This window comes from Anopheles coluzzii, chromosome 2 (assembly GCF_943734685.1).
Source record: "Anopheles coluzzii chromosome 2, AcolN3, whole genome shotgun sequence".
Taxonomy (NCBI): domain Eukaryota; kingdom Metazoa; phylum Arthropoda; class Insecta; order Diptera; family Culicidae; genus Anopheles; species Anopheles coluzzii.
In genome coordinates this window covers 91,118,664-91,190,321 of record NC_064670.1, presented here as the reverse complement: position 1 = coordinate 91,190,321, position 71,658 = coordinate 91,118,664, and the positions used below count along the sequence as shown (strand labels likewise).

The 71,658-nt window shown below is 43.7% G+C and overlaps 4 protein-coding genes across 5 annotated transcripts; 3 read left to right on the top strand and 1 right to left on the bottom strand.

Annotated features, from left to right (window-relative positions):
• Window positions 1-43,919: 43,919 nt before the first annotated feature.
• On the bottom strand, window positions 43,920-45,052 carry LOC120948980 (vacuolar protein sorting-associated protein 28 homolog). The gene has a single exon (XM_040365889.2). The coding sequence runs from the start codon at window positions 44,801-44,803 to the stop codon at window positions 44,171-44,173; it is 633 nt and encodes a 210-aa protein (XP_040221823.1). The 5' UTR covers window positions 44,804-45,052; the 3' UTR covers window positions 43,920-44,170.
• Window positions 45,053-45,124: 72 nt separating this feature from the next.
• On the top strand, window positions 45,125-49,118 carry LOC120948978 (focadhesin). The gene is made up of 4 exons (XM_040365887.2): window positions 45,125-46,897; window positions 46,965-48,171; window positions 48,247-48,804; window positions 48,870-49,118. Exons 1-4 carry the CDS (start codon window positions 45,204-45,206, stop codon window positions 49,023-49,025), a joined length of 3,615 nt encoding a protein of 1,204 aa, XP_040221821.2. The 5' UTR covers window positions 45,125-45,203; the 3' UTR covers window positions 49,026-49,118.
• A 301-nt stretch (window positions 49,119-49,419) lies between these two features.
• LOC120948979 (malate synthase-like) lies at window positions 49,420-52,265 on the top strand. Its single transcript, XM_040365888.2, has 6 exons — window positions 49,420-49,638; window positions 49,735-49,941; window positions 50,009-50,290; window positions 50,362-50,750; window positions 51,560-51,790; window positions 51,852-52,265. The coding sequence occupies exons 1-6, from the start codon at window positions 49,507-49,509 to the stop codon at window positions 52,246-52,248; spliced, it is 1,638 nt and encodes a 545-aa protein (XP_040221822.2). The 5' UTR covers window positions 49,420-49,506; the 3' UTR covers window positions 52,249-52,265.
• A 154-nt stretch (window positions 52,266-52,419) lies between these two features.
• On the top strand, window positions 52,420-70,919 carry LOC120948754 (myotubularin-related protein 8). Of its 2 annotated transcripts, none has more exons than XM_040365453.2 (9): window positions 52,420-52,884; window positions 65,862-65,978; window positions 66,754-67,335; window positions 67,417-67,549; window positions 67,880-67,976; window positions 68,359-68,494; window positions 68,567-69,283; window positions 69,354-69,485; window positions 69,560-70,919. In XM_040365453.2, the coding sequence occupies exons 1-9, from the start codon at window positions 52,861-52,863 to the stop codon at window positions 69,695-69,697; spliced, it is 2,076 nt and encodes a 691-aa protein (XP_040221387.1). In that variant the 5' UTR covers window positions 52,420-52,860; the 3' UTR covers window positions 69,698-70,919. The 2 variants fall into 2 exon arrangements, with proteins under 2 accessions (XP_040221387.1, XP_040221386.1); XM_040365452.2 differs by lacking the exon at window positions 52,420-52,884 and adding an exon at window positions 56,509-57,587.
• The last annotated feature ends 739 nt before the right edge of the window (window positions 70,920-71,658 follow it).

The window sequence follows — 71,658 nt, the reverse complement described above, 5'->3', positions numbered from 1 at the left end:
ATCACACACCAGCACGGGCACGATGTAGCAAGTGCAGCTCACCTTCAAAATAAGTGAGTGAGTGTGTGTGTGTATTATGTATTGAATTTATTGATGTATTAAGTTTTTGTGGGTTGTTTATCTTTTGAATGTTTACTATTACGATTTACTAGGAAAATTTAAATTTGTTTTGAGTGTGTTTTGTTTTTGGATTTTGTGTTAGTCATCAATTCATGTTATTTTACCATTTCATACTTGAGCCATGTGTTTTGTTATTTCTTTACATTGATTTTGGTGAACATTTAAAACAATGTTTTTGTTATTCTTTTAATTGTTATCTGTTTTAATTGTTTTATTAGTTTCTTAACTAATTTTATTATTTATCATTTCATTCATTCATTATTATTAATTATTCGCAATTAAGTCTTGGACTATATGCTGTCTTTTTTTTCATATAAATTCGGAGTGGAAAAACATAAATTTTAGTGTAAATTACATGTCCTGAACAATCTAAACCTTTTTACCTATTTTAGCTAATTGATTGCAATAGCAAACTATCTTTGGAGGGGTTGTAATTTGCAACAATTGAGCCGCTTGTTTGGCGTAAGCATTGCCTGCGCCTGCTTACGACATAATCACATTCCGGCGATTATTTGGGAGCAACATTTGCCCGGCTACCTGTTGTCAAACAATGGCCGATTCGCGTTCACGCAACCGAAATTGTTACATCCAGACGGTTCCATGCTCCCGTTAACGAACCCTCAATTGAGTTGCCCTCTCCGCTTCCCGAAAGGTGTTCAGCCCTGGCCGTCCCTTACCCATGGTGAAGGCTTAATCCAATAAGGGTTCGCATCCATAAGGCTCTGTTCGGCTGTGTGTTAGGTCAAACTGGTGGAGCCTTAGTTACACGACGACGACGAACTCGGCGTGTCTCGTCGCAACACAGGAACTAGAGCTAACGGGGATATATAATTGTGATGTCGCATCGGTGCCGTATGGTTATGCCGATCGTTAGACAACCAGCGGGAGCTTTGTAACCAAGATGACACACACCACAAGCCAATGCTTTGATGCAAATGTTTGCAATCTGGATATAGTTGAGCAATGTTCTATAAAAAGCAGCCCAAAAATCAATCCAAAATCGCCATCTTTGTTGGGCCATATTTGTAGTCATACGTTATTAACACCTCGTTGCCAATTGCCCTGTTTTGCTTTCGAGCGCTCTTGTGTGTGTTTAAGTGTGTTTGTGTTTTAGGGCGTCCAAAACTTGCCCTTTATAGCTTTCAATTCTATTTCGGAGTTTCATGATTTTATTATTAATCTTCCACCGATTGGCTGGATCATACTTTTACCCTGTCTAACCCTGTCTTACCCTGGTGTCTAATTTAGTTGTCTTTAGTGGAAGCTTACATTCAACCCACATGCGTTAGTTAATCATCAGCCCCCTCATGTTTCGCTTTTTTTCCTCTTTGAGAAAGGAAGCAAAGAGGTTCGAACGACTTTGAATGCGACCGGGGGAGAATCGGGTAGCGCCTCAGCGGAGTTCAAGTGTACGACGAGAAGGCTCAGTCAAGGTGATCAGCTAGGCGTGGAAGAGATTATGTACACATGATTCCAGTTTTCATTCCCCCGGCCTGCATTCGGCACCAATCTACATGTGGAGCGATATGATCGTTTGTGTTTCGTTCACCCAAGAGCACTTGATAGGAGCAACGGGGGAAGATGCCTAGACTTGGACGTGGCCAAAACATAAGCGAGAGTGCATAGCTCCGCAGAGAGAGAAAGAGGGACGATTTTTTCCTCGCACGGTTGCTTCCCTGCTCCCCAGTGAGGAAGCGTTCAGAATAAACCGCACCAAGGGAACGTGAAAGCAATGAAAGACATAAACACACTCACACAAAGTAGGTGCGCGCGATAGGGTTGTATGGGAGGTGGAAATGCTAGCATATATACATAAGCTGCCCGCCCGGGCCTGGGAGGTAGTAATCAGTTTCGCCTTCGAAATCGAAGCATGATGCAATGCTATTTCCGCACCAGTTCCCTTTTAAGGCAACCGGTGCAACCATTCCCGGTCGTTACACAGAAGAGGATCGGGGTGCAGACACCGAATGAGTGGTTGGCAGTGTTGGAGGAGGAGCTCAGTGGTTGAACTGGTTGAGGTGTCGCAGCATAGTGCGGAGCGGAAACCTGCCTTATGTTCTACGGAGCCTTTGCGGTGTGAAGCCGCCTCCCGGAGGGTTCTTCATTGTCGTCTGTTGAAAGTCTTCCGCAAAGCTTCGTTTTTTCCCCATTTCCAGTCCAGTGTTGGGTTGCATGCTCGGTTTCAGGGTCAGGGGGATTCAGAAACATTTGCCAACAGTTGCCACCGCCGTCCGAGGAATAGCATTGTGCCGGCCCAGTTTTCCTTGCGCGGCTTCACACACTCACTCGCTCGGAAGCTGGAAAGAAGAGTGGTGACCGTTGTCGTTGGCAACATAATTGTCTCTTCCGAGAGCGATCGGTTGAAAGTTTCAAGGTTAGCTTCCCAGGTGACCTTGACGCATCGCGAAGTATGGGTGCGCCGATCGTCGAAGGAAGCGACGGCCTCAGGGAACAATACGGACCTGACATTAATGGAAAGCATTAAGTGCGGCCTTTGTTGTTGCGATTGCTTATCATGGGTTGGGAGGAATTACAAAAAAAGAAAGTAACACGCTTTTGCTATCCAAATAAGGTATACATTATGTGTTAACTCTTGAAGCTTCAAGATACCAGTGGCATCATGCAATTATCATGAGCTTGAATACTTTAATTTAAAGGGCTGATGATGGTGAAATACGTAATTTAAATGAAATGAAAAAATGGCAAAATACGCGTTTCCAACAATACCATCAGTTTAATTAAAGATAGCAACAGTAAATGTTGAACTAATTACTGAAATTTCCAATAAAAGAGTAAATTGCGTGTAAAATCATAACTTTATAAGATATTATTACCGTCGAAGACAGTATGTTTAATAACGCGTTTTGTCAAACACGTATCTCATAATGTTTGCACACACCTCACGTGTCGGGTCGCCCCCATCGTCGCACCCCATCCCAAATCTCATCTTCCGCTTCGCCTCTATGCAAATGATGCTGCTGATAGGACAGGAAGAAGAGGGACAAAATATAAATAAAACATCGTTCAAAAAATGTAAACATTCGTCCAACGCGTAGCAGCGGCTCTTAAACCCGATGTCATTGATCCTCATGGTCAGTTGGTTGGCCAAATACAAGGGAGAGAGAGAGAGAGAGAGAAGCAGGCAAAAAAGCAACATCAAGCTTGCGCACGATCACCCAAGTGCGAGCTGATGCCGCCCCACGCCGTTTAGTTGCGTGGAGCATATAGAAAGAGAGAGAGAGAGAGAGAGAGAGAGAGAGAGAGAGAGAGAGAGAGAGAGAGAGAGAGAGGGTGGACTTCCCATCGAGTGAAAGAAAGAGCGACAGCATTGCCCATGCAGCATGGAACCACGTTAGACGGGGATTTTCGTTGATAAATGTTATTTCCGAAAGATGAGTGTCTTCATCAGCAACAGCTTCATCGTTTATGTGGAGGGCTGACGTTGTTAGTGATGTTGGATGGATGGCGAGATCGAGATGGGTGGAAGGGTGTTTTTGCAACGTTGAAATGGGGGTCAGTAGTGGCAAATCGGGCAAATTTCGGTACCCATTTCAGATGTGTTTCCACAGCAGCGGTCAAGGTGATTGGGGCCTGGGGGCCAACAGTGTTAGAAGATTAAACGGGCTGTTGTTCAGTAGGTGGCTTTGTGTGGTAGGGGAGCTCAGCTCGGCTGGTGACATCTGGTCGAGCTAATCTTTACAACAACAAAAAAACGTCTTCAATCGCGTGTTTTGCACGTCATCACCAGAAAGTAAGTGGAACTCGGGCGAAAGGAATTCCGCGCGTGTTACATCGTGTGCGATCTTCTCCCGCTAACGCCTTGAGCTTAGACGCGGTGATCAGCTAAGGGAGATTAAGAATAGCGCAAGATCACTCGGCAGGGCAAAGCATCGGCATGGAGCAATCGTATGAACGTGCAGAAGACACATACTCCGATTGTCAACGCAAGATTTATGACGCATAGTTGCATGCTGCCGGTACACGCGAGGTTGGCTTAGTGGAATTGTTTAATAGATTTGCGATTAGAAAGGTGTTTGGCAGACGGCTTAAAACGTGTTGCTGCCCTGCGAAGGTTTGCCAGGTCAGGCGGGCATATTATTTGCCCAACACTTCTTTTTCTGTTTTTTGCTGTATTGTCGTTGCCATGATATTGTCGGAATGGTAGAAGGTCAATGATTTCGGCGTGTCATTGAATAACCGTGCGATCTGTGTTGTGCGATTGCGGATTTAACGATTTGGGTTGTTTTGGGCTGAATGTGTTTTTTTTTTTTATTTTTTGTTAATGTTGGGATTTTGAAGTGTTCCGTCCCATTGGTAAGGGGGATTGTTGAATGGTTTTGTTGTTGGGGTTTTCCAAAACGCCAGTGGGGGGAACATGTTTCGTCACGAAAAGGAATAGTATATTTGGCTACGTTTCAAGGATGATGTGTATGATAAATTACATCATGAATTAAAAAACACAGTTCTTATTTGCACAATTTTACATGATTATTCTTGCTGCTGCCTTGGCGCAATGATTTGATTTTGAAAACTCTACCGGACACAATCAACAAACTAATTAGTTTCATACGCTGGCTGTTTGACAAATGCTGACAGGCAGATAATATTCGCCCTCAGCACCATTTTACGATCGATGTTATGTTAACTCGACTGACGAAAGAATTCATATTAAAGTTAATTGGTTAAAGTAATGGTTATTGTTCAATGTTTCGGGTGATAATAGGTAACTCTCCACGGAACGATTGTTTGATGGAGAATCTTTCCCCTTCCACTGTAAAAAAAAAGATTCGCAATAATTTTGCGTTTCCATGACACGGTTCTTCTGTGGATTCGTAAGTGGCGATATTATGAACGTATACACATTAGCACTTGCTTTTACCGTATGGCAATCACTAAAAACCTTTAAACTAAGGTTCTTGCATGCACAGGGATCCTAAAAATAAGTTAAATTACCAAAATACACAGTTTTCTTTGCACCTGCCAAAAGATTACAAGCCAAGATTCCTGCCAAGCGGATGGCAAAAATTGCAAAGATTACAAGCCGACAGCGGATGGCAAAAATTGCACGAAAAAGATTCGTCAAACTCTGCTCGATTTTCTGTTGCCATGGGATTGTGCGTTTGTGCTTGTGAAAATGTCATATAAACAACATGAGGATCTGTTACTGGATTGGTACGCTTTCGAAATCATTTACTAAACCGATATGCAAACGGAATCAGTTCCAGAACCAGAATAGTTTCGGGATCAGTTCCAGGACTGGTATGTGTTCAGTTACATCGGTTCAGTATTGGTATGGTGGCAGGATTGAGAATGGAGTAAGGATTTGTTTCAGAAGCGGTATGGTGTCAGGATCATTTGGAGGACCTGCGTAGGTTTATAACTCTAAGACCTGGAATCAGTTATAAGACCAGTACGGATTATGTTGAAGTTTCTGAAACGTGTCTGTCTATCTTTATGCATCTTTTGTATTTCTCAAGCACCCTAGGAGTTGCGTTGTCTTAAAAAAAACGTGCGTTGTGTTGTTATTAAATATCTTCATAATTGTATTGCATAGCCCTGTAACCGGACCTAATAAACTAATATAATTTTTAACAATTACATGTTTTAAGTCAAAATGCGTGTGAGCAAAATTTAAAAAGAAGTAAATTTCTTTTCATTCCATCGATTATTTATCTTTATTCTAATTGTAGGACTAAGTGATATTATAAGAATCAAGCAAACACTATTTTTTCCTGGTAAATACAAAACAAAAACACAAACGTGAGTCAATGTTCACAAATTAAACAAAGGAATAGTAAAAAGTGATAACAAAGAGCTAACCAAACCATCTAATTAAACCCTAAAATAAATTATAGATGAAAATCACCTACAGTAGAAGCAGTTTCCCCTCGTCTTTCCTGCACTACCAGCTGCGCACGGACAGTTCAATAATCCTTCCCAAATTAAACCACTTCTCGAAAGCAAACCTTTGGAGCAAAAGGTTTGGAAAAGAAAACCCGGGCTTCCAACCCAAACCCCCGGTGCAGTTGATCGCCCACTTGGTCGGTGATGCATGACCATGAAGTATATGGGGGACGCACCGAAAAAACCTCGACCACTACACACGCCACCATAGCGGGAGATAGCGAACCCGTGTGGTTCGCGTGAATTTGCCGGTTTTCTCGCTGAAACCGCGGCTTAATTGCTTTCCTCCGATGATCGGCCGCAGAACTGCACCTTCGCGCCGTTCGCCGGTGGAAACAGAGATGGAAGAAGAAATTGGAATGCTCCCCCCGTGCGATGAAATGCCGTCCATCCAAGAGTTTGCACAGTGAACAGCCCAGCGTTGTGTTTCGTCCACGGACGAGCGGGTTCGGGTTCATTCTCCGACACAGCATCGGTGGAGCCGAAAACCTTGAACCACAAAGGCATCATGCTTCCCGAACTGCCACTGCAAAACCCATCGTCTCGTTGGGCAATCGCGTTCTCGCATTACCGCCGCCGAGCGCTGTCAGCTACTGCTGCTGCCAACTCGGAGAAGTGACTACTTTAGCGCACATGATGTCAACCTCTGTCGCTGCTGGCCATAAGTTGATACTCGATCTCCCTTTGCCTTGGGGAGTGGTGCTGGTATGCTGGCGTGGATCACTGGAAGCACTTTTAACTTTATCCCAGTAATCTGCCTGAAGTGTAGGTAAAACCTTCAAAATTGGAAACATTTCAACAGGGGATGGGAGGGAGGTTTGATCTCCGACGTCGTCAACGTCTGACTGCGGGTTTGTTGTCTACAAGCACACTTCTAGACAAGAGCGTCAACAAAGACGCATGCCTCCGCTGAGTAGGTTACACGGTAAGGAAGGTTTGTCTCAGCTCCCATGCAAATATGGAAAGCGATACGTGATCGCGCACAAAGCCGGGAGGGACACCCACTCGACGGAAGAGGGCACACGTGTGAAATGCGGCTCACGAGACCTCGCGCGCCTGCTGCGACTGGCACGGTAATTGAGTTGTGCGGAGTTTGATTTCTTGCGCACGATAAGGGCAACCGTTGAAACAGCGCTGCGTTGGCCATTTTTGGGATGGTTCAATGCAGATAATTAAATCGCATGGCTGTTGAAGATTGATGGGGAGGCGAGGATCAGTTGTTTAAGATTTTTTGTGAAGAGAACAAATCAAGAAAAATAATTTCTAGTTAAATTTAACGCCAAAAAAAAGATTAGTGTTTTAAAAATGAATAGGCTGAGAAGCATCTACCATTTGCCCGGAAACATGCGACGCCAACCTTGGAGCGGATGTGTATAGTGATGTGCTCTCTGGAGCGCACCCGCGACTCCGATCCGACTCCGGTTATTGTTGGTCCGATTCCAACTTCGGCAAAATCGACACCACTAGATCCGCCCGGAGATGAAGTCAGTCAGCGTCGGAGTCACAATGAGTCGTCTTTTTGCTTTGCGCGTGCAATTCACTAAAAGGCCTTTGTTTGGACGACTTCGACTCCAGACGGCTCTGGACGATTCCGGAAGGCTCCGGATAATGCTGGACCTTCCCAAGCCGGTTGCAAAATGTTCGGAGTTGGATCGGAGTCTATTCCAGAAATGTGCCAATTTTTGTCCATCACTAAATGTTTATTATTGTAATAATGTCAACCCGTCCGTGACGCATTTCCCACCCATTAAACCTGTGGCCATGACCAAGACATTTTGCACACCCGATGTACGCCGGGTGGCAATGAGATTTGCATACGAACACAGATTCCGTTTTTATTGCACCAGCACCACCGTCACCCCATTTGGATGATCAGCCAGACCGAAGGAAAGGACAGACCGCCCCCCGACTGCACATAGGACGACGTCGATGTTCAACGTGATGTATTCTTTTGTAGAAGAAATGCCCAACGGGAAGCAAAACCGTGCGCTATATCGTACAGAGGAACGCATGATCACTTCCGATCAGCTTCCTTCCTTCTTCGCACGTTTCGATTGGGCCGCTTTTTCGAGGGCCACCAGGTTTTTGGATAGCGAAAGGTATTGGGTTCGCTTCGCTTCCGAAAATGGGCTTCCCGTGGGGCTCGGACAGGCCGTCCCCGCCGTTCGATCCGCGGCTGGTCGTTAACCTTGCCCGCGGGCACGGACGAAAGGCAACATTCGAATATCCGTTCCCTTCGGCTCGAATTTACGCTGTGGGTTGTGGGCTCGATTTACTCGATTTTTGTGCCATTTAGCACCACAGCATCCGAGATACCACCCGATTCCGATAGCGATCAATTGAGCACAATCGGATCGGACCTGGCAGTATTGGCAGCCATGAAATTATGCTTGCCCGGTGTCCGTTTCCTTTTTGGAGGAAATGAAAAACAATCTTTAGAACAGAGTTTGACAAAAAAATAACAACAACGGCCAATAATTGGTAACATATGCTTGCCGCAGTTAATTAGCGGCAGGTGTCGGCAACGAGATAAATGAGTCATGTGACCTACAAACATACACAACATTGTAGCGCACCCTCCCAAAAAAAAAAAATAAATAAAAAATAACAAAAACCGAGCCTCTCGCCGCAAGTTAATTTAAATATTTCCCCAATCGCTAACGCGCGCGAAGGGAGTCCAGCGTTGGTTAAGCAAACGGACCAGCAGCTTCCAACGCCGTACCAAGCGTTACCGGAAGCTAAACCGCTCGCACGCTTGCGGCACCTTTTGCGGAACCTTAGGAAGTGAAGGAAAAGGTCGCACCGTCGATTACATAAATTAACCAGCGCTGGCGTGCGCCATCACGCCCCATCGTCCTGCAGACGACGAGGATGACGGTGGCGGCAAAGCAGCTTCTCGATTAGTACCGGCGATCGATCACAACATGTACGCGAAGCGCCCTTACTTTGCGCATCATTTAAATGCTTACAAGCATTTTGTCTTGCCTCCTTTTTTGTTCCATTTGAAGATCTCTTCAGAGTGGGGAGAGGGATCTCTAACGCATGCTGCTAACGACGCAACCCGTTGTACTTCCTTAAACGGTACGGAACAGGGTTTAGTGTCGTGTCGGTGACATTGACTAGCCAGCAGGGTTGTCTGAGCCAACGGTAGTAGGTCTGTAGGTATGTGGGCTTTGCCGCGAGGATGACGAATTGTGCCGGAGGGGGTGTGTGTGGCGGCTCGTCGTATGGATTGAAATTTGCAATCAGGAAGGAATGATTTAGTAGCTAAAGACACGGGGTCACTACGTATCTCTGCCTTTGGTTGTTATTTTATTCTGATTTCAGGGTTTTATTGCTGTAATCTGTAGGAAAATATTAAACCAACTATTTCTGCTTTTTGTTACAAAAGAAGAAAGTAAAATAGAATAATTTTAACATTTTTTTCTATTTCTTTAACAGTGACCTGTGTTGTTCTGTAACACATATTCATCCTTCAATTTTACAGACTTCCAATTCCAGGTCATTCAACGATTGCAAAAAAAAGGTTATCGGAAAGCCGGTATCGCTTCCACTGCACCGACATTCTTTGCGCGGTAACTAAATTAGCTAACGAAGGTAACACACTCTTGACGTATGATGCAACCTCGCCAATACACCATTGGTAAAGTGTGACGCACACCGTATACGCAGCCACGTACATTATTTTTCGACCAGCTAATGTGCGTTGGTAAATGTTTTTGTTTTGTTGTGTCGCCTGCTTGCACTCTGAGTCCTTCCAGCGGTATGTAATACCTTTTGAAGGTGCTTTCATAGTGTAATATCGGCAAAGCTGGAAAAGGAATGTAAGCGATAGCTGTGTTCCTGCTAAACGGGAATGAAACGGTATCGAATTCGTTTCCTTAAACCAGGCAGACTATTGTAGGTATTGTTTTTCATCCAATTTACCCTCATTAACTAAAAACATTAGCAAAACGATCCAAGAACAGATGACGCAATTTTCAACCGTTGTTCTGTAATGGGGCTTGTGTGTGATAATATTCATGTAAAATCAATAAAGGCAAGGAGCACTTCATGAGAGTTTAGAATTGGAAAAACTTAATGATATTTAAGGCTTTAAAATTTAAAGCAAGCTCTCAGACCAAAATATATACATTTTATAAAATTCTAAAATACAGATCAAAATTTGTTTTTGCAATAATTTATTTAATACCAATCATCTTCATGGTTTCTTATGTGGCACTTAGTAACTATGATGGTTTATAACAATTATTATTTCGATTTAATCCATTGGAAGTAAGCAAACAGAACCGCCTGTGACCTAGAAATTGATTTGACACGTTTCGTATACAACCGGGCAGAGTAATTACGTGTCCCATTTCACGGCATAATGTACCGCAAAAACGCCCCTACCACAAATCAGCGACACCAACAATTCCCCAATCAGAAACCATTCACTTTCTGCCAAACATAAGGTCAAAGTCAACCGGACCACGTTAACTGGAGCAGGAGGGTGCTGGGTGTCGGCGTAAACTACCTAGCAACGATATTGTTTCATTTTGTTAAAATTTTATCCGATTTTTTTATCGGCTACGGGTTACCCCAAAATGACAGATCACTTTGCATATTGTTGTGTTTGAGTATGGGCTGTATAGACGATGCTCTGAGGGACCGATGCGTATACCGGGGGCACTGTTTGTGAGATTTTTCACATGTTCATCGTGTTTGATGGTGAATGTGTCAAATTTGTGTTAAATATTATTTTGAATAAGTTGATACAAAAAGTTGTTATTTTTATATCAAGTTAAACATTTTACGTTTTTAAAGAGTTCAGCGTTCTATTCGAAATTAACATAAATTAAACGCCGGTTAATTCACACCATAGCTAAACGATTACATAAAGCTAGAGTCTGCAGAAAGGTGTAATTTTATGTTTAATACTAACGCAACTAATTATTTTGTGCATTTATGCATATATTTCCCCAAATAATTTAAAATTCAATCAACTCATATTTTAAGGTTTTGTTTTATTTCTAATATTTTTAAAACCATTTCTCATTCTTATTAGACATTAACCATTCCTGGACTTAGTTTCTAATGGGTTAGTGGATTTATTCCTATGTGACCATGCGAAGATTGTTTTTCGTTTTTGTTCAAAATATAGTTGAGTAGTTTGAAGACCTTTTCAATAATAACGAATAATCGCAGATTTTAGTGTCCTTCATTGCGTGAGTGTAGTTTTTTGTGTTGTTACACAACAGTCATGGTGTTTCAAGCATCAACAGTTCAAGGAGTTCAATATTTTACAGGAAAATCTGACTTATCAACCATGAGAACAGGCAGAGGAATTTGGTCGTACGACTTGTCTACTGTACTACGGGGTAGTCATTAATTTATTTCGTTACTATAAATAAAGACTCTTTTAGCTTATTTTGTAAGATATAGATCTTGGTGACTTCAAAAATACTTAAAACCTCCCAGTAACGATTTTTGTTTTCAGACTACTAAATTGGAAATTTCTCATTAATTTTCCACCATCATTGTATTTCGTTTGAAACATATTGAAATTTTGATATTTACTTCACTCGACCAATTATCCAATGTCAAACCCCGCCCAAAGTCAACGCTCGTATGACTCGCTGCTTGACTCCCGACGAGCGGAAATTTACACCTCTAAAGAGTAAATTGCTACGTACCGTTTGGCGGCTGAACGGAAGTAATTGCGATTTGGTGGTAGAATTGTTGGTTAGCGGTCAATCTAATTAATGGTTTCATGATCTCTATTTGGTGCTTTTGCAAACTCACACACACACGGTCAGGTGTTTCAACGGCATAGCATATACATGCATTACCACCGTTTATGGTTGTAGTTTGATCATCTTCATAGCTAGAAAAAACTCTTCCTCATTTACCGATCCCCACCAAAAGCCCCTCAGCAGCAGCTACAGAAGGTCAAAGTTTGCCGAAGCAAATCCTCTTGTTCACGCCAAAACATGCTGCCCAACAGCAAGCCGCATCTACTAAGCAGTTCCTTCCAAAAAAGCTCACTGAACTTTCCAGGGTCAGCTGGGTGATGTGATTGCTTTCAGTGTCACAACACACGGCGTAGTCAGAAACTGGAAGGAGACTTTTTTTGTAGGGTTCTACGCTTGTCTTCGAGTGCGAACCCAAAGGAAGGGAAAAGACAGGTGAAAGAGAGAGAGAGAGAACCAAAGGAGAGTGAGCGAAGCAGGTAATTCGTGGTGGCGTTGTGAAGCGAACCATTGTAGTTGTTTTACATAAGCGTCTCCACCATACGATCACATATCTCTGGGGGAAGTTTGGTGGCTCTTCAATCGAATCCTTCAGGTCACTGGAGGAGAAACCATACGACCATAAACGATCGCAAACGAATCCAGTCAAACTGGTACTGCAGTGAGGCATGTCCTCGAACCGACCGCTTCCAATTTGTACTGTGTCGTACATTTCCCGGAGGAGTTTAAGGATCTGACAATCCGCACACGTAACACAGCGCACGTTTCAAGCGCACTGTGGCGCAGACGTGGAGCTGTGTCGGCAACTTGAACTAACCGAACAACAAACCGCAACGGATACGGATACCAAGTCAAGTGAATTGACACACTGACCTTCGATAACTCCTTATAGAGCACCCTCCCTCTATGAAGTATCCGTCTGGCTTGGGCAGCAGCAGGACGCATGGAGGAGAGTGATCACGTTCAGAGAAGAAAAAGAGAACTAGAGACTAGAGTTGAAATCCTCGTAGCTCCTCTATCCCCCCTCCTCGTCTCACAACGGGCTTGCCTCTCGTTACGGGTCGACCCTTCCCCGGTGCAGTGTAGATGGATGGATGCGGTAAAGGTTTTCTGGTCACGAAGCTAAAGGGATGGTGAAGTTAGCGAACGAAATTAATAGTACGCACACGTTCGCACGCAAGAAGCCGCCGATGATCATGAACCCGACCGGTCTTTCGATGACCGACAGCAGCAAAGTGTGGTGGGTTAAGAAACAATCCAGTGCATGACAAGAGAAAAGTAGAAGTAAAACAGATTTCTTTCAAGAATGTACGTTCAGGTGGAAAAAAATCGAAAGGAATCTACCAGAACCTTCAAGTAGCAGCCAGCAAACTACTTTTCACTTGTTGCTGATTCTTTGCGAACGGCAAGCCGTATTCAATTTCGGCTCGACCAAGCCGGACAACTCTTTGCCCGGGAGTGTTTTTTCGACTGTACTTTACGCCGATACTATCCTTGGCATTTGATCTTGTGTTAAGTGCTTGATACCGGCGAACATTGCATCAAACGAATGCGCTACGCAGGTATGCATGCAAGAGCACATTTAGTTTGAAACATATCCTAAAATTTAGTTGTTGCACAGTCTCTTCCGAGAATTCCAAAACGAAAAATACCTTCGAAGTTAATCGCAACTTTCATTCCTAATATTCCTCTTGCAAGCTTTTATGTCTATTTTTTTTGCGTTAGAAGATCTAGGTTTTGTTGCCAATTTTCAATAAATTACAACACAACAACAATTCTACGAAAAATAAGATTGATTGAGAGAAAAATAGGATTTTTATAAAATTTTAATTACTACCAAACAGGAACAAAATGGTTTGACTCTAATCCAAAAGTATATGTTTGTAGCCTAGAAACAATAGATTATTTAATTGTTTCACTTATTTCCACAATGTGTCATACGTTTAAAGAAACGAAGATTTTAAATTATTTCAGATTAAGAAGACTACTCATTTTTACCATAAAAACACGCTTTTCATATAAAGTTACAGCTTGTTAACACACAAAACTAATCTCAAGATTGAATTCATAAAAATTCTAGAGGATTTTCAAAACGCTACATCTGTCCTACAATCCATCGGATGTAATTCTGTCAAGAGAGAAGGTCATGTTGTATCAATCTTGATTATTCGACAACTCGTTACGTGAAAGAACTGCGTTCAATGGCGTAATGTATCGTTGGAAGTATGGAATATCCAAGCCACTGCCTCCAGACTCAGTCTACGTTCGTTCCAGTATTGCATAGGAACATGCTTATGTATTCTCGAATATGTTGATCACCTGAATGAAAAACACACTGGGCAATTGCCAACCTTCGCGAGAATAGCACAGCAAACATCACCCCATAAGACGCTTAAACCTTCGATCTTTGTTGATTTGACACAGTTTTTAACAGGCAGGATTATCTCCCCCATACCAGGCTAATTCGCATTCACTCACCAAACATTCTAAAACGGGCATTAGCATTTAAATTCAGAGCTCGTGCATCGCACCCTCTCCTAGTGTTGTCATTCCGTGCTGGATGAACTGCCGCTGTGTGTGTTTTTTTGTTTTGCTCGCTTCCAATCAGCGCAACACAGTAAAGGTTAATGCTTGAACGTTTGCACGTCTAACCACCATTAAGCTCGTACGCCAGTCACGCACGCATGTGCCAAGTTCAAGCTCAAACGAAAATAAAGGGATGAAAAATAAAGAAAAAAAAATGAATGGTGATCACGTGCGACACGGTGGCCCACCACCACCAGCTGTCAAATGCATCACTTCCGATAGCGAAACGCACCGTGCCCGTTGGCTGCCACCTAATCGACTGACCCCGTTTTGACGGTGGCCCCGGGAAGGACTCGGCGTTTACTTCCGGGCTAACCGTTTGCGAGAGACAACGGTGAGGTAATGGTAATCGCTGTGGGAAGAATAATTCGCCACGGTATTCTAAGAACGTTCGCAACTTTGCTGACTCCATCGGTTCCGTTTTCTGTGCATGTGTGTATGTGCGTGCTGTGCGTGGGGACAACTCCAGGAAAAGCCTTTAGGCCAATGTCACATACCCCATTCGGTTGTATAACTTGTCTGATGAGTGTCTGTGAAGGGGAGAAAAGGGTCAGAGAGCGGGAGATGGCGGTTCACATTCTCGCGATGATTACCGCAGCAGTGACTCGATTCGAATCGTGAATAAATCTATCCATTGCCACCGAGCTGCGAGGACAGCCGGAATTTGCGGCGTGCACATTGCGTGCGCCCAGCTTTATCTGCGGGCCGTTGAGTTGGGAGGTGGTGATGCACACGGTGTGCGTAAGGGCGCCCATTTGACATATTCATTATGTCGTTCAGTGGGAGAGAGGTTGCAACTGCCATGCCGCCGTTACACTTGACCGCATTCGAGTCCTTCGAGGAAGTCGAGAAGGGAGAGGTGTGCGAATTAACCGACACGAGACAAACACTGCGAAGAAAAGTGAGGTGAAAGTGTTTATTTATAGTAGACAATCAGACAGAGCGCAGCAAGCGTCTATCACTCATACGAGCAACGTGGTACCATCTAGATCTTAAACGCAAGCAGCAACAAATGACCATGGTAAATCGCATCAGATCGGAAGAACATGCACACATAGACGCCGGTTGCAAGCAGATGTTGTTTCGTCGAGGCTATCCGCTCACAAAGTTACGTTCTTTGTGGCGGGATGTGTGACTGTCTCGTGTGTGTACTACTTCACTACACGCCATTCCCAAACGCTCAAGTGACAGCTGTCAGGGGGAGCCGGAGAGTTCCTCGGCCGGGGGATTGTCCCATATTAAGTTCTGCTCCGGGGGTGGTCTCTCCTCTTCACGATCGCTTCATCATCATCATCATCGATCGCCGCAAACCTTCGCCCGGTGCAACATCATTTATCGTTTACGCTCGAATTAGTTCGCAAATCGATTGTGGCCGCGATGAGCACCCGCTGTCGTCGCCGTCGGCCCACCGATCTCGTACGCGCCGATCGTAGGCTGGTGGGAATGATGATTTATTTACATATCGTGCCAAGATGCAGCGCGGTGGGAAGTGAGTGCCGCCCGACGTTGTCACCGTACAATGCGTTCGCGTGATGTGTGAGGTTAGAACGTGCCGTAGTACAAACGCATAAGTGTAAATATTTGCCAGCCTTAGCATTTCGTTCGGGTACGTTACGCGCAGTTCTTCGTTGAATTCCGATTTGCAGAGCTGGCCCACTTCGGTGCGCAAGCAAATGAGATGCAACGCCAACGATCATCGTCGTCGGAGAGGAATCGGAGCGCACCACCGGCGAAACACGACAGGCGGCTGGTGGGTGGGTGACGATAATTGCCATTTGATGACAGCATTAGTGACATAAATAAATAATTTTGAAGCACCTTGCACTTGCACTTGCACCCATCTTGAGCCTCTCTTCCCTATCGCTCATTCAGCAACACTGTATGGTTAAGTGAGTGGTATACAAGCTGGGAGGTCTTGCACACAGTTGAGTTCTGTAGTTCTCTCGCTGTTAGGATTGGGCCAAGAAGGAAGCTCGATCAGGGGTGGCCTAACCTTGTGCCATATTTATATTTGAGATCCTTGACAATATAAGACAGGGAAGCAATGCAGGCTACTTCCTAGTGCACGTAAAATCAGACACAGATTAGAAAGTGACATTAAACATTAAAAAGGCCTTTACTGCCCTTTGGCAATGGCAGTCGAAATTATTCTATATAGTTATACGAGGACCGATGAACCCAGATTTATTTGTTGATTCATAATTGAATATTTATTTTCAATTTGCAATCTACAGTTCATTGAAAGTTACTGACTAAAGCAAGGTCCGTAAATTACTACAGTCGGTCCGTCCTGTGTACTTTGACAAATCTTCATTTGACAGCTAGGGAGTCCAAAGTTACTTATCAACTCATACAAAGTCCTTACCAATCATAACTCCCTATGTACCAATCTCCATAGAAATCTCCATCCATCATGGTTACCAAAATCAGAGCTAAGAACCCACCTGTAGTCTATCTAGCCACTTTGGATTAAAGACAAAAACGTAGGATAAAGAAAAGAGTAGTAAATAATAAAAATAAATACAGGAAAAAGGCACATAATCGTCAAATGAAGAATAGAACAATTCATCGGAAGGGGAAATAGAAATCCGATGAGCTACAATTGACAAAAGTTGAAGAGGGCGAATGGCGTACTGAAGGAGTATAGCCTCATATCAGATGCAAGAGATCAGCTCTTGCTCTAGCATACATCCATGTTATTCGTTACAGATGCGCAATGAATGTTATGTTTGCCTTGTTATGACAATTATCGAGTGTATCCATAGTTAATGGAAAGCAGTTATTATCATGAGGCAAGAATTTGACATAAGAACACCAAACAGATAATACATTGTTTATGAAGATGTTGAAAAAAATATCATCTACGATGTTTGATCGCGTTCGAGATGTAATAGCCGAATTAATGTAAGGATAACAAATATACATTTTTTTAAGCATGGGGCTATAACCATACCATAAGGTTAGCCATAACGGATCCAGAAATCAGACTAAAAGAAACGAAACAGGCCCAATCATACATTGGCTTTTTTACGATATGAATATTAGAAATTGAAGAAGAGATTGGCATCGAGCTATATACCAAAGATCATATTGAATTTCAGACGAGACAGAGACCCGGCTTTACGTTACATTTATCTGGGCATAAGGTGGGACAGTTAAAATTTCATTAATTAAAAAAAAAATCGAATTGTTTTATAAAAGTATGAAAGTATTTTTGACAGAAGGCATAATCATAACTATTTGGAAATCATTCGTATAACAGATAAACAGTAAGACAGAATTATTTTAGTTATGTCATCACACGATCAGTGCTTGGTGACATGAATCAATCTTTGCCTGAGACTTACCAGTTAAGGCATCGTATTCTAAAACTTGTTTTAACAAATAATACAAAAAAGTATATTCACCTTGAACATTCAAGTCACTAGAATTTCACTGCTCTACGGATAAGAACTCCATTTATACTCTATTACTTTGATCAAAAACGCTAAAACACGGGTTAAACTTCGGTTCGTTCTCGATCCCACAATCAATCAGCCGGCACCTAAGCCCCGAAATCAATGATCACCGAAACTAAGTAACACATGTTTCCCACACTTATCTCCAATCAGTCCAACTGCTTAGAACAGATGTCACAACAGTACATGGAAGTTGCCAGAAATTCTAAAAGCGTAACACCGCTCAACCCAAAATCCCATCCGCCGCCAGCTTAGCAGCGCCGTCTAAGAAGTTCAAGGTAAGCTAGAAGTGCCAGCGATCAGTAAACTGGTCAGTTCCGACGATCGTGCACCTCGTGCAGCTTCTACCGCAGACGCCAAAGCGACCGCGATAGACGAACGGCGATAGAGATAGCGATAGAGTGCCGGCGCGGAGTAGTCGGCATGATGCGATGCTGTCATGCAATCCATGCTGTGTGCGGAAGCGATTAGTAGAGAGCCCACAACCATCTCTCTGGCTGGACAATACTTGGCTGGAACGTTGCTCATTGCCACTGGAGAGAATTCCATCGGCCGCAAACACGGCCCCGCGAGAGCCCAGGCAAAGCTAAACCACCAATAAGTTGTCGGCAAGTGACGAGTTTAACGTCCGGCAAACGGTAACTGTACAGCCAGCCGAGGTGTGGGAAGAGGTTTGTTCTGGGGAAGAACCGTCCTCCAGCTGACTGCGGAGTGGCGGAGAGCGATGGTACTTTTTAGCATAAATCGTTCATTCGCATCGTTTGCCCTTGAACTTCCGTCCGACTAAGCGTGTTGATGGAAGCAGGAAGTTAGCTTCGAAGTTGGTGTCTGAAGATGAGATGAAGGATTTGCAAGCCATGATGAGTTCAGGTGGCTGGTGGATTGGAAGATCGGAGAAACCAGTTGCTGTGAACTAGAATCTCAATAGCCCAGGATCTGAGGTAGAAATTGACTTCAAAGCGAAAACTAACTCCAATATTGAACGGACAGGCTGGGCTATGTGCGGCTGTGTGAGAACAGACACTTTAGTAGAATAAGAAAGGTTGTTCTCCGGTTTCTCATTGTCAACAATTTCTCAGGCCATTTGGCGTCCCCCCACGCGGCTTCTCATGCGATTCTGACATCGAACAAAGCCGACACTAATTACTTCTGACAGGTGTTGGCCGCGGTCGTCGAGTCTGGGCCGCGTGTGGGTTTTCCATCCATTTTTCCATTTAATCTGATCTCACTCGGCCAATGTCACGGTCAGTGTGCCCGGTCGGCAAATGCACGTGCTACACGTAGATGTTAGAGACCCGAATCCTTCACATGCAGTGCAGTATGGCCCACGTCGCTTCTCCTCTTTCTGTGATGTGGAGTGACAACACTCGTTTCACGCTTTTTCACACCCCGCGCGAAAAAAGAAAGGGATGTGTCCTGCACGATGCACCCTGACATAGATCTCCAATGGCAAATCGGCCCGACTCGACTCGCTCATCCCATCCCAACACCCCTTTCGCTCCTGTCTACTATCATTCTTCTACTCTTGCAACGCGAGAAGGAGAAGACCTGAGACCGCGATCGGGAGCGGTGACTCATTTTATTGCCCATCGTAAATCAAAAGGTGCAAACACGGTGCACATTTGCACCGACAGCTCTCCTCCATAGACTCTAAGGTCTTTCTCTAAGGTGTCGCCAGACATCAGGCGCCGGCAGTGCAACGCCATTCGAGCCATTGTTGGGGAGGGTTGTAAATTTCCCATTCTCCAGACCCGCTGCCTGTGTGTCTATATTTACTGGCCAAGAGAAAGGACAATCTCGTCTTTGTGTTATTTCAGGTCATGGCGAGTCCTGTGTTTAGGGCAAGGAAGAAGAAGCGTTTGTTAGTAGACGCGCTTTGCGTCTTACGAGTGGATTCAATGCAAACTAAACCTGAAGTACAAAACAGCGTCGGGCTCTTTTCATGCGTTGATACGCCCGATCTCCACCACTTCCGAGTGTACAAGGTTGCACTAGCTTTTTTATTATCAGCGTGTTGATAAATTGGTAGGTCACAACTAACGCTAGATTGTCAGAGCCCTAAAGCTATAATTTTGTTGTGCTGATAAAAGTTGAAGAATTAAGCAGTTTCGATAAGGCTCAAAATGGAAAGGCAAGGATAGAGGGTACGGGTGGAGCGAAGGTGGCCACTCTGTTGTCACTGCTGCTGCTACGATGCTGACTGCTGCGATCGATTAGATGGCTCGGAGAACCTTGGTCAGGGTTACTCACGTGGTGCAGGTGGTGACATAAGCACCGTTCGTGTGTGCATCGTGCCACCACCAACTAAACCGATAGTCGACGGAATTGTTGGGTGTTGGTGTGTACTGGCTGTGCAATGCTTTGCCTGCACACGCTTTTAAATAACAAACGTTACAGAACTTTGCTGTTTGAAATGGTGTTGCTCGAAGGTGTTGCTTTCCTTTTATGGTCATTTACACCTAATCGTATAATTGAATGTTCCTAGGGTAATGCTTGCAAAGCTACAGGTAAAGAACACACACACGTGAGAAATTATTTTTAGAAAACACCTTATCACTGATAATATATTTGTTGAGAGATTTGCACTCTTTAACGTTAAGACGAAGTATTTTTTTGTTATTACTTTGTTAGAACCTCACTACCACGCTGTTATTCTATCCAATGCAGTAAACCGTAAAAAGCGTACCTGTGTGACCACATAAAGTGTCAAAATTTAACACACGCACACAAAGCGTTACTACACACATGATGCTGGGCAAGGTCAGAAAGGCATGGCACATGGATCATAATTTTAATGATTAGAACGTACACCGCGCATGTAAATCAATCAACATAGTGGTGAACTATAAGTGACTGGACATCGTCCTCGACATTCACGAGCATTCGATCGTGATGGATCGTGCACGAAACGTCAACATCGGTTTCGAGTTCAAATGATCCTCGAACAGTCTCTCCCCTTTCGGCTTCTTGAGGAGGAAATCCCAGGCGACAATCTTTTACCAAAGGTGGGACATGCAGGGACACTTAACACCTCATAAACCCTGAGCTGAACGAGCGAACGGTACAAACAAAATGAAACCAATTTGGGGTGTGTAAAGAGTTACACAAGCATGTAACATAGAATGCAGAGTTGGATATGCAAGGAGGTGGGAAACAGAAGATCTTTTGAGCAGGCTCTCATTTCATTATGTTTTGCACTGTACACTTTTAGTTTCTCTGGCATTTGTATTCGCCTATTCACGATTGAGCACATCGTTGTGACATGGATCGGTAAATAATAAATATTTAGTATTAATATTTAGTCTCTTACTGCAGTTTTCCTTCAATGTAGGCACTCGATGTTCTAAAAACTTTGCTTTGTTTTGCTTCGAAAGACTCTCAGCGTCTCGTGCCAAACTGGGCACCAGTCCGGCATGCTTATAATATGCCCCAGCCAGTGTATTCTTCCGTCAAGATGTCCAGTTCAAAATTATGAGTGAAATCTACTAAAACTATTTATGAATACAAATGCTGAATTGAGTGTCTTTCAGTTCACTTTGGTCATATACGTTAGCCAGCAATTAGTAAAAAATACGAAATTTCTGAAGCAAAGAATGGAAACTACATCAACAATTTTGCGCCAGTGCTCCATACAACCCATCAGTCTCAATCACATAAATAGCACCAAACTACTCCCCCTTCTTATCTTGCTCGAAGCAACCGCTCAGGTGTATCAAATTTAAAAATAGACTGACACACATTAGAACCCAACGCGCATTACAACACTCGCACAGAAACGGAACGTGAAACCGGTTCCATCTAGTACCGTAGTCCAAAGGGATGAAACCGCACACCGGGCGGGATGAAAAGGGAGACCTGAGAAAGGGGGTTGGTAGGTTGTTGTTGTTTACAATGTTGTCACCCCCTCGGAGTCTCCACGTGGTCGTACCGTGGTACACGCGTAATCAGCTGTTTACGGAACACAAACCCGTCAGCCAAAAACGGATGCGAAAGGATGGTGGGGGAGCGATTTTCGGTGAGCTTTTGAAGTGCGTGATGGTTCATTCCGGTTTTTTTAATAGTTTAGTTTGCTTCTACAAAGTATTTCTGTAGCATTCTTCAGACCAGACGCTTGTACTCCGGTTGGGGAATCTTCCCGAGAACTTACAACGCAGCAGGAAGTATTGTCAATGTTTTGCGGGGCACAACTCAGACAAAACGTTTGACCATGGGGGCCCGCATTTTACTTCTTCTTTTTTGCCACCTTTCCACTGATTGATTGGGGTTTGTTTTTGTTACACCTCCCGGGTTTGATCTTCGGCAAAAACGTGACTCACCTCGTCGTAAAGAGTAAAGGCTGCTTCCCTTTGTCGACAGTGAGAGAGAATTCACGATGGTTCGTTAGGGTTTCGCTCGTGGATGGGGGTTCCGGTACGCATCATTCTCTAAGTGGAGTTAGCAGCCCGGTCGCCGGCACGTAAACAAGTAAGTGTAGCAAAATCGTGCAGCTGTTTTCGTTGGATTTCTACGTGGCAGAGAGCATGTGAAGCGTGTGAATGATTCTTCATGTTGCCTGTTGTTTACCGGTTTGCCAGTGGAAAGTTCCAATTCGGTAAGAGTTGTTTACATGGCATGGCATTTTGCTTGAACATGAGTTGGAAGGGAATTGAATTCTATTGTTTTTGGGATTGACGGCTTGTTTTGAAGGGACTCTGAGTGTGCGTTCAAACACTAGGTTCTTAGGGTCTCGGAGTACAAATGTTCCATATGTTTCTATGAAATTATTCTACAAAGAATCGTAGCTGAAACCCACTTAGATTGCGGGAAGATTCAGGGCAAGGAATCTGGAACCATGAAAGGGTTCTCTAACTCAGAAATGAAGACTTTGTTGAAGCAACTTCGGATCAAACCAATATTTCCGCCATAAGTATCAGCTTTCTAGAATGAAGGAGTTGTTGTCTTGTATTTTAAAGTAAGACGTTACAACCTTAAAACATTTGAAACTCAAAATCAAATTCATACTTAGATAGGATTTATTCTTTATACGATTTTACGTCGATTTCCTTTCATGCTTTTTTTACTTGACCTACAGGAAGTTGAACCTTTAAAAAAATTGTTTGGGATGTAAATTGAAGCCAGGCGTAAAATGTTATCACATTCACGTAGTAGATTCATTGGATGGAGTATGACCCGTTTTTTTCTTAATAAAACTATGTTGGTTGTCTTGGGTGTTTAGTGAACTATGTTTTAGTGTATGACACGATGGATTCCGCTGAGTATTTTCTGATGGCACCATTTGCTTGTACATTTTATTTCTTTATTTCTATCAGAGTAATATTATCTTAAAGATACTTCCGTCCTGCTCAAACCTAAGTTAGGGTAAGAGGTGGGACTTATCATCATCATTCATCATCATTGATCATGATTCATGACAAATAACAAAAATACGGATAACATTTCAATAGTTTTAAAAAATAGACGATTAGAAAAATAAATCATAAATACAATTTATCAATAGCACACCATCCATACCTTGTAGTTTTACACTGTCAGGATATATAGGGAAATATAAATAAACATTCCTTAACCAACTAGGTTAGTAAGAGCCCGTTAACGCAAATTTCCATAAAGCAGCGCACATTTCTATCTTGATGAATGATATCCTCCATCTCCCTATATACAGTTTTACGGTGGTGCTCTACCAACATCGGCCACAAATTATTAATATTTTGCCATCCCCATTTCCCTTCTTTCCAATTACGGTAGATAATTTCTTTTTCCTCTAACTTCTCCGTGTAGTCCTCCAGAGTAACCATTAACGAAAACGTCGAACGGTTTTGATGTATCACTGTGTTTCTTCTGCACTTGCAGTACATAAAACGTGCTGCACAGCTACAGTGCTTTAGTGTTCGTTTAGCCACAGGGAATATTGTTCAACTGAGGTTGTCTGTGCTGAATCGTGTTGGAGTAAACGTTTCCCGAGTTTTGCTCATTCGTCATGTTCGCAGCACGAGATGCAACGTTGCGCTAAGGCTCAAAAGCACCAAAAAAGCAGGGAATTCCGTAAAAATTGGACTAATTGATTTCAACGTGATTCATCGCATTACAAAGCCGCTCGGAGCGTTAAATGAAACAATGAAGTAACTAAAATAAAAAAGTGAACATTACAAAGCGGGGATGGATAACAAATAAAACAAACTGTGTTAGTGCGGCAAGTAAGAAGTCGGACTGCTTAGGGATGGGGATAACAATTTCCACGGCAGCGTACTTAATGCCTTCGGAGCCCACAGCTTTTCTATCGTGATGGTGTATTTTTATAGCCACCCAGCCATTGGTGGTGCCAATGACCTCCGCGTTTGGTTGCAAGTTTGACAAACGAACCGACGATGAAGGAGAGAAGGTTCGTTGTTTTTCGCTCAGCTGACTTTTCACGATCTAGCCTTGCGATTTCGGGGTAAGACAACATATCCACACACGCACACACAGCTACCTATGATATTTTTCCAACTGCCTTTACTTCTGCATCGTTTCTGAAGCTTCTCGAGAGATCAGCCGAAACCTGTGTGTGTATACTAGGAAAGTTTGACTTATTTTCTCTCGGCTGACTGAACCGGGGGAAAGGTTCAGTTTCTTTCGCCTGGCTGAACACAGCCAGGCAGGCACACCATATCAGGCAACAGCCGTACTGACTGACTGACTGACTGCGTTCGGGTGGCCTCTTTCCACGGACGTACGTGCGGTTTTGGTGGTGAGCTTAACGATCGCTGCGCTTTTCTGTTTTCTTTCAGCTAAGCTCGTATTTTCTCGATTAGTATTCTTTACTTTTATTTCTTTTTTAGCTTCCCATCCATTTTCCATCCAGCGAAATGACGGCACATTGGGTAAATCGGTAATCGGGTTTCTTTTCCTTTGTTGATTAAGCATTAATTGAATGCTTCAGTTTTTGGTGCAACTGTCATCAGCATTTCTAATAAAAAACAACCCATTTTTGGTTCACATTCATGCACGGTGGGGTTTCCTACCGGGGCTGATAAGATGAGTTTTGGAGGTGAGTGGATGAAGTTGTTGACAATAGGGCTGATATGGTTCGAAGGCTATGCGCATCGGGAGCACAACAAACAGCTGCTTGTATTATCAGCATGTATGCGTTTAGCGGTTGGACATGTGATGAGTGAGCTTTCGTTGTGAATCACTTGAGAAATTTGTTCGTTTAAATTCCATACAATTTATCTATAGAAATAGAAATTGTTATTACAACTTTATTTTCGAGTTAATATTGTAGAACATCAAATATTTAGCTCCACAATTATTAATTGGCGTTAATTTGAATGGCAATTAAGGTTGAGAAAATAACAAGAAAGCGCGTAAAAGTTGACTTTTTCTACTTGTATCTGGAAATTCTTAACATTAAACTATGCATATGGACTGTTATCTTGCTTACCATGTTTATGTACTGTTATCACGTTTATACATAGTACAGGTTCACAACAGTTATTATCCTAGGCCTCTTCTCATGTCAACTATGTGTTATTATTTCCCTCTTGGAATGGGTTAATCTGGGGGAAATTCCTATATTTCAAGTCTATGGACAGGATAATTGAAATCGAACCACTTCTTACACAGAAACTTAAAACTGTTATGTTTTTGTTCTGGAATCTTTTTATATAGAAAATGTTTGAAATTTGACCAAGAAAATATTCATTTTCATCTTTCCCACTCTCAGTGAATCTTCAAGGTTTTAAGATTAAGGGCTTTTTCGCAAAAAATCTAGTTAGATCCTACACCAATTAGAACAAGTATATCTTCCATTCATTAAATTGTCCCTCTAATTTAGTACAAGAAAGTAATACGACACCAGTTTCAATCAATTAGGACAGTAACATCGTGATAATACATTACAGCTACATTTTCAAAACAAGGGAAAACAATTGCATCAGCCAAACGAAGCAAACCGCAATACGCAACCGATCGATAAATCACCGTCAGTACGCACTCTGTGCTGTTTTCGGTAACGATCAAAGCTTGAACGTCCGAAACAGTACCGTTCCTGGAGCCCAAGGCGGGTCATCCTGCATGCTAGTTACATACCCGTCGCCCGGGCGTCCCCATAGTGTCGGTGACATTATGCAAAAATAAACCGAGTCATGGCAAAGTGTAACAAGCAAAATCTAGCTAGCCCCGCACGTTTACTAAGGCTTCCCATCCACGGTGGCCTGACCGGGGCCTCGGCCAATCGGAGCCCGGCGATGGCACACGCCGCCAACGGCCAGCTCATGCCTATTAGGGAGCCCTGGACGCCTTGGCCGATGCTGTTGCACAAGAGCCGTAGCGGATTAGGGACTCTGAAGCGTGATCGATCGACTGGCTCCACATCGTCACCTCGCGAGAGGCCCGTCCCGGTCGTTAGGCGGCGCTGTTGGGTGGTTTGGTTTGGTCAGGTGATTTTTGCCAGTTCTTCGCAATGACCATAAATGGACATTGACCAGCGCGCGACAGTTTGCAGGCTATGGTGGGCATAACTGCGAACTGCGTGAAGCCCGCCCGGCTTTTTCATTTGTTTTTCCGAAGTGACTCATCACACTTTTTTATGTTATGTTGCGAGTTGAGGAAGGATGAAAACGTAAAAATAAATTCTTCTGAATTCCACTGTCTGTACATTAACAGCAAATCCTTCGGTCGCGTAAGGTTCTTTACTCACATGGCCACGGTAGGATATTTTCACCCCCCTGAGAAGTGATATTTTTATGCCCATGCGTGTGTTAGGAATTAGGCACCTGGAAGGTTATTGTTGCTTGTTGGATTATAGAGACTTTCGGTTGCATTCGACCTGGATGGTTATGCTTTTTAATGGTTGTATGCAATCCGCAACATTCGGCGTAAAGAAAGGAATATTTCTATTTCAAATTAAAGTGTAGTTTTTAATATCCAAAATTACTGTTTGCCTCTGTTGTGGTTTGCTTTCACCATTCTCGTCACCTTTATTACTTGCTCCATGCAAATACTCGAAGAAACAGAATTTATTAATTCAAAACCAATCTATATTAATGTAAATAGACTAGATTCTAAACTTATGTAATAGAGGAAAGATTAGTGTAGATAAGGTTGATACTAGATTCTCTTTCGTTATTATTTTTTCTTAGAATATAAGTCCTTAATGTGACCAGGGTTTTTTCAAAATACTTTTCCCTGCAGAAGAACTCCACTCTAATGCGATGGCTGAAACACGATCCTATCATGACGTGTAAACTGTTAAATTTATCCAATATATTGTGTAAAAGGCACAAAAGGTCTAATATCAATCAGAGCTTCATTATATTGTAACTAAAAATAGTAAATGAAACTATTAATAGTAAACAATGGAAATAAATAAAGTAAAGTAACGTAAAAAAAATCCAAAACCAAAATTCAAAGAATCTAATGAATCAAATTCAAAATATACACTTATTTGCTACGCAGTGTTCATAAAAATACTTATAATTACTAATATCTCACAAATATTATATGTGCCATGTCGATGCACCTCGTCTTGAAACAAGGCTGCCATAAAATTTGCATTGTGTTTTCTATGCTAGAGTTTGTCTAAGCTAAATTGTCCAGGTAATGACTAAATAATTTTGAAACCAATCACTTTAAAATCTCCAAAAGAAATCGATTAAAGATTATTTTCCTGAACTCTTGTTGAGTAATCACCTGTAATTAAAATAAAATATATATTTTTATACTTTCAAATCATGTTTCAAAGTTTTTAGATCCGAATTCAAAACATTCGAAGAAAAAAAAATACAAAATGTAGTTTGTGTGCATTAAATTATTTTGCCATCGTTAACGATCTCTGTACTATTCTGTAAATTCGAACAATTTGCTACACTAACTGTTAGCCTTTCAAAATTGTACTGTTGCGCAGGGCAGATACAAACGATGGTTTTAAGCTCACAAATCGCCCAACAAGCATCAAACAAGCCGTTTCGCCTCCGTTTCCATCCCAACGCCATCAGCATCATTAATGAACCCATTTGCGCCTAAACATTGTCATCCGCCACAGTTTCAATCCGTTAGTCGAAGGCTGAAAGGTAGATGCCTTCGGCTAGCGCGCCATAACCATAAGCGATTAGCCATCGACGACCGGGCAGCAAACCTTCGGCGACAGCCCACAGTTGATTGACCCGGTCCGGCAAAGGGCAAGGGCTCGCGATCGCGCGCAAGGCTAGATTTTATGACGATTTCATTTTGCGCCGACACGGTGTCACTCGAGACGCACTTGAGCCGGGGCACACGCCAAGTCACACGCTCCAGTAGGCGATGTTTACGGAACTGTTAGGCGCAGCAAGGCAAACTAATTGCCTCGGAACGGGGTGGTACCCCATAGCTAAGGCGCAGTGGGTGTGTATGTGTGTGTGTGTGTTGAACGCCCCGGATTGTTATTGTTTTGAGCGTTTGTGGTCAATCGAAAACACTCACTGTTTAATGGGTTACGACGAGGTAAAGCTATTTGTTTTGAAAACATTTTGGGATCGGTACCCTACCCTCCGGGGAAAACACATACAGTTTAGTGAAATTCTTTCAAACTGTTTTACGCTGTGAATTAGGAACACAATAATTACGTATTGCTTTATGAACCAAATCTAATTCTGCACAAATGCTAACCTAACAACAAAAGCGCTGCAGTCTGGAGAACAGTACTAATCCGATCTAAATCCACACTCTTCCGGCTTCAGGTTGCGAAGGTTTGCAACTTTCGTGGCGAGCAGGGCTTCTAATCATTTCCTGCTAAGCGCCCGCCTTATCCCTTATTCAGCTAACCGCACTGCAGTCATGCACCTTTGCTAATAGGGCGTCGCGTGCCGTTTTGTAAACAGATCGCATGGCCAGTGCGCGGTGCAACCGGTAACAGATAGCAAGCAAAGATGCTCGTTGAGATAAGTCGAGAGCATTAAAGTGCTGCCCATTATCATCTATAAGATCGCAGCACCTTTACCTTAGAGAATGATGATTTATTTATAACAGTTAAACTATTTTGAAATTTTAAACAAACAGCCTTGCATTCACAGCTCTTTGGTGGTTTATTTTATCTCAAATGTTGATTTAACTCAAGTCAAAAATCATTAAATTTCATCACGATTTGTACCGAAATGTCTACTATGACAAGACCGTTGCTGGCTCAAGAGATTGATATGACCTACAACACTTGGCCGAGAGATCGAGAAGCATGACAACGAACGTTTACACATGTCGATGTATTATAATTACCGTTGCAATTGCACACGATCACGGGGCCCGTTGTTTGGCGCCGCTTCGGACCAGGAAGTGTCCGTGCAGCGTGCGCACCACCGTGTGTCTCACGGCACTACCGGTTGGAATGCAATCTGAAACCGTGAAACTAACTGTGAAACTGTGCTGCTACGGCTCACCAGAGATACTGCGGCTCTTTCGTCGGGGAGGACGTGGCGCGGTTGTTCACACATGAGATGACTCGTGGTGGCGGTACTGCGCTGCTGTGGTGTTGTGCACGCCGGAGGCAAACGGCAGATCGCTGACATTGATTTTTTTTTCCACCACTTGAACTTGAAAACCCCAGCACCACGCGAAACGGTGGCGCCTCCAGCCGAAGGAGATGCAAATCTTGACACGCGGCAGTTTTTCCACCTCATTTTCTTCGACCAAACAACGATATACAGGTGGGACAGAGCGCGATAGACAACTGGTGCAGAGCTGTGTCTAGGCACATGAGCGGTGCTGAGATCGGTGTGATTGTCCAGCTTCACGGTCAAATCTACCGTTACCGAGCATCAGGTAGCCGACCGTGCGACCACGTGCTGTATGGCTGTTTGCCGGTGATTAATGGCAACAATAACAGTCGTACACACACACATAATCGTTACCATTTCGATTGGTTGATTGAAGATCAAGTTAGCTTTGAGATGAGCGCCAAAAGCAACGTTTGATTGATTGCTTAATGTTGCATAAATTCACTGATCGTTTAAAAATTTCAATTGATTGTAGCACCATAAACGTATGAAGGTTTTTCAATGTTTTCGTGACCAGGTTTTTATTCAAAATTTCCACAATTTATCTAATGTGTATGAAAGTTGAACACTCAAACTAACAAGCGTTTTACGCGCTTATGATGAAATTGTTAGTTACTTGATAAAAGAATAATGGAATATTTCCATTTCCAGTTAAATTGAAATATTTTCATCTCATACCATACTATTGCTAATGAGTAGTAACTAGTTAAATGTATACCTTTCCAGTCAAAATGTCAGGTCCGTTAGTCCTAATGTTAAAGAATATACACTTACACACTAAACCGAAACTTTAACTAAAACGAAATGCTTCAGAAATGTTGAAAAAAGGCCTCAAAAGGGTTTTAGTTATTATTAATTATCAACTGCAATTATACTCGTTATTTTTGTATGTATTATTTTGGTATAAATAGCATTAAATTATTGTATTTTTGTTATACAATAAACATTATATTTTTGCTCGTTGGCTTCTATTTTCAACACGATAACTTTAATCGCCGCGAAAGTTCTAATCACCAGTAAAAATAATAATAATAATCACCAGTAAAAATGCAATACGAATTACATTCCTGCAACATGTCTGCCTTTATCGTGTGGCACCAGCCCAGCAACAGCCCGTCTGCGCATTGCAATTAATTCGCACCACACGTGGTAATAATATTACGCTTCCAAACAATTAGAAAACGTGCCAAAACACTCACCGCCAATAAATTGCTCGCGATCAAATAATTACCGAACGTGATCGGTAATTGTGTATGTGTGCGTGAATGTTGGCGGTGTCGATTTTATTTCGCTAAAGTCCGCCCCACGATCGCCACCCACTGCCGCTGCCCACCCGCTGCCTGAACCATCAAAGCTCGCGGGGAAAGCAAACGCGCTACACATGTTTATGTTGCCCTTTTTGCATATGCCGCGGGCCGGTGTTCAGCCATGCTCTTGTGTCTCTCGCACAACAACTCCAAAACTAGCAAGTTGCACACGCAAAGCCCGAAATCAAATACAAAAAAAAAACACACACACACAGTTTGGAAGCGCACGCAAAACCTAACCAAGCACGCGTGAAAAGCGAAAAAGCCGGCATCGCTCCCTCTTTCCTTCACGAGTTTCATTTTCGTTTTTGACTCCAAGGGGTTGGAGGAGGAAGGCCGGCAGCCTTTGAATAGTGGGGCCTGGGGCTTTTATTGTTTTGCATTCCCACTGCATAGCCACATTGGCGTGCATGTGGTTTGTATTAACAGGGGGCCGCCTCTCCTTTTAGTGCTGCCCCGTTTGTACCAGTCATTTGCAAAGTTTTCGAACGCAACGAACCAGGAGCAGCAGCCAGACGAAGAAGAAAGTATTCGTTCGTGCTGCAAAGCGGACGTAACACAGGAAAACCTAGGCCCAAGATACTGCTTCTCGACTAGCCGGCCAACCAATCTCCTTGAGGATCAACTGTGGTTGCCCTTTTCTTCTGTTTGCTCTCCACAGACTTACAGAAGCAATAGCAAAACAAGCTTACACAGCGCCAAAAGGGGTAGCGGAGAGTAATGGGCCCTGCAGTGCCCCGGTAATGAATTTCGCGCTTCGCTTCGGTTTCGGATTTTCTCGTTCTGTTCCGGTGATTTGTTAGTTAAAACACTAAGCCATCGTGGCCGGGTTGGGGTGATCGCGAGGCAGTGCATGAATGAATGGAAGTTGGATGTTGTGTTTCGGTCGTTGTTCGACCGGCGGAATTGGCAGTAACATTAAAGAAAGGAGGAAAGTTATGTACGCTGCAGTAGCAGCAGTAGCAGCATGTTGATGGTGATGACGAGAGACAGCATGAAATAAAGTAACCAAAACGGAAGGCAAAACACGATCGCAGGAAACGGTTCGTCGCTTCTAATGCTTGCGACGGTGACCGTTATTGTGGCGCCGTGTGTGTGTGTGTGTGTGTATCCATGGTCGCCCTAATATGTTGGTGCTTTGGCGTTTCACTTTCGCTCGCTGGTTATGCAATGCAGCAATGCACCCAGAATCATCGGCCCGAGCGTGAATGAACGCCATGTTTCAGTGGTGCGAATGATGAATTTATCCCACATTTATCAACAACAGCACCGTTCGGGCGGACGTAAACCGCGTCCCCTATATTATGATGTGTGTCGGGCGGTAGCGGTAGTACTGCTGATGAGTTAAACATTACTTGCGCAATCGCAGAGACGTTGCGCGGATGAAAGTAATGTTTAAGTTATAATGCACCCACGACGAACGATGCAGTACATACGGGATCGTTAAATTGATATTTTGTGATGACGGTTGGTTCAGTGGACTTGTTGGCACTGTGTATCTGTATTGCCCGTGTATATGTAGATGATTTATAGATGGTTCCCCTAGTAAAGGCAAATTCTGAACTTTTTTTTTTAAATTTTATTCAATTTCATTGCATAGCACGTTTGTTTTCATACAAATTTTATCAAACAGACACACACAAAATACCATTATGATGATACCAGCTCAACGCAATATTAAGTGATAATTTTTAAACTTGTATCTTTAATATCAGAAATAGTATATAGAAAGAGTTTTAATGAATTTTTAGACCCTCGGCACTAATCATTTGATACCTTAAACCTTGTTCATCAATGTTAGCTTCACAAGGCTATGAAAAAGATTATGTTAAAATTGCACTAGTTAAAATTAATTTTCGAAGACTCAAACCATTTACCAATCTCAGCGCAACAATCTTACCTGGTCTAGGCCTATTTTCAGTCAGTAATAGGCTTGGGTATCAGTGTTTACATTGATTTAATTTACTCTTATCAGGATAGTTAGTTCTATAGTTCTATAGATAGTTAGTTTCACTTGAACTAATGGCGGATTATTGCCGTAAGTTCTTTTTGGACCACGGACATTCGTCCATTGGACCAGTATGCAAAAAGATAAGTTTTGAGTAGAATCTAGCCTCTAACTACCAGAAAAAAACAGAATAGGAAGTTCAACAGCAGGATACCCTAGCAAGAAGCGAAAAATAATATACATTCTGTTATCCATAATCGTCTATTAAGTTTAAATCCGATCCGAGTCTTTGTTTAAATCCGATAGTAAGATCTGGATGATCATGGTTGGTAGATCACCGTACTTCTCCGGAATATCCGGAATTCGGTGTTTGGATTTTACGTGTTTGGGTTAAGAACATGGACATTACAAACAAATAAATGTTGATCAGCCATCGCCAAGGTGAGCATGATATTTGCTAACCCAATACTTATATCGCAGTGTCTTCTTAACATTTTGTATGTCCTATATTAGTTACTCCTATGAGAAAATGCTCACTTTAACCGAGATTTGATCTAAGAGACATGAAATACACGCTGGTTCATCAAATAGAGCGCTCTTCAAACAATCTACTTATTTTTACTTCCTCAATACAGCCAGAACCAACATCGTAGTGAGGTCAAAAATTTAAATACTTAGGTAGCATGATACAAGGACGCATCAAATCGCTTGCAAAAGGGCACCCACAAAAAAAGGCCCAGCATCAGGAACTAAGAGGAAGATTTATGATTCGTTGTCTCCCATGGCCAAATTATGGCTTCCATAACAACAACAAAAAATAGTTATGGACAAAAAAACAAGCAGAAAAAGACTCCCAGCATCGCAAACACTCTGTCGATCGTGCACGGATGTCCTTCGGTGGTTGCAAAATCACTGTGCTAAAGTATCATAATCGCAAAGATCGCAAAACAACTTCCCCAAAAACTCTGCCAGCTCTGGGTTAGTAGAATAAAGGTAGCAGCAGCAAAAAAAAAATACAATGCTAAACACGACCGCAGAAACCCACAGCGCTAGCCACGCAACCAATTCAAACGCCCGCCACACGAGTGGCCTTGTTGTGTCAGGTGGTAGGCCCCCCCGAAAAAAGAGGCATCAAACGTTGTATCTGTTCGTCAGTCACGCGAATTTGAAACTAGTTTGACAGGCCACGGAGTGTTCCCCAGTGTGTGTGTGTGTGGACTTTGGCGAACGTCACGTGATGCTGAAGATTCTTGCTACAACTAAAGGAAGTGTGTGAGACAAGTGCGTTCTCGAAACGCCTCAGCCAGTCGGATGTTTGCGTATTTACGGTGTTTACTGTAGCGGATGTAATATGCACCGGCGAGTGACCTGTGTACGGTGCAGTCCTACTTCTTCACCCACCTTCTAGCACGCCCGGCGAGCCGTCAGCTCAATGTGTCAATGTTGTGCGCCGTGCCAATGATTTAGGAACGTTGCCAAACTTGTCAGTAGGTGGCGTTTTTAGTCGTGTTTCATTTTCGGACGTTGCTGTCGGATGGTTTAGTATCTATTTGCCGCACTATGGGAAGCAAAAGCGTGTAGAATTTGAATTTGTAAATGTTGGTACTAGACGTTTAGATGTGGACTCCTCTTCCAGCTGAATAAATAAATAAATAAATACGGATTCGAATACGAATTTAATAAAGATCAGAGTTAGTCTATTACAAATGTTGATATCAATTTTGATATCAATCAATAAAAAAATGGTTTCATTTACTTTTCTAGTTAATTGGTACAGTAATCGTTGCCAGTTACCTTAGTTTTCCAGGAGCCTGATTCTATGTAATAAATTGATTTACCCGTCATACTAATTTGCACCTTCATAAATATTTGATCCTAAGAAGGCACATGTTAACAACCATTATACCTAATCTATAAATTTAAAGCATGCGTTTGAAACATTAAAAATAAATAAAATATACATTTTTGTAATTAATAGGGAATTGTTCAAATAACAAAATGGGAATAGATTTTTTTATTTCATCTGTATTGCTTAAGCAGTTTTTTTTTAATTTTTTTATTTAAAACTATTAAACTTAATTTTGAACATTTTGAGCACCCATGGTGTCGCACTGTTAGAAGCGGCATACCATTCCCAGCGTTCTAGTGAATGCGGTTGTGGTTGGTTGCTGTGATTGGCGAATGTGAGTGCGGCTTTTTTTTTCGTCAAGGTAATTCGAACTTGAACTACTTTCAATGTCCCTGAGTATCGTGGGGCCGGCGTGAAAAGTACACGGCCGGGTAGGTGATACAGTTTTTACTTCCCCCATTGCCAACATTTTGTCTCATCCTCATCTCGGCCGCCCTTTGGTATCGTGATGGCGGAGTTGTGGTTTTCTGTCATAATAGTAGTAGCAATCGCCGGAGCGTGCCAATGGGTGTCGCGATTAATTTCGTGACCCAATTCTTTCGCTCACACTCCATAATTTGCACCAAACGGATCGGTTTCCACCAAACGAGCCAACCCCCCGATGCCGATGATGATGAGCGGGAATAAAGCGGTTAGTCTAGAAATATAATTTCGCGGGTGGATGTTACTTTTTCACTTTCACGCCGATTTTGTGTGCCCCCGAGTCAAGAAACGATTCGTGTCAACAGGGGACATTATAAATAAATACTGGCCGCGCCGGTTGGTGCGAACGAAAGTGTTTATTTCGGTGGCATTTATAATTAAGGGCGATTATTTTAATGCACGTTGGCATTGGAAAGATTAATGAAACGGAAATCAAACATGCGACCAAAGGCAAAGACGTGTGCCGCTCATTACGGGTGTGAGTTATTCATTGAACGTTCTTGTAAAGAAATGATTAATATGTTTAGTTTTCTTTCTTTTTAAACACATTGAAGCGTAAATTTTATGATTTTATTTTCTTCACAAGAAGTACGTCCACTTTCTGGAGATATTTTTAAGCACCTAGTACGCGACACATTTGCATATATATTTCAAAATTTAATTTCAAAAATATATCTAAAAACAATTTCACTTAGCCAAGATAACTGAAAATCCTTCAATACTTTTCGTTTGAGTGGATTATTTCTGCACATTATCGACATGGAATAAATCTGCATGTACCATTACTTCCTTCCTTGCCATAATCGTTCCTTCCATTAAAACAAAACGTAGCGAAACAAAGTATCAAAAGTGGGTGAAAATAATTTGTAAAATATGAGCACTGACATACCGGTGACGGTGTGGTCAGACACCACACAATGGTAGCAATTGGCTGTCCGCATGGGACGCGGGTGTCGTAAATAACTATCGACTTATCGCTGTTTGCTATCTGCATGCTCAACCACATGGTCAGCGAAGTGGGCCCACACAGAGCCAGCACACCCGGGCCAAACGCCATGTGATTAAAGTAAACGATCGACAAAACCGTCCGATCGCCGTACGTGCCGACTCAATGAACCGGCTTAGTGTCAGCCCGTGTCAGGTAAAGGTTAAAGCAGAGTTTCAATAAATCCTCCACCACCCATGCCAGGATGCCACCAGCAGATTCTCATGAGCAGAGAGCATGTTAATGTGTTTAATGCATCAGCGATCATCGAGTTAATGAGATTTATTAATTTTGTAGAAGAACTTGCAAATGTTATTATTGTTATTGTACAGCTAGGACAAGTAGGAATAAACCTCGAAAATGAAAATTGAGTAAAAATTAAAACAAAGCTTAAAACAGTGATAGATCCTGAACATTCCAGTCTCCTGATAAACACTTTAATTTATTATGTCTCGAGATTCTGCTATCATGTGTGACATGTCATAAAACTGCATGCCTGACCATTTCCTTGGACAGTCCTCGCTAGAGGTTAAACCTTCACCGCACTCACGGCTTGCAATTGACAGTGAAGATGCCAATCATACTTATCATTTCTATGTACCACCACTAAACCCTCCCTCTCCCTTCCCTTTCTCTGCCACCCTGAATACCGACGACCGGATAATGAAAGGGAGAAAAAGGGCGCACGCACTCGCAACAGTCAAGGTTGGGGTTTGACATGCTCTCGCGATCGGAAATAGAGGAAGTGGCCAGGGCTATCGCTAGAGCCGCTGGCGGTCACTGCCGTCGCGTCGTATCAGTGCAAGGCTCTCCCTCTGCGCCAGCAGCATCCACGCCCGACCACCCCAAACAAAACAAAAAAACCCGCACGCATGGAACACGCCTTATAAAGTGCCGTGTAACCGCGCGCATACCCGACGCCGCGACGGACCCACCGAGACACACCAACCTACCAACCTACCGACCTACAGCAGACTGGGACCAACGATTTGCAACCTACCGACCGACTGGACGACTGGCTAGGGTGCATGGGACTGGCTGAAGGTGAACTTGCTCCGAGCGTCGTCACCATCGCGAGATCGCGTCACCAATTGTCCCTCGCCACCCAGACTAGGAGGAAGTGCATAGATGTAGTAGATCCACTCTTTCAGGCTGCTGCTGGAAGGTGGTTTTGTTGCTTCCTTTTTGCTACCCGCAGTCTACGTCTCGTCTTTCCGGTTGAGATGTGGAGAACACTGCAGACACACTGTTGACTACCAGTGGCAATCGGCGAAAGACCTTCACGAGGATCCACAGCCACCAACTGGCTGACACAGTCCGCGACCCTTTTGCTTTACGTTCGCCGAACCAGGCAAAGAAGAATCTTTTGCTGGGTTTGGGCCTGGCGACGGTAGCTTGACCAGAGATAACCATTACACTCTAATTGGTTGCATAAATCTGGTTGAAGCCATGGTGAAACAAAAACGACAAAAAGAACGTCACTTCTTGTAATTGGAGAATGGTGTCCCGTTCTGGTGCCGGATCGCCATGAAGGATTCTTACTGCGAAACTGGAAGTTCGTCCTTGACTTTAAAGGAGGGCATGGCAGAGATGTTCCCGCTTTTTATACAAACAGCAGAAAACGATTGTGTTGAGAAAGGTTAAATAAATCAACACTTCAATAGACATGTTTACGTACATGTGACACAACTTTTAAAATGATTCATTATTTTAAAACATTATTATTACTTTTATTTATTTGCTGGTTTGATCAATGATTGATCATGGTTCGATTCATCTATTTTATTTTATTGTTAATGGTAACATGTTAATTGTTAAATTAATTCATTAACACTCCAGGCGCTGCGTGGATCGTTTTCGATCTACGGCTTTTTTCACTCTTCCTCTATATGGTTGTGCTCTCAGCAACTAGCAGCAGAAAATATTGCAGCGGGAAGAAAGAGTAAGGCCATATTGCCAAAATTTCGAGATAGAAAGAGCATATTGAAAGACATTTCATATGTCATTTTTGTAAGATGTTAATTTTCTAGTAAAAAAAAAGATAATTTGAACCGACTTCAACAAAACCGACCTTACGGTATGCTCCAGACCTATTTCTTCGAGCAACAAAGATAACAATGAGTAATGGAAGTATTTAAAGAAGAATACACGACCATCAGCTTAGAACTACGTACTAGAAAATACAAATAAACAATAAACAAACAATAAATACAAACCAAATAATCAAAACGAGTTATTAAAATATATAATAAACCAATGAAATCTTGGAATAAAAATAAATAAAAAACAATAGAATTTATAATCAATAGGATAAACTCAAAGAAAAACTAGTTAAATCAAACACTACCAATACATCACATAAATGCTGTCGGCTTTTTATTTGTAGTACTGTTGGTAATAGTATAAATTTAACGGATTTTCTGAGGAGCTTTACTTTAATGAACATTTTTTGCGTAATATTTAGTCGATAGAATACTACCCTTCTAGTACCTAGAATATCTAAAAAGCGGAAGAACGATGGTAAAATCCTCCGTATTTCTATCAATTCTGTGCACTTTTAGGTGAAAGTTTACAAACCTGATTTTAAAAAATGTCATGCTGTCCTTGAACAAATTTTGTATATGTTTAATTCGCTTAAATAAACGTTATTTGCCTTCCTCATTAGCTCTTCCCATAGCGACTGCATTAAGTTTTGCTTGCAACTTTCAATTTTATGCGTGAACAGAACCCTTCAAACACAGAAAAACCACTTTCCCTGCCTGCAAGCCTGCATTACCAATATCGTTCGTACCATTCGATTGCTAAATTGCTGAAATGTGACGATCGTAGCCATACATAAATTGTGAAAAAAAGAAACATCCAAAAGTATGCACGCACTGAACGAAATGGGTATGGAGTTGGAGTCTCCAGCACTACCACGATCCTGTTTCCGAAATAGACGCCGACCGATGGTGGAACAGCGGCGGCGGCGGTAGTGCATTAGCGCATTGCGTCCTACGCGAAGGTTGTTGCATTTCCCAAGCGCCACCCCAGCTACGGGTCAGCCTGCCTGCATGCCGAGGTGAATGTGCGCCAGCTAGATGGCCTGCCTCCAATATCTCCACCAGCATCCACCACCATCGTTCGACCTATGTGCCGTCTGCACTAGTGATGGGTAGCCGGAATCGCACCCACGGCTCGGAATCGCTTCCGAGCAATGCTACTCCGGCTCCGATTCCGAAAAATTCAAACCGTCGATTCCGCCCGGAGCCGTCGGAGCCGTCCGGAGCCGTCGGAGCCGTCCGGAGCCGTCCGGAGCCGTCCGGAGTAGTGATGGGTAGCCGGAATCGCACCCACGGCTCGGAATCGCTTCCGAGCAATGCTACTCCGGCTCCGATTCCGAAAAATTCAAACCGTCGATTCCGCCCGGAGCCGTCGGAGCCGTCCGGAGCCGTCGGAGCCGTCCGGAGCCGTCCGGAGCCGTCCGGAGCCGTCGGAGCCGTGCGGAGCCGTCCGGAGCCGTCCGGAGCCGCTAGTCGGCAGCCGGAGCCGTCGGAGCCGTCGGAGTCGTCGGAGCCGTCCGGAGCCGTCGGAGCCATCGGAGCCGTCCGGAGCCGTCGGAGCCGTCCGGAGCCGTCGGAGCCGTCCGGAGCCGTCCGGAGCCGTCGGAGCCGTCCGGAGCCGTCCGGAGCCGTCGGAGCCGTCCGGAGCCGTCGGAGCCGTCCGGAGCCGTCCGGAGCCGCTAGTCGGCAGCTGGAGCCGTCGGAGCCGTCGGAACCGTCCGGAGCCGTCGGAGCCGTCCGGAGCCGTCCGGAGCCGTCCGGAGCCGCTAGTCGGCAGCCGGAGCCGTCGGAGCCGTCGGAGCCGTCGGAGCCGTCCGGAGCCGTCGAAGTCGTTGTAATAGTCGAAAGTCTTCTGAAGCGCATTAATTTCCCGATATCAGCGATGATTTCATTTTAAAAATCAGCTTACGAGTAAAAAAATAGTCGTCTTCATTTATTGCTCTGAAGTTTTTTTGTATTTTTTTTAAACAATAAAGTCAAAAACAATTGTTTGCTCCGTATATACAGGGAAAAACTATGAATCAAACTATTATTGATCTTTATTTTCATAAAAGATGGACGGATGATTGATAGTTATATTCTTTGTCTTGTCCATGTGCCATCATGTTATTCGGTAAAAAACAAGTGCGGCCTAAACCATACACGTTAGTCAATGTAAACAACCGTGCAAAACTGCCATAATTACACTCGTCTGCCTCGTTCGTATTTTATCAAACCCACCTCCCGTCATAGTTCTATTGCTCCTTGACCTCCTAATTTGATTCATTTTTTTTCCTATGTATATATACGTAGCCGGTCTCGTAGTACAGTCGTCAACTCGTACGACTTAACAACATGCCCGTCATGGGTTCAATCCCCAAATAGACCGCGCCGCCATACGTGGGACTGACTATCCTGCTATGGGGGGGAATCAATTAGTCACTGAAAGCCAAGCCCACAAGTGGGTACAGACAGGCCTTGACCGACATGAGTTGTTGAGCCAAAGAAGAAGAAGATATATACGGAGCAAACAATTATTTTTGGCTTTATTTTTGAAAAAAAAAACACACAAAAAAACTTCATATCAATAAATGAAGAAGACTCTTTTTTTACTCGTTAGCTGTTTTTTACAATAAAATTATCACTAATATCGGGAAATTAATGCGCTTCAGAATGCTTCCGACTATTACAACTACTCCGACGGCTCCGACGGCTCCGGACTAGTGATGGGTAAATTAAACAAAAATCCGGAATCGCTTCCGAATGACTCCGCCAAAATTGGAAGCGGTTCCGGAAGGTAGGTGCAAAACTCCGACCTCGGAGCCGTCTGGAGCCGTTCGGAGCCGTTCGGAGCTGTCCGGAGCCGTCCGGAGCCGTCCGGAGCCGTCCGGAGCCGTCCGGAGCCGTCCGGAGCCGTCCGGAGCCGTCCGGAGCCGTCCGGAGCCGTCCGGAGCCGTCCGGAGCCGTCCGGAGCCGTCCGGAGCCGTCCGGAGCCGCTAGTCGGCAGCCGGAGCCGTCCGGAGCCGGCGGAGCCGTCGGAGCCGTTGGAGCCGTTGGAGCCGTCCGGAGCCGTCGGAGCCGTCTGGAGCCGTCGGAGCCGTCCGGAGCCGTCCGGAGCCGTCCGGAGCCGCTAGTCGGCATCCGGAGCCGTCCGGAGCCGGCGGAGCCGTCGGAGCCGTTGGAGCCGTTGGAGCCGTCCGGAGCCGTCGGAGCCGTCGGAGTAGTTGTAATAGTCGGAAGCATTCTGAAGGGCATTAATTTCTCGATATTAGTGATAATTTTATTGTAAAAAACAGCTTACGAGTAAAAAAAGAGTCTTCTTCATTTATTGATATGAAGTAGTCGGCTCCGGACGGCTCCAACCGGCTCCGTCGGCTCCAACGGCTACGACGGCTCCAACGATTCCGGACAGCTCCAACGGCTCCAACGACTCCGACGGCTTCGGACGGCTCCGACGGCTCCGACGGCTCCAGCTGCCGACTAGCGGCTCCGGACGGCTCCGGACGGCTCCGACGGCTCCGGACGGCTCCGACGGCTCCGGATGGCTCCGACGGCTCCGGACGGCTCCGACGGCTCCGGACGGCTCCGACGGCTCCGGACGGCTCCGACGGCTCCGGACGGCTCCAGCTGCCGACTAGCGGCTCCGGACGGCTCCGGACGGCTCCGACGGCTCCGGACGGCTCCGACGGCTCCGGACGGCTCCGACGGCTCCGGACGGCTCCGACGGCTCCGGGCGGAATCGACGATTTGAATTTTTCGGAATCGGAGCCGGAGTAGCAATGCTCGGAAGCGATTCCGAGCCGTGGGTGCGATTCCGGTTACCCATCACTACTCCGGACGGCTCCAACGGCTCCAACGGCTCCGACGGCTCCGCCGGTTCCGGACGGCTCCGGCTGGCTCCGGACGGCTCCGACGGCTCCAACGGCTCCGACGGCTCCGACGGCTCCGACGGCTCCGGACGGCTCCGACGGCTCCGGACGGCTCCGGCTGCCGACTAGCGGCTCCGGACGGCTCCGGACGGCTCCGACGGCTCCGGACGGCTCCGGACGGCTCCGACGGCTCCGGACGGCTCCGACGGCTCCGGACGGCTCCGACGGCTCCGGACGGCTCCGACGGCTCCGACGGCTCCGACGGCTCCGGCTGCCGACTAGCGGCTCCGGACGGCTCCGAACGGCTCCGGACGGCTCCGAGGTCGGAGTTTCGCACCTACCTTCCGGAATCGCTTCCAATTTTGGCGGAGTCATCCGGAAGCGATTCCGGATTTTTGTTGAATTTACCCATCACTAGTCTGCACCAGAGAGACGCATTTACGCATGCTGCAGATGATGGAAATGGTTCGTGCATTTCGTACCTCCGTGGCATGTCGTTAGTGTCCAGGGGTACGCACACACACTTTTTCGAACGCGTACGTTTGTTTGATTGGGCGGAGTGAGCGTAAAGGGGTGTGAGCGGGAAGGGATAACATACAGCCAGTCGAAAAGAATGCTGGAATGCTGCAATAGCAAATGATTTCATATTTGTAACCGTTGTACCTCGTTTATACAGCATGTTGATCGGCTCGGCTTATTTTTTTTTTATTGACAGGCCTATATAGGTCATAACAGATGAAACTTCAAAGCAAAAACATATTAAAGCACTTAATTGATGACCTTCGGTAATATCGAAGTAAAAAAAGTGATTCAAATATCAATTACTTTTATCTAATTTGTATGCTTTGCAAATAAAGCCCCGTCCAATGTCCTCACGCTTATCCTTACATTTATAGCTTAAACGGTTTAGCTTGTCCCTTTGTGAGGCTTAATACTGTCTTCGTTGCATAATCAACCATTCATATCCATTTCGGTCGGGTCGATACTGTCATTCATAATTCTTGAGCGTGAAATGTGACAGTGTAAGTTAGCCAAACACAACGCTGGAGAAGGAAACCAAACGAACGCTCGTCCAGCCGTACCAGAAGGGGGAGGGGGGGGGGGGGGGAGTCGGTGATACATTTTCATTCAGCAAAACCGAAGACACTGAACTTTTTGCCTCAACCCGCCTCCCGGTCGGGCTTCTGGTGTTACACTTTTTCGGGTGCATTTGGGTCGTATGCTTTTCATGCTATCACTAATCGCATTAAGAATGAGTTCACCGCTGACGTCAGAGACGGTGCGCGGGATTGCATACGTTAGACTGGTGGATAATTTTATTAAAAAGCCACTGGAAGAATCACGTCGCGATGACACTCTAGAAGTATTTTCTATACTTGGTGTAAGGGTAAAATATATTTCATTCGATTTATTTGTTGGTTGAATTGGGATTGAATTTAGTTTTTTGATGCAGACGAGGATGGCGATTTAAATATTTTTCATACTTTTAACGAAGCAATAATAACCAAGGATTAGATGGTAATAATAAGTCCAGTAAGCTTGACAAGGATTGATATAACCGCACGAGACGTAACTGTACAAAGAATGAGAAAAGTTAAGTCATGAACTTAAGTGTATGACAAAGAGTATTAAGTTGTGGAATAGATTTTAGACCAATTTTTGGATTTGGAGATTTTCGATATAAATTCCAGAGCGTACATGCTTGAAATTTCGCCTCCAGTTGCATGATCGGGAATGTATTGTAATGTTTGTTTATAATCGGGAACTGGAATGCAACCGAAATTGCGATCTTTTAAAATATTTTATCTATTACATGTAATGTTTTAAAAAACGTTGTAAAAAATCTTTCTTATACAATAGAAAAACAAGACAATAAAATATTGACACAATAAATTATACTTATTTTTTCCAAAACCTTCATTATATATGTAACTACGAAAGCAAGCAAGAAGACAAATTATTTTCCGTTGAAAAAATAAAAAAAACAATCGAATATCCTTAACAATATTAAATAACTGCGTCTGTTTCACTTAGATGCGATTCAGAATGCTTGTTTGTTTGTCATGAAAGGATCTATTTGTACAAAAAAAGCAACCATGTAACATGCAGATAATAGATAACACATCAATCAACAACGAACTCACATGGGCATATTTCAATTAAACAGTATATATATTTCTTATAAGTTTTGGGTAAAAATATGCGCACTCCTACACCCTGCCTCAACTCAATCCCTCCTTTTATTGGCTTTCCAGCCACATCCCGTTCTGTGCTAGATCCTGTTAACCTTGTTCTAATACGCTCGAAGACCTGTCCATTTGTTCGCGTGTGTTCCTTACAATCCTATGACTTATGTTCCTATTTACAGTCACAAGGAAATGCTGGTCCAACCCATTCCGACGCATTATGTGGTATGAAGCAGATTGTTAAATGCCGAGTAGGACGATTCCAGATCGAACAGCAGCTGGCGAACCTGCGCCTCCGTTAGATCGTCGGACGCCTGCATCGTGTTCAACGTGGCCAGCCAGTTCGAGACCTTCTCCTTGCCCTCGAAGTTGTCCGGAATCAGCGAGAGCCGGTTCATCGTGTCCAGCAAATCGCGCAGCTCGGGCTGCAAATCATCCATCGCCCGTATCTCGAGCCGCAGCTTGTCCATGAGTGTGATGAACATGGACACAATGTCGGCAATGCACTTGCTCGTGTTTCCCTTGTCGTCCCGGATGGTAATGGGACGGTCCTCCCTGATGCGCTCTAGCGCAGCCGGACAGTCTAGCCGGAACTTCTTCACGAACGAGTCGATCGTCGGAAACTCGTCGCCCTGCACAATCTTGAACGCCACCTTGTACTGTACCAGCAGCTTCGAGCAGGCGGCCGTATACTCCTGCGGCGTAATGCAATCCCGGATGTATGCTTTTTCCAGATTTTGCAGCGTAGAGACCAGAGCGAACAGATCGGCCATGTTGTCGTACTTCTCTCGCTCCCTCGCCTGCCGGTAGAGCTTCACCTCCTCGTACAGCTCTGGTCGATTATCCTGCATTTTTGTGCGTGGTACAATTACTTCTCGGGTGTTGGGAGTTTCTTTGTACTTTGTGCTGCCTAGTTTTCAATCATGAACAGACTGTTTTACGCACGGCATTGAAGGGATGGCGAATGCAATTTGACCTCCGCGTGATGTATTCCGTTTTACCGAACAGAACACACGCTTAACTTAAGAAGAATAACCAAAAATAATAAATTTCACAGCACTGCGACGAAACTTTTGCATTGGATTTGCCAAGTTTGTTTACGCTTTTGCATTGACTCATCCCAATGTCATCCGTGACGGCGGTTTGACGTTAGAGCTGTCAAACGCCCCGCAACGAGACACCGGGCCGGCGGTTGTTTACATTTTCCATACGTGTTTTCGCGGTCTCGTCGGTTCAGTGCGCTAAAAAACCATGGATAGTTTGCAGGCAATTAATTCTAAACTGACGGTGCATTCAGCTGCAGCTCAAATCGAAAAGATTTTGAAAATATCCCAAAAATCAACGCACCAAACGCTGCCGGAGCCAGAGCTTGAGCTGCTGAAACAACTCTGCAAATCGAACAACCTACGGATATGCCAGCTGGCAAACGAAGTGTTGCTGCATCTTGCCACCGAAGGGGCGGTTGAACTGGGGCAACTGCTGGGAATGCTGATGACCACGCTACCGAACACAACTCCCGGACAGTTCATCGTCATCGGTGGGTCTATTTTTCAGCTTCTGCTGCTCGATCTTCGACGGCGGTGCCTAGCCACAGAAACCCAATGGAACTATACGTGCCAGTTCGATTTGAAGCCACCTCAGCATCCGGTGATTCTGCTCATCGAAAAAGCCGGCACGGGCTCCACGTCAACCGTGCTTGATTTGATCACTGGCACTTTGAACCATTCGGACGATATTATACGCACGAACAGCATCGAATTTTTACGCCCCGTACTGTTGCATCTTTTCGTAAATGTGGCCATATACGCAGACTGTCAGCCACTGTGGAAACATCTAGTCGGTCGGGCTTTACACGATCGCAAAGCGGAAACGGTCGTGTTTGAAATTCTAGCATGGCGCCGAGATACAACAGCACCTCAAACCTGCTACACGATCGGGCTGTTAACGGATGCTTTAGAAATAATTCAAAGCGAGAATGAAGCAAACATACAACTTCAACTGGAATACGCTTTGTACATGGCGGCTATTCTAAAATATTACATAGAGTACAATTACGATCCAAGCCGTTGCTTTGCTTTGCTGCATAAAGTTGGTGTTGCGGCAATGAGGTGCGATCCGCCTCCGAATTTAGATGTGCTGATGGCAATCATAGGCGATCTTCTGCCGGTCGTAACACCATTAAAACTGTACGCATTGCTACAACTTATTCAAGTGATACTGCCGGGCTGTGGGAATAACACCCGCCTGCTTATAAAAGAAGTCATGATTCAATTGCTGGGACAGCCATCATACACAGCAACACATTTGATGCTTTGCGACAAGATTCTTACGCAGATCGAAAAGGACTTTTCGCAGGCGGATGACAAGAACGCTGCGGATTCGCCTAATGTTCCCGTTCGAACCACCTACTTTCATCAAGACTCACCCAAGTGGACGATTCTCTGTAACTGGTGGAATTCTTCCGACACGGCAATCGAGGATTATCTTCGAAGGGAAAAACCATCCAGCACAAGATTTACCTTAGCTTTGGGCCAACTTCATCGCTCAATTTTCTTGTCACCTTTCTACGAAGAAGACGTATGGCGAACGAATTTTGACCGTTTAGTTAAACTGATGTGCCACAGCGATTTGCAGGTCGCCCAATGCATGGTACCGCTGCTGTACGGACTAGCGCAGCATAAAGATGCCCGGCGCCGACTGCATGTGCTGCAAACTATAGCGTCGATGGGAGCCAAGGAAAATCTGATTGGAATTCTGAAAGCTCTCACTAAAGGACTCGATCGTTCGCTGTGCCTCGATCTGTACCTGAGACTATGGAAGGCAGAACCGCGAACCTATCCGTTGCTGTACGATCTGCTGAAAGATACCAGCCGTCAGCCGAATGAAGATCGCTGGGAACATACAATTGCTCGCGCGTACACAATCCGTGAAGTGTGCCTTATAAAGTAAGTTCCATGAACCTCGGTAACTGTGTTTAATAGCTAATCATGAATTATTGGCCTCTCCTGACAGCCCACAACAGCACGGCGAAGACTTGGTAAACTTATTCTCGGAAGTGCTTAGCAGTCCTAATAACAACGAGAACGAGGTGGCCATCTGCCTCTCGCTCGATGCTATCTCGAGTCTCTGCGAACATCAGGTCGTCAACATTGTGTCAACATGGAAGGTGTTAGGGTTCCGTTTCGCTAACGAACGCCGCCCGAAAGTGATCAAAAGCTTGTGCCGGTTCTTCGGCAGTGTGCCGTTGATTAAAGTGACCACATCCGAACAGGAAAGCTTAGTAAATCATATCATTGGTACGCTCTGGCATTACGTGACCGACTACGAGGATCGGGGAGTTCTGGAGGCCGCTCTGGGGACGTTGAAACACTTTCACCCTGATACGCTGACTCTTCGCCAGATACCGGAAGTTTATCGACAGGGCATCGATTTGCCAGAACCGAATGAAGAAGGCCTTTCTGCTGCCGACAGTGCCGGATCGGTACCGCCAGAATGTTGGATTCAGCTGCTTCTGTACACCAACCATTGTGCAATTGAAGCCGTTGGCGAGCTTTTGGCCCACTACATTACCCGCGAGATCGAAGGCTACCGGGGCGGTATCTACCAGACGCCAGAGGGACGTCCAGAACCATCCAACTTGAAGTATCTTCCACGGGCAAGCATTTTATCGACGATTGTTAACTACCTCATAACGCAAAGCACCAAGTTTACGAAAATCGAAACCACACCCGAGCTGGTGCTGGTACAGATGCTGCGGATAGTTGCAAAACCATATCCCAAGCCGATTCCACCACTGAATTGGTGTTTTCTGCATGAATATTTCGTCCATTGCTTCGAAATGCGCGATGCCTGCCTGCAGATAGCCATCAAGCAGATGCCTTACTCTGGCACCGCCAAACGGCTGGTGGAAAACTATCTGAACGAACTGTGCGAAACGATCATGCTGGAAGAGGATCTGCTAAAGATTTACGCTGCCATAGCAGAAATCACCGAAGCGGTGCAAACGGACATTTACAAACGATTTGTGCACCTTTCGCTACAGTATCTGGCTGAGCGGGCGGAGGATCAACAGTTTGCTGACAATACTCCATTCATTCAGACGATGGCATTAATCGCAGGCGCCCTGCAGAGGGAGAGAAAGTACGAAAATGAGGACAACTTTGATCATCTCTGCACGACGCTGGAGAACTTTTTCATGCGCTTCGATCTGGAATCGGATGTAAGTGATTGAAAGTTCATCCCTCAACTTCAACACATTCATTGAGAAACTAAAATTTGTTTGTTCCATTTCAAGGTTTTTCAAAAGTACATCGAAACGATGGTGCATCTTCCTGAGAAACACTTCTCGGCCCTTCTGAAACCCAGCACCTGGACGGGAGGCATCAATGTGGAAAAGTTGGAAAAAACGATTCATCTACAGCTTGCCTTCCGGCGGTACAATCCTTCCGCCAAATCGTTGCACTTCCTCGGTCTCGCCGATATAGTGTCGGCAGTTGCAAAGCACCAAGACGCTTCATTGTGTGTTTTCTTCCTGCGGGAGTGGTTTAACTTCGTAGAGCAATTTGCACAGGATATTGAGGAACAGCCTTCGCATGGAAAGGATCTAATCGGCTTTATCGTTGAGTTGATCGGTCTGTTACAGTGCAATCTTACGGCTACGGCCGATCGCATACAGCAAAGTACCATGTTTATGCTCGATGCTCTGATCACTGCTGTCGTTAGCTTTTCCGGCTATGGCGGACTGTATGGAGCGCAAGCATTTGCGAACGATGGATCGTTACGGTTGGCACAGTTTCCACTTGCACTGGTTACGGTATTCCAGCAAAATATGTGGCGTGAAATAGAGATAAAGGTATGTTACGTTTAGAGTTGGTTTTGCATTTAGAATAATAATTATATTGTTGGTATTTTTTAAAGATCTACGAGTTCCTGTACCATCTTTATGGCATTGCGTCGCTACCGGACGAGTACGCAGAATGTATGCGCGATGCGCTGATATGTTGCAAGAGGCAACCATATTTTCAACAGTCAAAAACGTGGCCCAAATTCGTGACTCTGAGACGGCGATTATGATTTTTTTTAAAATAATGTTACAAATATGCGGATAGTCTAAAGAAAGAATTAAATAATTGCTTTTGTTTTTAATAAATTGATCTACCCATTTAACTAATGATTGATAATTATATGAAAAATGAGAAAGAAATGATAATTGCGTATTAACATTTTTCTTATTCATAAAAAATCAATAATTATTTGCGTCACAAGTTTTTCTTGCGAGCCTTTTTGTTACACAACTGGAGACGTAATATTTATAAGCAGTAAACAAATATTTAAAAAACATACACACAAACCACACCGTGCTCCCTACGCAAAGGTCACACAAAATGCGCCAGACCTGACTGCTCCAGAACAGCCGTCACGCACACATGGCAAAGCGAAGAAAAGATAATGACCCTATTAACGCACCGACCGGCGGTAATCGCCCTCACGACGTCGACGAAGGAAGTCAAACTCGCTGCTTGTTTGTGCGGCGCATCATCGGAGTCCCCCAAACATGAAGGGCCAAGAAATATTAATCGAATCTGCACCGCATCGGTTAGAAGCTGCCTATAAGGAAATATTTACCGAGGGTGCGTTGCAGTTTTTGGGCCAGCTGGTATCTCAATTTGACCGAGAAGTTGAACAGGTGAGTTGAAGCCAGCGGGATTGATAGGGGAGGTAAACACTGTGGGCTCCCTTATCGGTGTTCTCTTGTTTTGATTTGCTGCTCTACTCTGTCCAGCTGTTACAAAATCGAGTCAAACGGAGACTGCTAATTCAAGAGGGCAAGTGGACACCCGAGTTCCAGAACCGCAGTGAATCGTTGGAATGGAAGATCAACGATTTGCCGGACCGGTTACGTAATCGAAAGCTCGATCTTGGTGATGTGAGCCCTGCAAATACGATACATTTTACCGATTGTCTGTACGCGGAAGTGCAGGGAATTCAGGTTAGTTGTTTGCGTTCTTTTCGATCTTCAGAGGAAGTCCCATCTAAAAGCATTTGCATCTTTTTAGGTTGATTTTGACGATGGGCACTGCCCTACCTGGCGCAATACCGTGCTAGGTCTGTTCAATGTTACGCGGGCAGTACATGGCAGTCTGCAAGGTGCACCGCTGGATGTGCAAGCATACCCGCTGCTGATGCTGCGCCCAAGGGCGTTCAACATGATCGAGCATCACTGCATTGTGAATGGGAAGGAGGTGATCGGTCCACTGTTTGACTATGCGCTGCTTATGTACCACAATGCTCGCACTATGGCAAACCTTGGTATAGGGCTTTACTTTTACCTTTCCAAGGTACTTAAACTAGATTTCGGGATTTTGTATTCAGTTTAATTTATGTTCACTTTTACCTTCTTCACGCGTAGATCGAAGATCCGAGCGAAACACAGCTCTGGAACAAGATCTTCACCTGGACCGAGGATCAGTTAGGGTTGCCCGGCGGTACCATTAAAGCGTGCGTGTTGATCGAAAACATCCTGGCAGCGTTCTGCATGGAGGACATCCTGTACTCCATCAAAGAGCATGCGATCGGGCTGAACTGTGGCATATGGGATTACTGTGCTAGCATCATTGCCAAATTTGGCTGGAAGCGGGAATTTCTGCTTCCCGATCGTAACAAGTACGTCAACATGGGTCAACCGTTCTTGCGTAACTATATGCGGCTGCTGATCAACGTTTGCCACAAAAGGGGCGCATTGGCAACCGGTGGTATGGCTGCGAAAATTTTGCCCACCGGAAAGGAAAAGGCTGCTTTGTGAGTAAAACTAGAACGAGATCGAGAGTAAAGTAATCGATAATAGAGGTGGGAGCTCGGAATCGGACCTACTCGATGTACGGAATCAATTCCGGAGCCACTTCCGATGCTGGAATCGGCTCCGGAAGCACAATTGGATCCGGAATCGGAATCGATATGGGAATCACATTTTTTCCGGTAACGGAATCAGAATTGACTCCAAAATTGGAATTAGCTCCGAGATGAGAATCAGTTCTTTAATTGAAATAAGAAGTTTCAAAAGCGAAATCAGTCCGGGAATCTCCATGAGAATGGATCGATTACAAGTAAATTTGGATTTTTTGCTGCTATCAATACGTAGTATCATTGGACCAAAACGCCTATTCTTATGGAGAAACCGACTCCGATCTCGAAACCGATTCTGATTTCGGGGCCAATTCCGATTCCTAAGCTGATTACTATTCCGGAGCCGATGCCTATTCCAGCGCCAATTCCGATTCCATACCCAATTCCGATTCCAGAGTCAATTCCGATTCCAGAGCCAATTCCGATTCCGGAGCCGATTCCGCAATCAATTCCGGAGTCGATTCCAAAACCAATTCCGAGGCTGATTCCGAATTCAATTCCGGATTCGATTCCGCAACCAATTCCGGAGCCGATCCGAAATTAATTCCGGTGCCGATTCCGGAATCGATTCCGGAAACTGATTCCATACCTACTAGCCGAAATCGATACCAGAACATTTCGGAGCTAGCCGGAATCGATTACGACGAGCACTTCATTTTTTCCATCATTAGTTGATAACATAACATTTGATGTCTGTTTTGCAGAAGCGACCAGGAGGTCATAGAAAGCGTTAAAATGGCTAAATCGGTAGAAATAGATGCCGGTGTGGATGGATTCATGATTTACGATCTGCGAATGATCGATGCCATTAACGAGCTGTGGGATAGAAAAACACACAGCGACAATCAGCTCACTGTCCTGCCCAACATCTCCCAAATTACTGCCGATAGTTTGCTCCAGATACCGAAGGGCGGCGTAACCATCGATGGACTCAAGTAAGTAGAACAGTAACCTGTTTTGTTCATCCACTTACCTTTCCGATTTCCGCCATGACAGCAACAACATTACGGTAGCGCTGCTCTTCATCTACCATTGGCTGACCGGGAGTGGGGTGTTCTTTTTGAACGGTGCCGTCGAAGATTCGGCAACGGCGGAAATATCACGCTCCCAGCTGTGGCAGTGGATCCGCATGGGAGCGGTGTTGGAGGATGCCGACAGGACCGTCGTCTCCCGCCGGCTGGTCTACCAGACGATGGATAAAATCATCTCCGCAGCTTACCGGGCCTGGTGCATTACGCCCTCGGACCGGAAACGCCTGCTGTCCGCCAAGTTCATGCTGCTGGACGTGATTTCTTCCCGGCATTACGTCGAATACATCACCACACACTTGAACGATAGTCACAAATTCCGCACACTGCACAATAAAAACGATGGCCTGATGGCGAAGCTGTGAAGCTGATCCGTTGCCGGTATTTACGCTCAACTGAACTGCTGAATACAGTGGGGGAAAGAAAATGGTTTGAAAATAATAATTCCAACTGTCAGCTATCGTGTCCGCGAGTTGCTTGGATGTGCGTCAGCCCCCTCCTGCTAAACGTCATTCAGCAAACGTCAAAACTGCACCTCCCGGATTGAAAAGTTATTATTTTTCTATTTTCTTTCGTGTGTGGGTTGGAGTTTGTCGTGCAGTTTCGCTGGTTGTTGCCATTTCTTGTGATTTCAGGGGTCCTTCTTCCTTGCATTAAGGACACTCTAACGCGCGTGTGTGCGTGTGGATGTAATAATCCGTTCCGTTGATACCACCGACGGAAACGTGGAAAAGTGATCCAACCATAACTCGCGCGGCCATACACGAATGTTCCTTATCCGACGGCGGCCAATGCTTTGTTGCTGCTGTTCGTCTGTGCAAAGTGGAAGTGGATAAAACCTGTGCCTAACTTTCTCCAATCGCGAGCAAATCTAAGGTTCCGGACGAAGGTACATTTGGTGGTTGGAACGGCCTACCCGACGAAACCTTATCACCTGGTCATCAATCGCTTACGACGGGCTTCGACGGGCACAGAAAATGGAGCACATCAACACACCAAAGGTAAGAGCGGGGAGCATTCGTTTATCAACTGTTGATGTTGTTTTAGCATAACATATTGCAGCGCTGCCGTGCATTGTGCAACGGGGGAGGTAGCATGTGTATGGCTTTTGCGGGCTCATTATCAGCACATCCTGCGGAAATGCGAAATGCGGCGGGATGAAATAAAAATAGCCTATCGATCGATACCCAGCAGCTTTTGCTGACGTGCTAATTGGCAGCAGAGGCGGAACACAACGCACGAATGCGATGCCATCCACAATATCTGGCCTGGTCTGGTCGTCGCCGTCGTCTTGTACGTACTGTACAGCTGGTAAAAACCTGTTTGTACGATAAAGCTACACCTTGCCAGCTGCCTTGGGGGGTAGAACTGGAGCCTCGGGTTTCCAGTTTGTGGGGCAGTTGTTTTCTCCATCGTTGGTGCATTTGCAGTAACAACTCCCCCCACTCTCGTGGCTGTTTACCTTTTGCTTAATCAATCACATTTCATTTGATTAGCCTAACATATGGCATTGTGATAAGAGTGCCGTTTTATTTGATGAGCGCGTTAGGTATCGTTCCGTTTTTCTTTCGTCCAACGCTAATAGGACAACTGTTGCTTGGGGTTGAAACGGAGAAAATAAACCATATTGCAAATGTCCTTTCTTGTCGCAGAAGCGTCGGATGCGCATGACCTTTCGTTAAATAGCATTTCTTTGTAGGTGATTGGTTGCGTTCGCTGTTGTAGACGCTGTCTGACGATTATGAGCCAAAACGCTGTTCAACATTATGGCCGTGACGGAACGCATCGAATACAATCAATGCTATTTATGCTTTTGCAGTCGAAATGCAAATATGCAATGTGGAGTGCAAGGTTGTAGGCGAATGTAACGAATGCGGATACGGTTGTCCGGCAAGATGAGAATGCATTTTATAAACGAATCTCTAAATCAGCTTGTACCGTTAAGAGTGGAAGGGATCTATTAGATTCTTACCGGAAAAAGATAGATTACGTAAATCATACTAATGATAATAGATGCCGTTTTTCAACGGTCGGGCTTCCTGATCGAAATGATAACGACTTAGATTAAAATCTTAAGCTGAATGGCATTAGCTGATTGTGAGCTTCATTATAAACTCTGGATGGTTTGATTATATTGAATTTGAATATGATGTACTCTTTTATTGTGAAAACAAAATTACTCATTGGAAAAGTGATTTTATGTATGAATTGTAGTGGAAAGTGTATGAATATTGGTAGTCTATATTTTTTATTTGGTATTTTAATATGGTGAATGGTTTAAAACATATTAAGGGTACATGATAATTTCCACTATTAAATGCTCACGAAAAAACGGACTTTTTTCGAGAAAAGAGACTGTGGAGATTGCAAGAATCCTGTTCGTTGACTGTTTTTGTATTTTTGTATGATTTTCGTTAAAGTTGTTCATTAAACATTATTTGAACATTATCTATGTGCATAAACTGAACAATATTTGGTGGCTATATTTTGAACAAATTTAAGAATTTTCTTTAATCAATCAAACTCTTTGACAAAAACTAGAGCAAACATGTCAGTATGTAATATGCTTGATTTTACTATTAAAACTTTAACTTGATGTATGGTAGTTTAGCTGTTGGATTTTTAAAATGATAAACACTCCAGCCTTTGTATCATTTTGATGTAGTTATAAAGTTCCCGTAGCCAGGAGCTCGGTTAAACTGGATGTAAACATGTCTAGGTAACCCTGAATAAAGGCCAGCGTGACTTTCATTGTAGGTCGTTACGCAAAAAAATAAAAATAAAGGAAGAGCAAGATGAATGAGAGCATTTATTTTATTATTTATCGCGCTAGTTGTTTTTCCAACAAAAACATGAAGCTGTTTATGATGTGTTCTGTGATAGAAATTGAGTGAAATTAAATTAATAATTTCCAATATTTTCTAAAGCATTATTTTATCTTGAATTATTCATTAATACGGGGATTATACAAGGATTTGTATGTATGAAGTCAACATGTTCATTAAGTCAACCAGACTGATGTTACTATTTAAACATTTGGCAATTATGTTTTTTTTTATGAATGTGTCATTTTTTGGTTTTAGAATTAGATTGTTGTAATTGAGCTAAATTGTACCAATTTTATCATATTTTGTGATATTTTGTAACATATTCTTCGACACTATTTTCTCTCAAATAACTCTTTATCAAAGCTGTTATTCAAGCATTCGTGCGTCATACTAATCCACCATTGCAAAAGATTAATGCTACACTAGCTAACATCGGTCACTAAAGCTAGCAATATTTATGTTTCACGACAACCTCAAGCCGCAGTTCCTGAGGCACATTAAAGTAAATCCAATTACATAAGCCACCCCCCAGGCACCGGCAACAACCACGTACTGCAAACATTGCAGATAGAAGAAGTCGACAATTTTTCAACACCAGTCCACAGTTAACTCCTACTAGTTGTCAGACTGCAATTGCATTCGGAGCGCAGCATTACGTGGCAAAACGTGCAGCGTTGCAGTTGCACGAGAGATTCTATAGCTAACGGTGTTTGTGTGTGTGTGCGTGTGTACTATACGCGGAGAGAAAATATGTCCGACCTTGACCTTCTGAAAATTGAACGAAATTTGTAGCACACACACATCATCTTGCCCATTGTACACCAGCAGCAGTAGGAAGTAGCATTGGAAGGAGTTGCATTTCTACTGCATGGCGACTTTTCGTTTTTAAAAAGATGAAATATGGATGCGGGCGGGTGGCAACTGTGGCTAGAACTAGATTGCATTTCACCATGTCCAGTGGGGCTATAAATCCTCTGACCCACATCGGGGTCGGGGCCGGGCCAGCAGAATCGAACGAAGAAAAATCGAATCACTGATGATTTGGATCGTATTCAGTAAACGTTCCTGGGAGTGTGGCACTAGCACGACTTCGGCACGTGACTGCACGTGGTCTCTCGCTCTCGCGGCCCGTTTCTCTGGCGCGCGCTTTCCAAGCGCTATGGGAAAAGCATGCGCCCTTTCTAGGAATACAAAGCACCACAGGAGAAGAGTTCAAACAACTTCCAGCGTCTAAAATATGTATGGAGTGTACTGGGAAATGTAATGCCGTCCTATAATCAAGATAAAAATGCAATTGCATTGCAAAATGCTGGGTGGTTGTAGGAAGGATTTGCAATTATATATAAACGTGTAAGTTAAATTAGAAAAGATAGTTGTATGGTTTAAAGATTTTAGGAAAATATATTTGCTAGTACATTTATTTTAACTATTAGTGGAAATTTTTTAAAATAAATTACTAAAAACCATATTTTTGTGCAATAAAACCCTTCAAACGTTTGCTTGTAAACACAAAAGCAAAACGTGTGAGTAGAATAGAACGACGAACCTGTGCGCGAAAGCGACTTCGGTACATCCTGCAGGAGCAGCACCACCCAACAAACATAACCTTATGCGTTCGGGAATCAGAAGAGAGCGAGAGAGTCGAATGGAATTGCACAGACACTGGAAGGTTTGATGGCGCGTGAGCGCGAGAGAATCTGCCCCCGAGCATTGCGAGGAAGATTCCGTTTTTTTTTTTGCCCAACACGATAGCAGAGACAATTCAGAGGTCCTGCGGCTTTTCCTTGTTGCGAAGGCTTTCAGTTCGAGTTTTCCGTCGTGTGTGGTTGACGCGGTTACGCGCTATGGCTTCGGGCCATGTTACGCTACAGCACGCTGGGTGAGAGTGTCAGTGAAAGAAGGCAATGCGAACATTCCACCAGACCAGACACGTATATCTAATCATTACACGGGCGTGATACGATTGTGGCTTCATGTGCCGCTGTTAAGTGAAAACAAATCCTCCTCCATCGGATAAACGTTTTCTGTGGAAGAAATGCAATAAGCAGTAAGAAGCTCCTTTATTTCTCTCCAACGACGGTGCTTTTTCGCTGCTTTGTGTAGGTTAAACCCGCAAGTTCATTCATGAGTACGCAATAGAGCACTTGGACGGTTCGCTCCAGGACTCAGGCGCACATCAACTTTGCATCGTTTGTCCTAGGACTGAGTGGCATCGATGGATTGCGTCAATGTTGCGGTGGCATAGTGTTTACATACAGAAATATCGATTTTCTTGAATGGATCGAGCGCGCTAGCGAGCACCGTTCCTGTAAGATAATGAATTCTATCATCGCAAAAAGGCAGCGCACCGCAGCACATTAGACCAACACACCCACCGTGGTGACACTGTTAGTGTGAAAAGATAAACTGTAGCTCTTAAAAAGCTTCGCTGGGAAGATAAAAGTTAATCGGAATACAGGAAGCTGCAGGAAATCAGAGAGTCATGGTTGTTGGTGGCAACGTTACGGTAAACCGAAACTAACAAGCAAACTTTGTGGCTTGGCAAGTGAACAAATAAACAAAGTGACAAGCGAACTCCCTGTGGGAAAGTGATAACCACCACCAGCTCCAGCGCCAATCGGTCGATAGGCCAAGTTCGGCTTAGGAAAGACGGTCTCGCCATGACGGACGCCGAACCGCTGTCACCATCGGCCTCCACCTTCAAGCAGAACTTTGATCTGGTAACGCCCGAGTTCGAGGAGGATCCGAAGCTGCTGTGGGGCAGCGTGCCCGTGCCTCCGTTCGTGTCGGACAAGGTGGTAACGTGGGTGGAGGAAAACTTTCCCCATCAGCCACCGCCGGCGGTGGAGTTTCGCGGCCAGAACGTTCTGAAGAAGGTAAATCGGGGTTGGGGAGAGAAATCGGGACTAATACAAGGGTGCTCGCCGCTATTGAACAACACTGATCACACCAAGTAGCTGTACTGTGTTCGATCAAAACGAGGCACAGCTTAGGTTGGAGCCGACTAAAACGGGACTGAAGGTTGGATTTAAAAAGCAGCACCAACTGGAATTAATCCTGCCGACGCCTTTAAGGTCGGTGCGAGAATATTCCAGTGTCACAAAATGGTGGTTTGGGCTGGAAATGGGATAGTAGGAGACATCCAAAATGGGATTGCTAGCGAATGCATGAAACATTGCTAGCACTGTGTCCGTATTTCAAACACAAAGTGAAGGACATCGTACGTAACTTTTTATCGGTCGTTTTATAGCCACCAAACGGTACTCCGGACCGCAACGTTTATGGGTTAGGTATTTGAAATTCCACACCATTAAATCCTTGTTTATGTGTTATTGGATGCAGCTATTTTTCTTTTGCTACAACTATGTCTCTATGTTTTAGAAATAGTGTACAGTTTCTGCTGTAAGAATTGGTTTGAAGATCAAAATTGGTTTTCGGTGCTCCACTTAGCTCCATACACAATTCTATAAATTAAAAGCAGTCTATTGCGTTCGGTGGAAATATTTGTTTTTGTTTTGCCGATTTGCTATTTAAAGTAAATTCAATTACCATCATCAGCTGCCGCCGACGCCACGTGTACGAAATCGCGTTATCTCACCTGATTGCTTCGAAACAAACCGTGAACCGTGGCCAATAACATCATCGCGAACAACGTTACAATACGACGGTAGCCGCCTTTTTGCGTTTGAAGTGTGCGGTGGAAATTTTATAATACTTTTTCCCAACATTACTGTTCACGTGTGTTGCACGCTGAGCTCTATTTCGGGTTAGAAAGATAGCGCTTTTATAGATGTGGAAAGAACGACGATCTATGATGTAATGAAGGAATCGATTAAGGAAATGAAGACTCGAGTCTCTTTATATAAATTCCATCCTGCAATTTTATTTCAGATTATTACAATTTCTTTAGTTTAAACCTGAACAATATGGATTCTATTGAAATAGATTTTCTTTTAAGTTGAAGTCATTTCGAAGTATTTTTGAAATACTGCTCGGTTCGGTACCTTACTAAAATGAAATGATACAAAAATACTCTTAATACTTTTGTGCAATACCAAATACCGGCCAAACATGCGTAAAATGATGTGTTCAATTCAGTAATTTTATGATATCGCGATATCACAATATTGCATCTTTCAATATTGTTTCAATTATATTTAAAACTTGCTTACCTTTTGAGCGTCTTTTCAATCCCAACTAAAATCTTCTACAATGGCTATGTTTTTTTTAAGTAATATTAGTGAACAAAGTCTTGTTAATAACATTTCCTTATCACTTGTCTCTTTAATATCAATAAATCATTTCCAAAGTGTTAATATATAGTCAAACTTCGATATGATGCTGTTTATATTACCGGAAAGTTAACATTACTTTACGAACAAAACAGAAGGACCCTCTTTGTTTCAAATCCCCGTACGCGTGTCTAATGCGTTTGCTCATGACAACAGTTAAGTGTTGTTGATGTTTTTGAATCTTTGTTATGTTTAGAAACATACTCACCTTCCACGGTAAGGCGGTCACTAGAGTAAATACGGCTCGTTGTTTTCTGCTCAGGGAAACTTTTAATACACCTAGCTAGCAGCACCATCGCTGTCCTTTCTGCTTTTTGTACTGCAACCCCTTGAGTATCGAGAAGAAAAACAAACTGGCAAAAACTGGTGTTTGCTGGTTGGCGACAAAATTATTAACCCATTACTGTCCAGGTGTACACAAACTTGTTCCAAGTGGTATGAAACTTTCTAGTTCGTCCGAGATGTGCTCTGAAGCAGGTGGAATGCTTTATTTTCCTTAAGGTTATTGGAAAAGTTCTTATATGAATGAAAAAATATGCGCAGAACTGATAAAATACCCAAGCACAATAAAATACAGTAAATATGAGTATAAAAACAAAATTATTTGAAGGTATTCAAGTATTGAAACTTGTTATACTTCTGTAGAAAAGGGGGTAATGAACATAGAAAAAAATAACATGTAACCCCGAGCATTAAACATTCCGACCTTGAAATGTCTTCCGTTTGACGCTTTTTGTAACAGAACTATATACACTTAACAAATTTGTACATTAGATCATGTTTAACATAAATCTACTTATAAACATGTCGAGAACTTGTTAAGTACTTAAAAGGTACTTAAGGCCAAGGCGATTACACCATGACATTATGTGTTCCAATGTTATATAGATTAAACATCCATAGATTGATTGCTATTTATGATGGTTCAATAGACTCACTAAAGCAATTATCCGGTTTATGTGAGCAGAATTTACTCAGTAAGCAACTAGAAAGCAGTAAACAACACTTTTCCTTCCTTTTTCATGCATGTACAGTACATGTCAGTCAATTCGGGACCTCTGAAATTATAAAAAATGTTGTTAGAAATTTACAGAATTCTCTATAAATTGTCAGACTGGCAATGGTCATAAAACCTTTGGGGGTTTTTACGATACTAGCCAACTATTTTATACGAAGTTTGACAGTTGGCGACTGAAATCTTGTCAATACTGACAAACTAACACCTCAGATTTTCAACCTAGATTATTAGAGCATGAAAAATATGTAAAAATTTACTGAATTGTTTGATTGAAGCATAAATATTTTATCAAGAAACATTAAGCACTGTTTGGATCGAAATTTTATATTGTTTCTAAGTACTATAACCCATTTCAAACAGAAAAGGTAAAATAAAACGATTTCAAAATGAATCTTTGTTTGTACACAAATGGTGAAATCGAATATAGTGGTTCGTAAGTGTCAAATGGTTACAACCCGGATGATACATATTGTTCCACCGAGGGGCTAAAATTTCAGCTTCTTGGCTTGAAATACAAAACGGGTCCTTGTCGATGTTTTCTTCTATATTACAGGGTTTCCCACGATTTATTGGTCAGTTCCCATGATTTTTTGGTGTGTTCCCACGATTTTTTGGTCGTATCCCATAAATTTTTGGTTCGTTCCCATAATTTATTGGTATTTTCCGATTGGATATCAATACAATTGGACCAAAAAATTCTGGGAAACGACCAAAAAATCGTGGGAACGCACCAAAAAAATATGGGAACCCACCAAAAATTGATGAGAACCAACCAATAAATCGTGGGAAACCCTGTATCTCTATGCATGTATGCAAAAAAAAGATAAGAGATCCAAAAACTGCTTGAGTTATACCAAAATGTACTTTTTGTTAAACGAACATTTAATTTCTTACAGTTTGTTTGAAACATTCCCAGTGATTAATTTTGGCAGGGTGATATAGCCACAGTAAGTGAGTTGGTACTGAGCCTCTAATAACTCATCACTTGACTTGATTGTGGTCTGATAAATGACGCAACAATATAATGCATAAGGGCCTAAAACTTATAACTTTTTATTTCCGTTCCAACACTTATTGCTAAACGTAGGGTAACTGAGTCTTGATAAAAATGAAATTAATTTGACCGCGTTCTACTTCAACCGCATCCCGTTTGTAATGCTGATAAAAATGAAAATAAAACTTAAACCTGCAATTCCAACTTTCTTATCGCTGAATAACTGCACCAACACAAACATTCTTTAAAGCGAAATTATTTTCTTTTATTCCTCACTCACCGGAAAAAAGCCCATTCCCTTTGGAATAGAGGGTACAAATTTGTGAAATACGATGCTATTTATTCGAATCGTCTGTAAAATGCTCTCCATACCACTGGATTTACGTGCCTCTGGGGGGTCGGTCTGGGATGGGAACGAGCAAGCAAAATATTCATTTGTTGCTTTCTGACCGTCTGCGTCAATAAACCAGCTGGTGGGATTTGGACGGTCAAAATGGTTATTCACAAGAAGATGGTCAAACAACACAAGAAGATGGTTGTTGCGTTACAAAAAAAAAGGAAAAACTCATCATAAGAGTCCCAAGCCTGAAACTTTTTGGTGGATAGTATTTTTATGCTCCCTTTTCTCTCATTTCAACCCGGCCGGTATCGCTTTTATTATCAAAGTAATTATGTAATCGAAGGAATCGTCCCGTCGGTCAAAAGAAATACAATATTTTCCTCTCACACTAAACCTAACAACAAAAAAACGGTACTAAGTAATTTGGATGTTTCCTTTTCTTGCCGTCCTTTCTTGTGCGATCCTCCTTTACACCTAAATCGCTGTCCAAATTGGGGATTTGTAAATATGAACGACGTTGAAAGATCCATCCTGCTTGAGGTGCTTTTAACTAAGCGAAGGTACAGACTCTCTTCTAAGCGCCATTGCTTGCGCTGTCTACACTCGTAAGGATTATGGTGGATGAAATGCGAGCTGTGTCTACCACAAAATGCCACCACCCACCATCCCCCGTTGTATTTGGCGGAGGGCTTTTCGGTGAATAAAAAGCGCCCATTTCCTTTTCGAAACACGGACCCGTTTAGCTTGAGTGTGTGTGCATTAAAGGGAAGCGGGTTAATCTGGGCGTGTTGAAATGAACAATATGAACCCAGCGCATCTGTGTTCGCATTATTTTGAACTTTTTTAACGTTGAGCGGTTTTATTTACATTCCTGGGGATCTTTTGTTCGGAGGTTGTTTGCTTTGTTTTCATGGGTGATTCACCATATTTGCACGAAACTGTGGAAAATGGACTGGTCCTTTTCGACGGGGAGTGGACTTTTGCGGCAAGAATGTACTTTATTTTGTGGCGAATGAGTTATGAATTTTGCAATATTTGTGTTCTGTAAAGGGGTTTTGGTTCGGTTTTAATCAGTGTTAATTTTTGTACACCGCATACCCCGCAGCAAAGGTCGAAAATTTCGCATTCGACAGACGCGATAACAAAGTTTTTATTTTTTGCTAAACCTAATATCTGCCAAGATGAAACCCGCGAGACCAACGTTGGCGGCACCAGATCACGCTCTTCTTCCTATTCGGTTGCATTCTCATCCCATTCCAATATACGCGGATTCTCGTACCATTGACCCAACCGTGGTATTTGTCGACGGTTTTGTTCGGTTCCGGCTTGAACGAAAAAAGAACAACTTTTCGCGGTTTATGCGTTGTTGGTTGGGCTTTGCGTCATGAAAAATTCACCTCATGTGTATTCCGTGCCCGGAGTCTTTCCGTGCCAAAGCGAAACACGTCGCCCGACAATGCAGCGGGAGGAGGTACGGGGGTGCGTTAATATTATTGCTTGTTGATCCTTCTCGTAAAGCCGCAAACTTAACGAGTCCTGGCTACTGGTGGGCAGTAGACGATGTTGTTTTGCCGTTTTTTGTGCGTTTGTTTCAAAGTATAAGCCGATTCGGGTTATCCTGACTAGGTTGGGCTGGGATTTGCGCCAGTTCCGGGGTACGGACAGCATGTATCCGCTTTCAATTAACGCGTGTCCTTGCGAAGGACGATTAAACCGAAACTAATCAACCATTGTCGGTAGAAGGTGAGGAACGAGAGAGAGAAAAAAAACCCTTGCAAGATTAATAGTCGATCGTGGTTGATAAATTAAGATCCAACTGCAATAGCCGCCATAAGTTCGTCCTGCGTGCGTGTGATTACTAGTGTACAAGGCTTGGCATGCTTTTTTTCTCTTCTCTCAGAATTGCATGCCAAATGGTACTCTGTACTCTCTACTTTCGCCTCCATTACGGGCATGAACGAAACTTCTTTGCGTAACATTCGGAACGCAAACCCATTAGAGAGACGGGTTGCTGTATAACGTTCGCAGGAAGGTTCGCCATTGACATTCGCACAATTGGAAGGCATCGCCAGCCCGGTACGTGTTTACGTGCAATTGCCATAACAGTAACGATCTTGGAATGTGTTTCCTTTTGAGTGTGGGAGGGGAGTGAAAAACACGTAGTGTGAAAATAAACACAAGTGGCATTTGCTACCGTACAAGTTTCTGTATTGCAGATGGGAAATGGTGCAGCTCGGTTGTGCCTTACCTCTTCGAGTGTTTGTGGTTGGGGTACTGAATTTTGGATTTATGTGCCATGTGCACTGAAAGATTGATTGTGAGGGCTTGACACATGTTTATTAACATCAAACAATTTTGATTGGTTGTAGGAATAACGAAGGATATGAAAAATACTGTAAAATTGTTGTTCTTATTTGTTATTGAACTTTCTGTTTTTTTTTATCACTTGTTTTCATCAAATTCACTGGTACGTGCATTATAATGCGTAATACAAATTTCGGAAAAGAAGAAGAAAATATTCTGTATTGAGCTATGGTACATACTTCGACGGTATTGAACTTTAAACGCTACAAATTCACATGTAATCCAGGCATGTCAAACATACGACATTTAAAACATGAGAAAGCATTTAGATGTATAATCGCAATGAATATAGATTTTAAACAATGTAAAGCAATAATTTATTATGTACAGAATATGATGAATGTACTAAAACATTCATGTTTAAGGGATAACTCGATAAACCTAGAATAATGATATTGGCGTTTGTATTACATTTTAAAATCAAAAAATTTAAAAGATAGCTAGGTTGATCTGACGGTTCAATGATCTGGTATGATCGGGAATCGATCTCGCACGGCTACTCAATATCATAATTATAGAGATCGTAAGGATAATTTAATTATTTTTATGAAAAAGAAAACATGTAAAATTTGTCATAAGTTTTAGTTTTTTTTATAATGTGGTCTAATAGGCCGGTCACGTGGTACAGTCTACAATAGTGATGGGTAAAGTTGACAAAAATCCGGAGTCGACTGCGACCCAACTAGGTCTGTCCAGCATTATCCGGAGTCGTTCGGAATCGTTCGAAGTCGTCCGAAATCGGTTAGAGTCGGAGTCGTCCGGAGTCGGCCAGAGTCTGCCTTCACAACAAAGGTTTGCATACGAAGTGCACGCGTAAAGTGAAAAAAAACAACACAACGAAATGAAATGCCTCGTCACAAGCACAATGCACCCAACGGCTCCTGTGGACTCCGACCAACTCCGTTTCCGGTTGACTCTGATCGACTCAAGACGACTCTGAATGACTCCGACTCCGAACGACGCCGTACGATTCCGGACGACTCCGGACGACTCCGGACGACTCCGGACGACTCCAGACGACTCCGGACGACTCCGGACGACTCCGGACGACTCCGGACGACTCCGGACGACTCCGGACGACTCCGGACGACTCCGGACGACTCCGGACGACTCCGGACGAATTCGGATGACTCCGAGTGACTCCGGACGACTCCGACTCCGCGCGGACTAACAATAGGCGGAGTCGGATCAGAGTCGTGGGTGCGGTCCAAAGAGGACTGTAGGATAACGTAGGACTGACTAACCTGCTATTGATAATCAATAAGTCACCGAAAGCCAAGCCCAAGGTCTGATACTGTTTTTCCAAATCTCCTTCTTGACATATAATGCCATTTTGGTATTGAACTGTCATTTCTTAACAGCGCGCCGGTTTATATATACGTACAGCCAGTTAAAAGGTACACGGATAAACGGCGCTTCACTGTAGTTAACGGCATTACTGGAAGGTTGGTTTTTGAAATTGAAATTGTCAAATAGAAGGTTCGAATTATGATTTAATTCACAATTTTCTAGCAAATACTTATGCGGAAACAATGATTGCAAAATACATGAAAAAATACTATATAAACATTGTTTCAAATTGTAATAAATCAGTTTTTCCATAGTGCGAAAAACGTACAATTACCTTATGAATCAACGACTAAGATGTCAAAGTAAGATATGTTTAAGGAACCTAATAGTTTTATGTGCCATTCCGCAAACTATGTATTCAAAAAGAAGCAAAAACAAATAGGACCTTGAGCGACGATAAAATAGATGCATGAGATCATCACATTCCTGACGGAAGTCAATCTAATTTTATTCCAACATGGCATTCCATCATGTAACATCTAAGAAATGTTAGTAATTCTTTCCACCTTTCAATCGAGCGTGTCAAATGAGGTTTGACAACGCTCTTGTAACAGCGTTTACGTGTTCATGCTGGGTATGAGGTAAATATGGGGCCAATAAGTTATTTTCCGGTTCATCGATGTTTGATTATTGATTAAATTTCGCCGTTTTAGAATGTTACTCTGATCGCTTCTTCTGCTTGCCGTATTTTTCAGTGTTACGTCAATATTCCTTCTCCGCGATCATACCATCATTCGGCGGTGCTACGACGCATTTTTTAACAAATTCGTTTATTTTTTCGTTCTATTTCAGATTGAAAATGTCCGTATGATTGACAGATACAACAGCAAAAATCCAACCGTCGGTGTGCTGTACCTTACGGCCACGCATCTTATATTCGTTGACCCGGATGCCAACAAAGAGACATGGGTAAGTGTTTCCTTCTCGTGCCTTCCGTTCACACCACGCCACTTGTGCCGTTAGGTCCTCTACCTCTATGGTTTTGCATATCTCTTGTGCCGAGAGCACCGGGCGTCTATGATACCATTCGTTCGTTCTGTTCCGATAAGATAGCCTGGATTCCTGGTCATATCCAGCTGTCAGATGCCTTTTCAAACGGAATGCGTATGAGCAATATTTATTCCTTTTGCCCCTTTAATAGCTTCTAAGAATTTACTGCTGAAACACACATAGTTTGAATTGAATTGAATTGAATTTGACAGCGAATTACTGCTATTTATAACATGACAATTCTTTTTAAAACCCCAAACCATTTTATTGAATTTTTACATTATTTCTTATCAATGTCAGATTACGAACTCGCATTTTCTAAACTTTTTTTCTTTTTTCACTATAATCATTCCAATGTTAAAGAAAGAGAGAGAAAATGAATATTTGTACTGTTTTTTGTTACTTTGCTAACTACGTTTTGAATAACTTTTCCAAGCACGTACCTACCGGGGCACGTTAATGATCAACAGATTTCAAATGCGTGCTTGTTAGAAAGTATGATTGTTGAAGTTTTGCAACCTTCCTCCGCCGCGCCTTATCGTGTGCCTTTCTAATTAAACAAATTTGAAAGGACCCTCAAGCAAATCTCCATTCACAGCAAATCCTACCCGCACTCTCGGTACAACTGGGCGTGTGTTTTCTGTGTGCTGTGTTTGTAGCAGTTTTGTAATTTCCCTTTCCAACCCGGCGCCAGGTCCTTTACATGCACATCGCGAACGTGGAAAAGTTGCCCCTGAGCACCACCGGCTCGCCGCTGCTGATACGCTGCAAGACGTTCCTCTCCATCACGTTCGTCATACCGAAGGAGCGCGAATGTCACGACGTGTACACCACGCTCACCAAGCTGTACCAGCCGGTGAACATCAAAAATCTGTACTGCTTCCAGTACACGACCGCGGCGAAGGAGCTGCCGAAGGCGGCCGGCTGGGACTACTTCAAGCTGGAGCACGAGTTCAAGCGGATGCGCGTCCCGAACGACCAGTGGAGTGTCTGTGCGCTCAATCAAAACTACGAGCTTTGCGACACGTACCCGCAGCAGCTCTACGTGCCGGCCGAAGCCAACACGCAAATCCTGCTCGGCAGCTCGCGGTTCCGGTCGAAGGGCCGGCTACCTGCGCTCACCTATTTGCACTCCAACAAGGCGTCCATCTGCCGCTGCAGCCAGCCACTGTCCGGTTTCAGTGCGCGCTGTCTGGAGGATGAGCAGATGCTGGAAACGGTGCGCAAGACGAACCCCAACTGCAACTTTATGTACGTCGTTGACACGCGGCCAAGGGTAAGTTGGTAGTAGATTTTTTTTGCTGTTGTTTGCCCCAAGTCCACTCATCATGCTTGTTTTGTTTGGTTCTCCGTCTAGATTAACGCCATGGCAAACCGGGCCGCTGGCAAGGGCTACGAGAACGAGGCGAACTATGAAAATATCAAGTTCCAGTTTCTCGGCATCGAAAACATTCACACGATGCGTGCCAGCTTGCAGAAGGTGATTGAGTGTGAGTATTTTTTCTTTTTGTTTTCACCATCTTTTTTCAATCAAACGCGTCTAGCCGTATCTAGATCTTCCCACACGTGAGGGTGGGGGGTAAGTCGCTACTAAGTTGACAATCAAGATGATTCACTTTTCGAATGCCGTCGGTAGACAATGACGACGACGACGACGGCGCCCGCTTTGGCCGTCCGTTAAGTGAAGCGTTAAATCCAAACCGGGCGTGATTTATTGGCTAGCGAGTTGACGTACCATGAAGCTTACCGTTTCGACAGGCGCCGCATTCTACTGTGCACTCTCAACTAATGCTTTTCGTCTCTTTTCGGTTTCTTGCTAGGCTGCGAACAAAAGTCGCCCACGATGAGTGGATTCTTAAGTGCTCTGGAATCTTCGGGCTGGCTAAAACACATTCGATCGATACTGGATACATCCTGGTAAGTGTGGGAATTAACGGCACTAGTGTGTGTGTGTAATTAGGCGGCAAGTTGGTGGTAGAAGCATGGGGTAGAATTTCAGGTTCACACGAGTATCACACGCGAACGTGAGGAGGAGAGCAAATAGAGTGTCTCGTGCGACGGTTCGTATGGCTGCTGTTGGCCATTAACTGGCGATGTGCCATTAAGCCGCTGACAGTGAAAGTCATCAGTAATTAATTGACGATTAGCGTTAGGTCTCGCGGAAGAATGTTTATGTTTTGGCACACTCACGGTGATGTGCTGCAATTTACTCGGGAAGAATGGCTCAGTTTATAAAATTAGAAAATTTATATTTTATTTGATGTAAATTGTTTTGTTTTTCTCTTTTCTCGTTTCTTAGCTTCATTGCCAACGCAGTCGATAAAGGAATTTCCGTTGTTGTACACTGCTCGGATGGTTGGGACCGTACGGCTCAAGTATGCTCGCTTGCTGCACTGATGCTGGATCCATACTACAGAACTATCAAAGGATTTCAGGTAGATAACCATTCTAGGCCGCAATGTTTCCTGTTGAAACCTAAACACTTCTTCCTTCCTCCTTCCTTCCAGGCTCTGATCGAAAAGGATTGGCTTGCGTTCGGCCACAAGTTCAGCGATCGCTGTGGCCACATTCAGAACGACCCGAAGGAGGTCTCGCCCGTGTTTACTCAGCTGCTCGAGTGCACCTGGCAGCTGATGCAGCAGCGCAACGACGCGTTCGAGTTCAATGAGCGCTTTCTGCTGATCCTGCACGATCACGTCATGTCCTGCCAGTACGGCACGTTCGTGGGCAACTGCGAGAAGGACCGGCTGGATCTGCGGCTGGCGGAGAAAACCTTCTCCCTGTGGGGCTACATGTCGAACCATCTGAACGAGTACATTAACCCGCTGTACCGGCCGGAGATGGATGAAACGATAAAGCCGAACCTGGCACCGCAGAACATCAAGTTCTGGCGCGGCATGTACAGCCGTTTCGAGAGCGGCATTCACCCGAGGGAACCGCTGGAGGATTTGCTGATCGCTAGCAAGGACCACTGCACCTCGCTGGAGGATCACGTGCAGCATCTGACCAAGCGCATCAACAGCTTCAAGAACATGCTGTCGAAATCGGCCAAACGGTTGCAGGGTGGCAGTGCGGCCCTGCAGTCGCGCTACAACGCGGACACCCGCGGCCCGATCGAGGTGAACGATAATCGGTACAATTACGATCGGAAGCTGAGCGAGCTGTCGGCGGCCGATGACGATCATCCGTTGAAGACGAGCGATTTTTCGTTCTCCAATCTATCGGTACGTTTCCCGGAATGTGAAAGGTGGATGAAGTGATATAACTGCAATTTAATTCAATTTAATTTTACAGATTTCAGAGTATAACAATGAGGTGGAGAAGGTGAACGATGATATTAATTCGGTTGCCGTTGAATGGAAGTCGCTACGGTCAGTGGTAAACTGTCCGACCTGCTCCATACCATTCGATCAAATAACTAAAAAGGTTTGTTGTCTTTAATAGTACGTTGTAATGTTTATCATAAGTTAATGTTTGAATTGTTTTCTACCTGCACGCAGAATCACTGTTGGAAGTGTGGCGAAGTGTTCTGCAGCCGATGCATCGATAAAACGTTGGCCCTTCCGGGGCACGACAGTGGCAATCCGGTGCCCGTCTGTAGACAGTGTTTTCGTGTCGTTCAGCAAGTAAGCCCATAAAAGGATTGACGTGCCGTTACCGTGCATTCACTAAAACAAACACATTCCTCGATTGAATCGGCATAGTTTGTAAGTAAAATATCTATACCATACTTCCTTTCGTTACTATCGGCGCTGTCTTCGTGATGTACAAAGCTATAAAACAAAAACAAAAAATATCTAATGATTGCGAGAGGCTACCAGGGCACGGGAAAAACCGAACAGTAGGGGTATATATCTAATTCTGGAAAAAAAGAAAGAAAGAAAAAAACATGCAAGGGAAAAAGTAAATAGTGCAAACGTTCAGTTGCAAGAGAGACCAAAGCACAGCAACGCGAAGACGCGTAGACACTTGCAGGCCAGGGCAAGGTACGAACTGGAACTGGGGACTGGGAAATCCTTGCAAAATGGCTGTCAATCTTAGTTGTTAATCTAATATTAGCTTTAAGGGTAATGCAGTGCAGTAAAGTGAAACATAAAACAAAACAAAAAATAGGAAAGTGCATATATACGCTCACCGGTAACAGATGATGTGACAAAACAATGTTAGAACTACAATATTTATAAGCATACTGTGTACAATTATTTCGTTAGGAACCATTTGCCGAGTTGAACATTGATATTTATCTTACTCAAACGTATGCGAGCTTTTGCTTGGCTTGGATGACACCTCTTCGGTATTTAAGGTGCTGAAAGAGAGCTTTATCGAAGGCTGTAATGGGGGCAGTGCGGAAGATCCCAGATTGTTAGCTACCTATACGCACACGGTGTAGTCTGAACAGTGCAAGATTGCAAGATAATGAAGTATCTAAACATTTGCCCATCGCTCCTGCTGGACACGTGTTTTAGTTTTCGTTGCGCAAAAACAAAACAAAATGTGTTATGAAAATGGTGAACCGTTATAAAGCTGTTCTTAGCTTCCGTTTCGTGGATGTACAGAAAATGGCATCCCGTATTGACAGTATTGTTGCATGCATCGCGGTAAACTATAAAGAAATGGGCTAATAATACATGCCCAGCATAATGCTTGTCTCATAAATTGCTTCTTCTTCTGTTTTTGGCAAACACCCAGCAACGAAACGACTTTGCAGACTATCTGCAGGCCATGACGCCTATCTATTGCTGTAAACTGTACGTGTAACCTGAGAAAAAGAAACTGATACAAAACAAAGAAAAAAAACCTGTTGCTCTCAAAATAAACTATACAATATTTAATAGTGAATATAAATTAAATCAAAGACAATTTTGGGTAAATCTTTGCACGATGAATATGATGACTTGAACGTTTAATTAAATGGACCTGGTTTTAGTTATTATTTTGCCATTTTATTTTATTTGACATAATTAATTTGCTTTTTGAAACAATTCTTTTGATTTAAATAACTTCGCAAACTTTATTCAGCTACCGATTGCGTTCCCTCTCGATGACCCACATAACATTATTATCGCAGCCGTAAAAAATGCTGCCTTATGTAAGGTATTAAATCACAATACATTGTGAACACGGTAATGGTGTCAAATATTTTGCCCGCATGGAGGGGTTAGTTGGGAATCTCAGATAAAAACCGAGCGCACTGTTCGCATTTCGATCAAAATTAGTACCATCGAGCTAGTTCCCCTAGATCTCTAGCACACTTTAATAACATCGATTTCGTGAATAATCTATCCTAATTTCTTAAAATGAATACGGTGAGTAGCATTTATTTAAATAATAGATAGTAGATAGATAGTACTAGATCAATAGAATTTAATTGATGTTTACATATTTTAGACGGTGTACGTACTAATTCTCACAGCCCTTGCAGGCTTGTTTTGCCGTGCTCAAGGCAGTACAGTACCACCACCACCATCGTCCTTGCTGGCAGTGAATGCACCCGCTCAAACGGCCGCCACTAGCGGGAAAGGCAGTGCTGCAGCAGTAGCACCAACGGACACCGATGCACTCGGGCGCAAAATTTTTATTCCCGTGTTTCGCTCCAAGC

What these genes read in the sequence shown, in the direction of transcription:
- LOC120948980 (XM_040365889.2), bottom strand. Translation starts at nt 44,803, where the DNA reads ATGCAGGATAATCGACCAGAGCTGTACGAGGAGGTGAAGCTCTACCGG.
- LOC120948978 (XM_040365887.2), top strand. Translation starts at nt 45,204, where the DNA reads ATGGATAGTTTGCAGGCAATTAATTCTAAACTGACGGTGCATTCAGCT. An exon ending in CGTGAAGTGTGCCTTATAAA is followed by an intron (nt 46,898 to 46,964) that starts GTAAGTTCCATG and finishes CTCTCCTGACAG; the next exon opens with CCCACAACAGCACGGCGAAG. An exon ending in GCTTCGATCTGGAATCGGAT is followed by an intron (nt 48,172 to 48,246) that starts GTAAGTGATTGA and finishes TTCCATTTCAAG; the next exon opens with GTTTTTCAAAAGTACATCGA.
- LOC120948754 (XM_040365452.2), top strand. Translation starts at nt 57,372, where the DNA reads ATGACGGACGCCGAACCGCTGTCACCATCGGCCTCCACCTTCAAGCAG. An exon ending in ATGCCAACAAAGAGACATGG is followed by an intron (nt 65,979 to 66,753) that starts GTAAGTGTTTCC and finishes ACCCGGCGCCAG; the next exon opens with GTCCTTTACATGCACATCGC. An exon ending in GAACTATCAAAGGATTTCAG is followed by an intron (nt 68,495 to 68,566) that starts GTAGATAACCAT and finishes CCTTCCTTCCAG; the next exon opens with GCTCTGATCGAAAAGGATTG.
- LOC120948979 (XM_040365888.2), top strand. Translation starts at nt 49,507, where the DNA reads ATGAAGGGCCAAGAAATATTAATCGAATCTGCACCGCATCGGTTAGAA. An exon ending in CGGAAGTGCAGGGAATTCAG is followed by an intron (nt 49,942 to 50,008) that starts GTTAGTTGTTTG and finishes GCATCTTTTTAG; the next exon opens with GTTGATTTTGACGATGGGCA. An exon ending in GGAAAGGAAAAGGCTGCTTT is followed by an intron (nt 50,751 to 51,559) that starts GTGAGTAAAACT and finishes TCTGTTTTGCAG; the next exon opens with AAGCGACCAGGAGGTCATAG.